The sequence below is a fragment of the Meriones unguiculatus genome, chromosome 18 (assembly GCF_030254825.1).
Source record: "Meriones unguiculatus strain TT.TT164.6M chromosome 18, Bangor_MerUng_6.1, whole genome shotgun sequence".
NCBI lineage: Eukaryota > Metazoa > Chordata > Mammalia > Rodentia > Muridae > Meriones > Meriones unguiculatus.
Window position 1 is genome coordinate 5,491,814 of NC_083365.1, and position 72,089 is coordinate 5,563,902.

The following is a 72,089-nucleotide window of genomic DNA, read 5'->3' on the forward strand; positions in this document are numbered from 1 at the left end:
TGGTTCAATATACGGAAATCCATCAATGTGATCCACCATATTAACAAACTGAAAGAAAAAAAAAACACACGATAATCTCCCTAGATGCTGAAAAAGCATTTGACAAAATCCAACATCCATTCATGTTTAAAGTATTGGAGAGATCAGGGATACAAGGCACATATCTGAACATAGTAAAGGCGATATACAGCAAGCCTATAGCCAACATCAAACTCAATGGAGAGAAACTTAAATCATTCCCACTGAAATCAGGGACAAGGCAAAGCTATCCACTCTCTCCATATCGTTTCAACATTGTTCTTGAAGCCCTAGCTAGAGCAATAAGACAATTGAAGGAGATCAAGGGAATACAAATTGGAAAGAAAGAAGTCAAAGTATCACTGTTTGCAGATGATATGATAGTATACCTGAGTGACCCCAAAAACTCTACCAGGGAACTCCTACAGCTAATTAACATCTTCAGCAAAGTGGCTGGATACAAAATTAACTCAAAAAATTCAGTAGCCTTCCTGTATACAAAGGACAAAAGGTCCGAAAAAGAAATTAGGGAAACAACACCCTTCACAGTAGCCACAAAGGATATAAAGTACCTTGGTGTGAACCTAACCAAGCAAATCAAAGACTTGTATGAAAAAAATTTCCAGTCTCTGAAGAAAGAATTAGAAGATATGAGAAGATAGAAAGATCTCCCATGCTCATGGCTTGGCAGGATTAATATAGTAAGAATGGCCATCCTGCCAAAAGCAGTCTACAGATTCAATGCAATTCCCATCAAATTACCAACACAATTCTTTACAGAACTTGAAAGAAAAATTCTCACCTTCATATGGAACAACAAGAAACCCAGAATTGCTAAAACAATTCTCTACAGTAAAAGATCTTCTGGAGGTATCTCCATCCCTGATATCAAGCTGTACTATAGAGCAACAATACTAAAAACTGCATGGTACTGGCATAGAAACAGACTGGTGGATCAATGGAATCGAATAGAAGACCCTGACATAAATCCACACATTGATGGACACCTGATTTTTGACAAAGATGCCAAATCCATTCAATGGAAAAAAAGACAGTATCTTCAACAAATGGTGCTGGTCTAACTAGAAGTCTACATGTAGAAAAATGAAAATAGATCCATACTTATCACCCTGCACAAAACTAAAGTTCAAGTGGATCAAAGACCTCAACATAAAACCAGACACACCAAAGCGCTTAGAAGAAAAAGTGGGGATGAGCCTTGAACTCATTGGCACCGGAGACAACTTCCTGAACAGAACACCAACAGCACAGGCTCTAAGAGCAACAATCAATAAATGGGACCTCATGAAACTGAAAAGCTTCTGTAAAGCAAAAAGACACTGTCCTCAGAAAAAAACGACAGCCTCCAGATTGGGAAAAGATCTTCACCAATCCTATATCTGACAGAGGGCTAATATCCAGTATTTATAAAGAACTAAAAAAGTTAAACAGCAAAAATCAAGTAATCCAATTAAAAAATGGGGTACAGAGCTAAACAGAGAATTCACTGCAGAGGAATATCGAATGGCAGAGAAACACTTAAAGAAATGCTCAACCTCATTAGCCATCAGGGAAATGCAAATCAAAATGACCCTAAGATTTCACCTTACACCTATCAGAATGACTAATATCAAAAACTCAAGAGACAACACATGCTGGAGAGGTTGTGGAGAAAGGGGAACCCTCCTCCACTGCTGGTGGGAATGTAAACTTGTACAACCACTCTGGAAAGCAATCTGGAGCTTCCTCAGACAACTAGGAATATCACTTTCTCAAGATCCAGCTACAACACTCCTAGGCCTATATTCAAAAGATTCTCAAGTACACAATAAGGACATTTGCTCAACCATGTTTGTAGCAGCCTTATTTGTAATAGCTGGAAGCTGGAAACAGCCCAGATGCCCCTCAGTGGAGGAATGGATGCACAAATTGTGGTATATCCACACAATGGAATGTTACTCAGCAATAAAAAACAAGGAAATCATGAAATTTGCAGGTAAAGGGGGGGATCTGGAAAAGATCATCCTGAGTGAGCTATCCCAGAAGCAGAAAGATGCACATGATATATACTCACTCATATAGACATATAATATAGGATCAACCTACCAAAATCTGTACACCTAAAGAAACTAATTAAGAGGGAGGACTCTTGCTAAAATGCTCAATTCCTATCCAGAAAGGCAAAGAGGCTGGACATAAGAAGGAGAAAAGAGGGAACAAGTCAGGAGCCTGACACAGAGGACCTCTGAAAAGCTCTGTCCTGCAGACTATCAATGTAGATGCTGAGACTTATGGGCAACCTTTGGGCAGAGTGCAGGGAATCTTAGGAAAGAAGTGGGAAACAGTAAGATCTGGAGAGGACAGGAACTCCACAAGGAGAGCAACATAACCAAAAAATCTGAGCACAGGGGTCTTTCCTGAGACCGCTATTCCAACCAAGGACTATGCATGGAGATAACCTAAGACCCCTGCAGAGATGTAGCCCATGGCAGTTCAGTATCCAAGTGGGTTCCATTGAAATAAGAACAGGGACTGTCTCTGACATGAACTGACTGGCCTGCTCTTTAATTACCTCCCCCTGAGGGGGAAGCAGCATTACCAGGCCACAGAAGAGGACAAGGCAGCCACTCCTGATGAGACCTAATTGACTAGGATCAGAAAGAAGGAAAAGAGGTCCTCCCCTATCAGTGGACTTGGGGAGGGGCATGCATGCAGAGGGTAAAGGAAGGGAGGGATTGGGATGGGAGGAGGGAGAGAACCACAGGGGGGATACAAAGTGAATAAAGTGTAATTAATAAAGAAAAAAAAACACCAAGAGGGGGCTGGAGAGATGGCTCAGAGGTTAAGAACACTGGCTGTTTTTCCAAAGGTCCTGAGTTCAATTTCCAGCAACTACATGGTGGCTCATAACCATCTATAATGAGATCTCCCACCCTTTTCTGGCATGCAGGTAAACATGCAGGCAGAATACTGTATAAGCTCTAACTAAACAAATTAAAAAAAAAAAAAACACAGAAGAGCTACAAAAGAATACTCAAAGCAAAATGGCCACAAAATGTATATAACTCACATATACACAACACAACACATACTTAATAATGATACAACTTGGATTAGAACCTGTGAGAGCTAATTAACTTAAAATAATATAAAATAAGGACTTTTAAAATAAGGCAATGACTCACTAGTTTCTGGAAAAACTAAAATAAATCAACCTCACAGAGCTCTGTGTTCTGCTTCTTATAGATTGCTAAACTTGATACCTAAGGTCTTACCATGTGGTTTGGCTTGTTCTGAACTTTGGAGTTTACTACATACATCAGACTACCTTAAAACTAGCAATAACCTTCTGGAGTGCTGAATTAAGTCATGTATCACCATATCTGACCAATTCCTTTCTTAAGTAATTTTGAATGAAAGGTAAAAGTAGTCCACTAAAAAATTGATCCTTGGGACAGCGAGCCCTGCACCTGGCCTGTGCAACACAATGAAGCTGGCCCTGATGATGAAAGCACAGGTGAGCCAGACCCAAAGATATGAGAGCAGGAGAGCTGACCCAGACCCTTGACCTCTCCAGCACTTGAGACTGGGCCCTTGGCCTCGACTGGGCGGTATAATGGAGCTAGCTCTGGGGCCAGATCATGGAAACCTAGGCTTGAGCTCCAGTGATCCAGCCCCAGGGAATATGAAAGCAGGAGAGCTGGCCCTGTCCCCTGTAGGCGACCATATGGGGTGAGCTAGCTAGGGCAGTGCTGGAGAGCTCATCCTGATGGTGTGGATATGGGAGAGCTGACAGGATGACCAACTCAGTTACCACCTAAGCACAAATCTGGGACTTTGAATGGGCCCACCCCAAAATCTACTTCATCTATGAACTGCTGGAACATGCAGAAAAGCTGGTCCTGCTGATCCAAAACAGCGGGATCTCTATGACACATGGCAGCAACAGGTAGGCCCAGGGGAGTCCCCAGTGAGGACCCCATGCTGATGGCGAGGGGCCTCCAGTTAGTGCAATGAACATCTGCAGAGGGGATATATAGACAAAAGAATATGCCACAGGACACACCGTGACAAACCGCAGCTCCCACAAGAGGTTTGCTATGATTTGCTTCTTTTCTTATTTATTTTATCTTTGTTTTTTATTTTATTTTGGGGGACAGAGGGTAGATAGGAAGGGATGGGGAGATGAATAAGATGAAGATGAATAGTGTGAAACTCACAAAGAATCAATAAAAAATTAAAAATAAATAAATAAATAAACTATTCATAGAAAACAAAAGCATAGAAATTAAGAATATGACATTACTACACTCGGGATCAAATGACTAAAACTATAAACTGTGATATCTGTACAACCTCTCTAGGCAGTTTTCATTTGTTCAGTCAAGTGGTTGTTTTGTGAGGAACATTCTCACCACATATAAAACATGTTGACCTGAAACTTTCTACATAGCCCAGGCTAGAGTTAAACTTTCGTTTCTCAGCTTCCAAATGCTGGGATTACAGGCACTTGCCACCATACCAGGTTTACAACTAATCATATGTACATGCTAAAAGTGAAAACAATGCAAGTCAAGTGTTCTCAACTGCAAATAAGCTATTAAAAATAAATTTACAATCAAGAGCTACATAATTAATCCCAATGAGAACAAACACCACTGGGAAGGAGCCAGTGCCCAAAGGATCCCTCTCTTTAATACTTAGTGGATACACAATCCCTGATGAAGTCATTGTTTTAATCAAACCCATCAAATCCAGTTTCACCACAGTAAACATCAAAGACAGTGAATACAGAAAAAAAAAAAAAAAAAACTAACATGAGGTATTACCCAGCAACCAACCTTGTGGGTTTTTTTGGCTCATAATCTTGACTTCACTGAAATTTAGCTTCCAAATAATTTCCCAAAATGTGTGCCTGAGCATTTCAAGTCCAAACTGCATCATTAGAGTTAATGCCAAAGGACTTGCACAGAGTAAGTGCTTGTAACCAGATTCTGCATGGCCGTGAAGATTGCAGTCTTTCTCTGGAAAAAGACATAATCCAGTGTTCTTCAAGAGAACCTTCTCACTGTACCTGTCAGCACTTGAACATTCTTAGTCTATATAACCTAGCAGTTCTCTTGTGGTAAATGACAAGTCAAGTTTCATCACTTAATAACAGCAGAGAGCAGAATCTTGATCCAAATCCATGTTTGGATTAGCTTTGCCGGTGGACTGCATGTGAACTGCGGGCTGTGTGACCCAGCCCCACAGCCCTTGATTTTCTTTCCTGGAAGCTTTTGGAACTTTTTCTTGATCTCAAATATTTTAAACTTATTAGTGAAACATTATATTGCATTAATAATTTCCATTAATAATATAATGCACAACATATTAATATATTAATAATATATATGTGTTGTCTCATTGATTCTGTAAGTGACTTTGTATAGTATCTAAGCATCCTATTTAATAGTTAAACTTCTTCAACTTAGCACCTTTTTCTTCTTTGACTTTCTTGTTCACATTATGACTTGCTCAAGCTATCTTTTTATGGTCTAAATATATGTCCAATTTGTCTCATTTCCCGTGTGTGTGTGTGTGTGTGTGTGTGTGTGTGTGTGTGTGTGTGTGTGTTTATGTACGTGTACTTCAAAGGAAAGGTCAGGGAGGGTCACTGGGTGTCACTTTTTGTTTTTGTTTTTTGAGATTCTGTATAGTTTTGGGGGTGTTGAGAGAGCTGCTTTCATTGGATCTGGAGCTGACTAACTCAGCTAGTCTGACTAGCCAAAGAGCCCCAGGCAGCCCCACCTCTGCCTTCAGGGCACTGGGCTTACAGGTACATTGCACCATGCCTGGCTTTTTTTCAAATGTGTGTGCTGAGGTTTGAACCCGGGCCCCTCATGTTTACAGGCAAGCACTTTACTGTCTGAGCCATCACTCTTGTCCCAGTCTATCATTTATATTGAGGTTCTCTGAACACATTTAAGACTGGTTCTGTAATTGCCAGCTCATTATTTTCTTTTCTGTTGCTGTTTATAGCACTCAGCTTTGTTTTCAATTTTCTTCCTTTGCATTTTCAACTAGCAAATAGTTTCATCTCCATGAATGTTTTCCTATTCCTAAAAATTTGTGGTGTGTGTGTGTGTGTGTGTGTGTGTGTGTGTGTGTCCTGATATTTTAGAGACAGGGTTCCTTCATCATCAATAGGAACTGGACTATTTCATATGTTTATCTCAAAGGGAGCCATTTTCCAGACACAGAGAGGAAGAATTAGACTCAACTGGGTTTTCATCATTGAGCCTTGTTGAAAATGTTTAAGATCACAAGATAAAGAAAACTGTGAAATACAGGAGTAATGATTTCAAATCTGCATGCCCTTCCTCTTGAACAGAGACCGTGAAGTCTTTCCAAAGCAAGGAAGAAGCCCATGCCAGAAGCAGAGGGTGCCAGGTCACACTGAGCTGGCACCTACTTACTTCAAGGTGGCTGGCTTAGGCCCTCCTCCTGACCTACCACTGAGTTGACTCTCTCCCGTGGCCCACCACTGAGTAGCTGGGTTGGGACCCCTCCCCTGGTTCCTCACAGTTGAAGCTCAGGCCATTCTCCTTGTGACCTGGAGTGTCAGAATGTGTCTTCCTCATTTTCAGCAGCTCCGTTTTGTGCAGGTACTCCAAGATTTGAGCCTGACATCCACCCTTGCCTACTTACTGTCAGGCAATGAAAACTGTTTGCTCTATCCTGATAGTTTAGCTGCATCTCTGATGGTTTGGAAAAGGCAGCGAGAGTTGGATGTGTACTCTCAAAGGACTGATTTTGACTGGAAACTCCACCTTTCTTCCAAACCATCCAAGAGTCAAACACAAGGCCTAACAAAACAGCCATGGATCAAAGGATTATCATATCTTCTTCAACCCACTGGCCTCCTTTTACTAATAAGGAAAAGGAATCCCAGAAGGACCGGGTTGTTTGTGCTGCTCCACCCATGTGCTCAGCGCCAGGTTTTATTCACAAATTTGAGATTTTTAACTCAGTTGTTCTTTCCCTACTGCACACAGCCTTCTCCTTCTACCCACCTCTAGTGTGTGCTTCCCTCTCATCTGTCATCTGAGGCAGCTCACATGAAGCCACATATGTAGATACATATAAACAGATGGGGGTTGCCTACATAAGGGCTTGCTGTGTACCAGTGAATAGACTACTTTCTTCAGCTATTACAAGAGGTAATAATGCTTATCTGTAAGGCTCTCATTAAAATCGCATCCTTCATTATATCATGTTATAGATGGGGATACCCAGGCAGAGAAGACTGGCGGCCACCCTGCTGTATAACTGAGGGAACCTGGATTGGGGCCACAAAGCAAGCACTTATGTCCTTGTGCTTGATGACTATACTCAGGAAATTCCCACAATTTCACTCATAAACAGTTTTAAATTTAAGAAAACAGGGCCAACGGTTCACTGCCTAGCTCCCTGGCTGCTTCAGGGAAACAGCTCCGTGAAAAAGCCTTGTGCTTGAGCATTTCCTCATGGCCCTAGGAGCTCAGTGGACCTCAGCGCAGGAAGAGCCACATCACTGAGACACATGGAGAAGAAAGGGTAGGCTGAAGGTCTTGCTGTTACTTCAGCAAGCAGAAGGAACTCCCAGAATGTCCAGATTGTATTGTGAATGGAAATCTAGACTCTCCCTGTGCCCCTCTCAGTGACTTGAGCTGTCTGCCCCAGCAAACTTTGGCATGCTCTGGAAACAGCTCTTGGTTTTGGAGCAGAATGATTCCAGGTTGCTATTCCTGACAGACAGGGCTCCTAATTCTTTTATAATTTTTAAAATAAAAGGGAAGAGGAGTCTTGGACACTTCTAAATGCCTTTCTAATTTTTAAAATGAAAGGGGAGAGGAGCTCACATATTTAGTGTTTGGAAGAATTTGAACATGCCTCCTTTTCTCTAACTAAAATGCTGGGACGATTCATGATGCAGACATGCCTTTAGTGCTAAGTTAACTGTGTCACTATTGTGGTTATTGCTAGGAATTTTGATCACCAGCTAAGGCTCACTCTAAACCTTCCCAGGTAAATCCCAACTCACATCATCACAGTGAGCCCAACAGTGAATTTATAGTGAGTTCCAGTACTCTCTGGCTTATCTTACGTGTTGAACATTGGTTGGCCTATCCCTGCATACACAGATATAGGCAGAGAATACTTCTTCAGAATAAGGCAAGATAAAAGTCATTGCTTCTTTGTCTAATGGTGTATTCCTGAGAAGAATACATAGACCATGTCTTTACAGCACATTTGTCTACAGTCTCTCAGCCAGGGTCTCAGTAATACTGAATGGACAGAGTCCACCTTGGACCCATGAGACAGATCCACCGACATGCTTTTGCAAGCACTGTGAGCCAATGTTTTCCACTCTCCCTCTGGTATTTTTCTGTGACTAAGAGAAAGTAAAATTGCCCCTCTCAAACCCCAAGTTGTTGATATAGCAAGATATTTCTCCCAAGATTTTTTACCTAAAAATGTAATATGACAATGCTTGTATTGATATAAAAGTTATAGTGGGTGGTTTCTCAAAAATTTGAAGACCATGCTTGGGGGGGGGAGGGTTATGCCCTTGTGCCTTTGGCTGCAATGCTCTGGTATACACCCAATTTGGGTACTGCAAATTAAATCAGGAGAACAACTGTTCCCAGAATTTCATCTCTAGGCTCTACTGTGGACTTTCCATTATCTGCTTTCTCCTGTGCTAGACACAGGATGCAGCTATGAGGCTAGTGTGAATTAATGTATAGAAAACACCTATCTGAGATTCTGATAAATTACAGCTACTCAGGAAGTGCCATTTGTCCCTCATGTAGTAAATACACAAAGAACAAAAGTGGACAAGAACATTTCTGATGTGTGGCTGGAAGCAGGAAGACCATGTCAGCAGGGTCAGAGCAACCTGAAAATGGCTGTCTCCCAAATCTCCCTTAGTCATATGTGTTATCCATCAGGCCACTGGCCCCAGCTGTGGCTGTATTCTCATACCCAGAGACAGAAGCTGAGTCACAGACTTTTGCTGTCCCTACCACCCCACTCCCCCAAAACAATCCTGGTGACATCAGGCAGTGACCCTATGCATGTCATCTGAGCTGTCACTCTTGCTACAGTGAGGGGACCTGCTGAAGCTTGCATTCAGGGCTGCCTTTGGCAGGTCCTGAACATGAACCCCAGGTTCTTCCTCTGCTGCTCATTCCAGCAACCGTTCAAACTGCTGCATAGAGAAAAGGAATATGAACACCGATTTTGTACCACCTGGCTTGTGAAATGGAATGTCACAGGCAAAACTTCCTGGGGGACACAGTCTCTGTCTCCTTCCACAGAATGAAGTGTCACCTTGAATTTCCAGTTCATCATCTCCATGGATGTGTGCACTTTTAGGTCCCTGGAAACAATGCTTTCGTTAAACTCCTTGGTTAATAACAAATATTGTGTGTGTTTCTGTGTAGGTATGTGTTTTGTGTGTGTGTTGTGTCTTTGTGGGGGTGACAAGCTGATACCCATGTATATGTATGTAGGTGTGCATACATGTATGTGCACATGTGTGGAGGCCAGACATCAGCCTTGTGGAACCTCTCACGGGTATCTGGAACTGTACCTAATGAGTCCCAGGGACCCGTCTCTCCACCTTCCCAACATTTGGGTTACAAGCATATGCAGCCTTGCCCTGCTCTTTGCTTGTGTTTTGGGGATCAAATTCAGGTTCCTTTTACTTGCTATAGCCAGCATTTAATCAAATGAGCCATCTCCACAGCCCCCAAGTTAAACATTATAAAGGATGAGCAGAGCGTACAGATTTTCGAGGCTTTTCCCGCATAGATCCAGGTGTCCTGTTGGCTTAGAGTTAATCTCGATGCCTCTGACTCACCATGTCCTGGTGTAAGGTGGGCCACCAAAGCACTCATCTGCCATCTTCTTTGCCCACGGTCCTTTCCTTTCTTTTCCTGTTGTAAGCAGAGCTGCAGTGGGCATCCTTTCCCTTCCTCCTTGTGAGGGCTGCGCTGGGCAGAAGCAGGGACATTTTTATGCTCTGTGATGGCAGAGGGGGAGAGTGGATAGGTTGCTCAGTCAGGGTGTGAATGGCCTTACTAGTTGATCTCAAAGGCAGTGTGTGCATTTAACTCCCGCTGTGACTTGAGTTCTCAGTGCCCCACATCCCTTCAACACCTTGGTACTGTCCTCTAACTCTGTCCTTGCAAATTCTTCCTGCCCACATATGCCTTCTGTATTGGATTGTCCAATATAAATCTAGGATACTTCTACCCACTCCCTCAGGCCCAGCATTGCCACAGAATGTGGTCAGAAAGGTACTAGGTCTGGCAGGGAACCATAGCCTTCACTGTTGAGTAGAAAATTCTAGAAGCAATTTGTAGGTTTTAAACTTGTACATTTCTCAGTACTGTGATGAAGTGTGAAATCAGCCTCCATCTTGCCAAGGGTCACTGTTTACCCATGTTTCCCCACTGTGTGTGCATCACCCACCTAGCTAGTACCTGTCTCAGCCATGAGCTGGCTGTAGTGGGAGCACCTTGCTTTTGTTAAAATAGTTATCGTTTTCTTTACTATGGCCCCAATAGACAGGAACAGTAGTGCTGGCTATCTGAATACTCCAAAGAGAAGATCTAAGACAAGAACCAGTGAACTGTGAAGACAAGAAAAAAAATATGATGTTGGTCTTCTTGTCACACCTTGGACTGTGAAAGCTATGGTCTTACAGTGCACTAGCATGGACAGGATGGTGAATTTAAGGCAGCCAATAGAACTGAAGAGGTGTTCCAAACTATGCCAGAAAGCTCCAAAACCAGAGAGATCCTGGGGCCAGTGCCATCACACCTCACTAAGAGTAAGGAAAGGCGTCAGAGAGTCGTACATAAGACTGGACTGAAAATGTAAACATCACTTGCATGGGCTGGGCATGCACGCATAGGAAGTGGCAGTGCCCAGAGGGCTAGGAGCTGTCTGAGCTGTCAGGCATCTCCTGGGGGTTAGGATGCATCTCAGCAGAAGTAAGGGGTCCACTATATTTTGGAGTTTCATAAAATATTAAAATGTACATATACACACATATTTCATAAATAAATGCTTTCATAAGTATGTATAATAGTAACATAAGGTTAGTTAAATGATAATGATCAAAAGTATTTTGTTTTATGGGTGAATACATGAAATTAATAAAATAAAAATGCATATTGAACTCCAATGGTAAGTTACAAAAACAAAAAACAAAAGGAAGATTGTGAAGGAAGAAACACCAGCAACAGATTTTGAAAGGTGAATGGTGTTTGGTGAGATAGCAGGAAGGACTAGATTAAACCAAAGGATGTAGAAGAAAAGAAGCAACAGAATTGGCCATTGCAGATAAATAACAAGACAATGGACTTCATCCCAACTGCATCAGTAGTTACATTCATCAGAAAGCAGCCTGCGTATGCCAACCACAAGATGGAGAATGCCACACCAGAGAAAGAAGGAATAGCCTCAGTTCAAAAGGTAAAGGCATCTCTGTCTTTGTTCCATTGCTGTGATAAAACACTATGACCAAAAGCACCTTGGGGAGGAAACGGTTTATTTCATCTTTCTACTCTCAGGTATTTGTATCACTGTGAGAAGTCACAGCAGGAACACAAAGAAGAAAGCTGGAGGCAGAAACTGAAGCAGAGACTATGGAAGAAAGCTTCTGATGCCTCACTCCACGAATCCCTTTCAGGACCACGTGCCCAGGGGTGGCACCACTCCCAGTGGGCTGGGCCTTCCAACATCAATCATTAATGAAGAAAATGCACTATAAACTTGCCTCCAGGCAGTCTGGAAGAAGGCATTTTTCTCAACTGAGGCATTGAGGTTACTCTTACCAAATAACTCTAGGTAGAATCAGGATCTGGGACAGTCTCGGAAGGCTGGGAGGACAGGCTATCCTACAAGGCTGCAACATTTCAAGATGGCAAACCCAGGCCACAGAGCCCTGGGTAATGGTGTTTACTGATGTCTTCCAGGCTAAAGTGAATCACAGAGTCAAATGCAAAGCAGTGTGGAAAGGGACACAAAAGCAGGGATACTGGGAGGTTGGAGGCATTGTTAGAGCAGCCTTCTACAAAAAATTTCATAGGACTCATAAGAGATGCATGACATAAATAAAAGCAATAGGCTAAGGAAAAGAATAGAAAATATGTGTTGTACAAGGGATATATTAATATTACACAAAATAGAATCCTAAACTCAGCTTTGCCCAAACTTTGGCAAAGTCCAAAGAACATTATGACAAAGCAAGCTACCGATAAAAACAAACAAACAAAAAAAAAAAAAAAAACAGCAAAAGGAAGTTAACCAGTGTTGCCTAATAGATGAAAATGCAATGAAAACCCAGTAGATGGTGTTGCCAGCTGGCCACAGTGAAAAACTCAAGTATCAGCAGTTGTGGGTCAGTGAGTGGGAGGAGAGAGGAAACAGCAAAGGCATCCCATAGGAAGAGACTTAACAGCAGTAACTAGCTTTTCTACTTTATGAAGCTGAAAAGGAAGCACTGGCCAAACTCAATGTAAGTAGGAAAAACAAAACAAAACAAAAAACAAGTAAAAATTCTGAGCTGAGAATTTTATAAGTATAAACTGACACATTTTTGGAAAGATTGCTTTTCAAGTGTGAAGAGAAAATATAACTCACAGGTATTATCAAGAATGAAAAAAAAATCTTGCTGTAGAGATCAGACAAGACAAAGGAATATTGTCCTTTCTAGAAAGAAACTCAGTAATAGGCTGGAAAAGCTTTTCTCAAGCAAGCGCCTCATCACTCATCACCTCTGCCAACCCCAGAAAGAAGCCTGAGGAAGCCATGATCTTGTGGGTTATAAGCAAACTGCTACCGTTCATTTCAGAACTTGATGGTGCAAGAGTCGACAGCAGACCTGTGCGCGTCTGTTTCTCATGCTGCAGCCACCGGCCACCCGGAAACGCTGGGACCTTGGCTGGGTAATGAACAGCCGTGTATGTTCGAAGAGCTACAAGGCATTTGGGAAAAGCCCAGTTCCACAGACACTCCTTCACGGAGGCTGCGGATTGACCGTGCAGACCTCACGCTGGGTATCTGTGGGCGGTGGGGTCATTTTTGCACAACAACAGCAACAAAAATGGATGTTGTGTAACCCCAAGAAGGATTTCCCAGTGGAGACATGGGAAGCGCATCCTGACTTGCTCATGTGTGCAGTTCCTTCATGGCTTTCATCAGCAGACGTCATCAAACGCAACAACGTGCTTGCCTCCCACCTACAGAAAGTCATCCTCAGGCCCCCAGGGCACTGGGACCATCCCCTCACCCTAACAGATCACTGCTCTGCTGCTGCCTGGACTTGCTGGAGAACAAAGTAGCGGCGTATGAACGAATGGTTATGAACGAATGGTGCAGGAGAGCTGGACTCAGTCAGCCAGCTGTAGCCCACGCTACGCCCGTTAAGTGTTGTGTTGCAAAAGGAACACAAGATGTGTGGCCTGAAAATCCCCAGCTTCTAAGTAGGAACATTGGCAGACGGAGAAACCAGCAAGGAAATCAGGACATTTTAGTAACAGCCTTGTTGGTATAATGTTCTTTTAAAATGTATATGTCTTACCCTTGTTAATTCAAATGCTGATTTCCCCACCCCCAACTCTCTGGTTTCAATCTGGATATTGCATTGTGATACTCACTATAAGCATCCTGTCTCAATTCTTGTGTAAACAGGACACAAATAAAGCAACTAGATACAATGTTGTGCAATGGGAGGAGCCAGAGGACAGGAAAGAGGGGAGGAGCTAGAGAACAGGAAGGGGCGAGAACGAGGAGGAGCTCGAGGAGAAGGGAGCAAGAGGAGAGCAGAGCTGGAGGAGAGATCGTGGAGGACGTGAAGCATGAACCAGAACTAAGATTTCACAAAAAGCAAGTATATTGTGGGAAATCTAAATGTTAGGAAACTGAGGGCTTGAAGGTTTAGGAGGGAGTAAATATTGCCCAGCATTGTGTTCTAGGTTAACTAAAAACCCAGTCTCTGTGTGGTGATTTGGTTATACAGCTGTTTAAGATTAGCAGCAGCGTTACAAGAAGATAAAAAATAGTAAATATCAATAACTTCCTATAACACAGCCTCTTGTGTAGGATTCCCAGCCACTCGTTTCCCAGAAATTGTGCTGCCCTGATAACTGAATTTCTGGAGAGGTGATAACCCGATGAAAGGTCAGGCTCCCTACTCCTTAGGTTTCTAAGACAGCATAAGGAGGCACCCCTTAGTACGAGGTGTCCCAGTGTCAGAGCAGAACCACGAATTCCCAGGCCGCCGCCTCTCTTCAGATGTCTGGATGTTTTGGGCACTAAGAAGGGGCAGGGAATGGTGAGACAAGTAACAAGGCATGGGACCAGTTAAGAAGTTGCTGTAGCTGGGGACTTTCTCAAGGGAAAGAGAGAGACGCTGAGAGCATTCTCTCAAGAAAACCTTGGTAAAGGAAAAGAAACAGGCCTAGAAGAAAAATACCCTCATTCCCATACTTTACTAGGCAGAAGAAAAACCTGCCAAGGACTCTTTTCCACAACCCCAACATGCTATTTTTTTTCAAGCTTTCTTTTTTAAAGCTCAGTGTTAATATAATATTCTGGCTTTAGTGCTACCAAGAATGTTCCACACTTCACTAGTTCATGACCAATAAAAAGATCACGTTTACTTTTCTACTAGTATTCACTAAATTTAAAATAATGAGTTTCATCATGTTTTCTTACTTGCATGTCACATACCTTAGTCACATGTCCCCTCTGTTGTGCTTTCTGATCATCCTATTCCCCCTCTACTCCGTTCCTCAGCTCTAACAGCCCCCTCATATTATTCAAGTTTTTCCCCTCTGGCTTCCACATAGGAGTGAACACGTGTGATCTTTATCTCTTTGAACCTAGCTTATGTCACTTACCTCTATAGTCTATTTCTATCCATTTTCTTCGTCATGATATCTGTTGTGTGTGTGTCTGCACATATGTACCACATCTTTGTACATCCATCTCTTGGTGGATATCTGTGCTGGTTCTCTCTCCTGGATGTCATGAATTGTGCAGCCACGAACACGGCTGTGCACATAGCCCTGAGGCCCACTGACTGACTAGACTCTTTCAGGTGTTAGCAGTGGTGGACTAGCTTTGTCACTGCAGGTTTTGTTTTCGGTTGTTTGAAGAACTTTGTACTCATTTCCACAGTGGCTTTGTCAGTCCCACTGCAGTGGAGAAGAGCTCTTCAGTGCATCCATCATTTTCTTGGTGACAGCCATTCATTCTATCTATGGTAAGAAGAGATCACAATGTAATCTCATTTGCAATTTCCTGGTGGCTGAGGGCATAGGGCTTTTTTTCACATATGTCTTGGCCTTCTGTTTTTCTTCATTTGTGAAGATCATTTGCCTATTTGTTGATTAAATTGTTACTTTGGTGGGTTTTGAAGGGGTTGTTTGTTTTTAGTTCTTCCCAGATTCTAGGCATTGATCTCTTGTCCAATGACTGGCCAAGATAGTCTATTCTTAGGCTATCTCTTTGCTCAGCTGTTTCCTTTGCTGTGAATATTTTTTAGTTTAATATAATCCCATTAGCCAGTTCTTATTATTTCCTGAGATGCTGGAGCCCATTTCAAAAGAACCCTGTCTTTTTATGTGTTGAAGTGTTTTGCTTCTTCCTCTAGTAATTTCAGAGTTTCGGGTATTACAACTAAGTCAGTGGTCCATTTTGGGTTGATTTATGTACTAGGCAAGAGGTAGAGATCAAATGTCATCCTCCTACATGTGAATACCAATTTTCCAGCATCATTTGTAAAGACACTGGCTTCTATTTTCAGTGTATTTTTTAAGAATTTATTTTATTTTTAATTCTATGTATGCAGGAGTTGCGGGAGTATGTGCACATGAATGCAGGTATCCTCAGAAGCCTGAAGGGGGGCATTGGATTCACGTGTGCTGAAGTTATAGGTGATCCTGAGCTACCTGATGTCAGGTTTGAGAACCAAACTTTAACCTCTTAACCAATGAGCCATTTCTCCTGCTGTTTGGTTTTGTTTTTAATACAGTCATGAATCAGGTGGCTCTACTGTGAGGGTTTATTTCTGAATCTTCTATTGTATCCTATTGGCCTACCTGTCTGTATTTGTCACTATGGTTCTGTAGTATAGTTTGAAGTCAAGAATTGTAGTCACCAGCATTGCTCTGCACCCCCACCCCCAGGATTGCTTTAAACTCCCAGAACATGTTTTTGTTTGTGTGTCTTAGGATTGTATGTTTAATTTCAACACCCAATCTAATTTTCAGAAGAGTCTTCTTCCCCCGTGGCATCCCCTCCTTCCTGCTATTTTGAAGGATCCTGTGGCTACCATCTCTGTATGCTCAGGAACAGACTCTGATTTTCCCATTTCTGCCTTTGCTTTTGGGAACTCGGGAAGTGCCAAGCCACAGTTCAGAGCTCTGCTAGGTGGCTTCTGCTGCCTGCCCCCATCTCTGCACCTTTGGTGGCCTTGTTAGGGAACACCATTCTTATCTTTTTCTCCTTTACTAAAGCATAAGTTAATTTTTTTTCTTTTTCCTAAAAAAAAAAAAGAAAGAAAGGAAGGAAGAAAGAAAGAAAGAAAGCAAACAACCAGTTGAAATTGTGCCTTTGGATGAAATATTGAAATATTGGAGGTAATGGAAGAATTATAGCACAAAGAATGACTTCCCTCCGCCACACATCTTCCCTCCAGATATGTCCTAGGGCCAGTGACCAGGCCCACTTCACCCTGGCCTTCCTATGTGGCCAAGGAAGTCTCTCTTCTCAAGATGACTGACAGTAGTGATGCCTGCTCCTCTACCCACCACTTCTCAAGAATCTATTGAATGTCTGTTAAAAACCAGTCACAAGACCTAGTAGACATAGCAGGGACCCAAACAGAGTTGGGCCCAGGAAAAGGCCAGGCTTTCTGATGCAGAGGGTCTGTCAAAGCCAGGAGTCCTAGAAGTGAAACTGAGGCTGGAGCAGTGGAGGCAGCTAGTGAGAGGTGAGCTTGGACAGGGAGGCAGTGACTTGTCACGGGAGGGTCTTGGACAGAGGCAAGAATGATACGATTTGATCTTCATCTTCAGAAGGCTCTGGCAGCCTCACCCAGAGTGAGTGGTAGAGGAGGCAGAGGGGCAGGTATTGTCCCAGCGGCCTTTGTGAGGTCGAATGGTGGCACAGCCCCTAGTGCTATCTGGTTGGGATGTGGATCCATTTCTAGATAGTTCTGAAGGTGAACCAACACAGTTTGCTGATGAGTCAGGCAGGGAGAGGGGTGGGCTCCCAGTTTTCGTGGCTGAGTTCTGATGAGCCAACCAGAGAATACTCTGTGCCTTTCCCAAAGTTTGAGTGACATGGTGTGGAGTAGTCCCCGTGAGAGAAGCAACCACAGGGACCTGTGCCAGGCCCTTTCACTGTGCCATTACAGTGTTCCAACAGCCTGGTAATCCACCCCCTTCAGCTCCTTTCAGGCCTGCTCTCACATAAGTTTTCATCCAGGATTAATAGTCTTCATTAGAACTTCTACCCACACAATTGCCGAGGTGAACAGGTTTTCATGCACTGGATCATCCATTCAGAAGAAAAAGTTTATCAGCTCAGATCACAGCAGGACCTTGGGGAGGAATCTCACCCTTGCCACCAGCTAATCGTGAGTGCTTGGACAGGTTCCTTCTGCTTTTTGTGATCAGTGTCCTTCGCTGTGGCACTGAAGAGCCGTTATAAGGTGGGAGTTCTTGGGAGTGTTGTACTGCCTGTACTCAGCAGAGCCTGGCTGTGAGAGTTCCTAGCCAGTGTGTGCAGTGGCAATAGAGTCAGCACCTTTAACTTCTGGTCTCTGAGAGCAGAGACTTGCCCTCTTTGAGCCCAAGTTTTATCTCTCTGATACAGGGAAAATAGCATCCATGCAGAGAGGTTATAGAGAAGGGAAGGCAGCATCTTTGAGCAGGACTTTCTGTATCATGTTCCCCAGGAAAGGTAGAATCTCTTCTGACCTGAAGGCTCTTTCTTCCTTGTTTAAGTTGTGTGTTTCCATCTCCACCATGAAACCAAAGCAGGAGGAAGGTCCATCCTGACCCCTCCCAAAGGCTTGTGGTTTCCGTGTGAGGTTGGGGCTCTCAGTAAGCACTGCTGCAGAGGTAGAAACATGAGTGTGGGCATCTGCATCCTACCCTCCAGGGAGAAGTCTGCAAGACTCCATGTGGCCCCAGATGCCAAACCAGCCCTCTCCATCCTCTGACCCACTTCCCCTTCCTTCCTCTTACCTAGACCAAACAGCAGATGAGCACATGGTGACAGCCACCAATTGCCCCTGCCTGTTTGTATGGGAGGTGGGGATTCCATGTTTTGGTTTGGTTTGGGTTTTTTTGTTTGTTTTCTTGATTTTTTTTTTTTTTTTTTTTTTTTTTTTTTTTTTTTTTTTTGCTTTCAAAGCTGGCTGTGTGGTTCCCTTTGGCATCATTTGCATGGCTGCCTCCCAGCCACATCTTTGAGGTGGCTTTCCCTGGCTTCTGATTTCTTGGTGCTCATCACTCTCTGGCTCGTATAAGCATCTTCACCAGTGTGGTTGTATGTCCCATTAGGAGCAGGGACATTTCAAGGCTCACTTCCAGTGTGGAAAAAAAGCTTTGTCCACGTTACCAAGGAAGAAAATCTGAAAAGCGAATGAAGGTTTCCTGCAAAAGGTTCCTTACATTGTCAAAATCCAACTCATTCTTCTCTAGCTGTAGCTGAAGCCAGTGGGTGATGTACCACAAAGGCTTTTCCCTCTACTGCATTTGGGAACTATCAGAGCAGCCTATTCGTGGAAATCAAACAGGTGTGTGTGGCTGTCAATAGCAAGGCGAAAATACTCTTGTGAGACTAACAAGATACTTTTGGGTTTCAGGGAACAGATCCATCAAGGCCTAGAAGAACTCCAGAAAGTTCTGCCAGGAGGAAACACTTACATGCACGAAGGATTTGACTGGGTAATTTCAAGAAAGCTTGAAACTCTCAAGTATAAAGCATCATGTTGGAATATTGGGGATGGCTAATGAGGCAGAGCAAGTGGAGTGAGGAGACTAATTATGCCCAGTGCATGCGCCCACAGATGTATTGAAGTCTCATTACAGACAGGCTCTCTCAGACCCAGGTAGACTTTTACACAGAAGGAAAATGATACAGAATGGGGGTGGGACAGATACTGGAAGATATTAATGGCAGCATTACAATTCCCTAGGACTTTTGACTACTGTTTAGATTAAATTGAGCTCCATCCACAAGGTAGGTGGTGTGTTTGTTCATTCTGAGCTTGTACTGGCTACGCTGTAGAGACACACAAGGAGAGCAAGGCACGGTTGCTGGGCACTATCACGAAATTCTTCCTTACTTCTCCTTCCCATGTGCACATACCTGGCACGGGAAACACAAACCTGGAACCTGGAAAAGAAGTACCAAAGCAAATCAAATACTTTTAAGAAGTCAAATATCACTCAGCCAAAACCTGGGTATTTTTCAGGTGTTGCCTTCTCAATGATTACTGTAGGGAAATTCCTGGCTACCTATTCAACCATGGAGTTAACATTAATCTGCTTTGCTCCATAGCTGTGAGAAAGGTCTGGTTCATAAATGATGCTGACTATTAAAGCATCACACTATCATCGAGCTCTGCGCAGATGACCACAGTTAATTCCCTGAACACTTTACAGAAGGAAGCCAAGCGTCTGCTCAAGCACATCTGGTACCAACAGCCAATGGAAAAAAAGTCAATAAACCTACTTCAGGAATAGCAATGGTGGGCATTTTTCCTACATGTGTGATGTGGTTTACCTGCATCAGTCATTCCTTTTCCTCCTTCCTCCTTCCAGAGCTGTCACTCAAGCCTGCTTTGGCAGGGGTCCCCCTAAACTGAACACTACCTTCTGGTCCACATGCTTTACATAAGCCTTTGATGGAGCACAGGCTCCTTGGGATCTAGATTGTTCCTTTACTGCGTCATCTGCCACACGGTAGGTGCTCAGGGAACACTGCATCATTGGTGGCAGTCTTGAAATCAAGGAAAAGACACCTGTCTCTATGACTCCCTTTAACACCCTCTGTCCCCTCAACACAGACCAACAGACCTCGAGACCTTGGTGCAATCGTTTACTGCGTTGGCGTGAAGGATCTCAGTGAAACTCGGGTATGAACCCAGCTCTCCTCCTGTTTGGAAACATGCTGGGCTTGGGAGCAGTTGGCAGGGAGTGCATTCACTGCCTCGGTTGGCCAAGGCGTCTGCAGAATACCTATCCCTTATGTAGGAAGTTTCTCTAGGACAAGAACTAACTTCTGGCTGTGTGAATAATTCAACATCTGCTGAGGTTTGGGGGTCAGAGCACAGAGCACCAGGGCACATTTCTCTTGTTTAACTTTCCTGGTAACATTAAGTCACCAAGGTATCGACACAGGTTTCAATTAAGTTAGAATGCTTTCTAAAGATTTTAATTTGACAACTACAATTTTCTTTTTCAAATGCATCCTTTTTCTTCATTAAGAATATAATGAGTGTTATTTTTTTATTTTTATTTTTATTAATTAGTTTATTCATTTTGTAGCCCCCATGTAGCTCCCTCACTCCTCCTCTCCCACTCTCACCATCCCTCCCCCTTCTCCACCCATGTCCCTCCCCAAGTCCACTGATAGGGGAGGTCCTCCTCTCCTTCCTTCTGATCCTAATCTATCAGGTCTCATCAGGAGTGGCTGCATTGTCTTCTTCTGTGGCCTGGTAAGACTGCTCCCCATTCAGAGGAAGGTGATCAAAGAGCAGGTCAATCAGTTCATGTCAGAGACAGACCCTGTTCCCATTACTATGGAACCCACTTGGACACTGAGCTGCCATGGGCTACATCTCTGCAGGGGTTCTAGGTTATCTCCATGCATGGGCCTTGGCTGGAGTATGCAAATATGTAAGGCTAGTTGGAAAAGTGTGCCCAGAAGTAGAAACCAGCTATCATCCTAAATAAGAGCTCTCTCATGTGGCTCATTGCTGTTTTGTTTTGTTTTGTTTTGTTTTGTTTTGTTTTGTTTTTTTCCTACTGGCACAGTATTCTAAGTTATTAAGTGAATAACATAAGATTACAAATCAGTGAGAACAGTCCTGCCCACTTTTAGGGGAAAATGCACACATATTTACACATATTTACACAGTCTATACATGTCCAACTGACAATAAGGATCACCTACAAATACACAAGCAGATGTTTGTTATGAACAGGCCTTGGTTTTCCTTCCTTTTAGCTCTTACAATTTTCCTAAATTTTCTTTGTTTAAGAATCAGTGTGTTACTTTTGTAATCATTAAAAACAATGAAAAACAATGTTAAAACTGCCACGGAACTATGAATGTTGGGGGTCCCTGGTCAGTTGCTCCTTGTCCTAGTCTCCTGCTTCGTGAAGTGGAAGACACAATGGACATCTCCTTCATGGGACCTTTCATCAGCTTGGTACAAAAAGAAGGCCTGGCACAGGAGGACTTTGCAGCCAGTCCTGAAGATACCTGATAAAACAGGATCAGATGAATGGGGAGGAGGTCTCCCCCTATCAGTGGACCTGGAAAGGGGCAGGGTGGAGATAAGGGAGGGAGGGAGGGAGGGAGGGAGGGAGGGAGTGGGAGGGAATGAGGGAGCGGGATACAGCTGGGATACAGAGTTAATAAAATGTAACTGATAAGAAAAAAATAAAATTATTAAAAAAAAAAAAAGTACCTCTGCTCCCAAGAAGAAAAAGATTCAAACAAATGCAGAGCTAGCTTTGCCCTTCACCTGCTCCAGAGGTTGCCTGGTTAACTCAATGCTTCTGAGGGCCCCTCAGGCCCTGAGCCTGGTAAAGTCTCCAGGCTCCTCAGGGTTCAGAACATTGGTTTGATGTCCTTGCCCCATGCCCCACATAGTAACTTTCCATACTCTGCCACATCTTCCATGCCTGACACATCTCTGCACCTGTTTGTCTGTCTGTTCTCAGTTGGCTTTGATCAAAGACAGTAAGGACCACATGTTTCCTGTGAATGATGGCCCAGCATCCCCCACTCCTGCCTCCTCCGTCATGCACACTTGGTTGTTCTTCCGCATGAGAAAACATACCTTCACATATCTTTGTGTCTACCGTGCTCTAGGTCTGCCTTCAGCCTTTCAATCGTGCTTCTTTTCTTTCTCCTGTGCCAACTCTATCCTACAAGTCAAAGAGGACTCTGCCCTGGCAGCAAGCCAAAACCCCAATCAGCCTGTGTCCTCAGAGTCTGGGCCTGACTGGCTCCTAGCCCACCAGCCAAGGCAACACCTATTTTGTAAAAAGCATCTAACAAGTTACAAAGTAAATCATTACAAAACAGAAAGTCAGGCAGGAGCTACATTGCAATACAAGTCAGCTCTGAGATCTTTCCCAAGACTCCCCACTGCAATCAGCCAATGTGGATCCCGAAACCCACACACCAGGAGTGCTTTAGACCATGGATACCTGTAAGCAGATGTTTTCAGAAAATGAAAAACAGTCTTACTTCAGGCTGGGAATTCTTATCTTAAATGTGTATGGACTTTCTTTATTAAAAAAATGGAAAGAATTGGGGAAAAAGAGGGCTATCCCACCCAGTTGTTAGTCCACAGGGGAGGAACTTCCGTTAAAGAATATTTGGATAAGCGGGCAGGATGGCTCAGTAGGTAGAGGTGGTTGCTGCCAAACATGACTCCCTGAGGTCAATCCCCAGAAAACCCCATGGTGGAAACAGAACCAGTTCCTCTAACCACCTCCTCAACTCTGCATACCTGTGTAAAATTTTCTGGGGTCACCGTGGCCTACTTGGTAATATAAGAACCAGAACTGAAGCACCTTGTGAAACAGCAGCCTCATACTACAAAATATTAACAGAAGGACTCTGTACTGCCCATGGAGCCTGTAGAAGCTGTGCAGGGGAGTGGGGGGTGGGGGGTGGAGGAGGGTGCTTTGTGAGAAAGTAGGCTGACCAGATAGCTGAAAGACCCTGAGGGAGGTGGGTGTCCCAGGGGAGAAGCAGCCTGATTCCAGCCTTCGCCCCAGGGGCTGGAGAAGAGCAGAGCTTATCCTGGGTGTGATAATGGCAGTGCTTTGACTGTGGGTGGCTTCAGGGGTGGTAGAGAATAAGCCAGCACATTGGCCTGGAACAAATTTGCAAAAGCATTGAAGAGTTTTAACTGCACCCGCAGGCAGTGGGTGGTGTCACTGAAACACTTGTTTTAGCTTTAAGTTAACTTGTAAAATAATTGCAGATTTGGGGGGTCGAATGTAGTAAGGCTTTATTTTCTGAGTTCTAACTAAGCCCAGTCCTGCTTAGCTTCCAAGATCATAGGAGATCAGATACACTCAGCATGGTCTAGCTGTAGGCATGTGATGTTTCAGTACAGACACACAAGGTCAGGCATGTGACGTCCCAGCACCTAGAAACAACTGCAGACTGTGACGTCCCGATACACAACTACAGACTGTGACGTCCCGGTACACAACTGCAGACTGTGACGTCCCGGCACCTAGAAACAACTGCAGACTGTGACGTCCCAGTACATATACATACAGTAGACAGTGTGATGTCTCAGTACATACAACTGCAGAGAGTCCTGCCTCAGCACACACAACAGTGTAATATCTCCATAGAAACACACAACAGCAGACAGTGTGACATCACAATACCTTTACACACCGTGCCCTGATCAGAGCAGGGCAATGAGCACCCTCAGTGCTCTATCAGTTTCTGTGTTCGGGAAATTTTAGCTTTTCTCTATGCGTGTGCGTAGGAATGTAGAGGCGCCAGAGAGAGCAGCTCCGTCAGAGACCCACACCCGGGCAGCTTCTGAACGGAGCCATGTTCTTGGCCCCATTGAAGCTCTTGTGAGCCAGATGACCAGGGTCTTTCATGAGTCAGTTCCTACACAAATAATCAGCATTTCTACCTATGAGAATCTGGGTTGTCCTTGAATGTGCCAACATTAATGACCCACCCAAGCTCAGTGTGAGCCAGGCTGTTTGTAAAACTGCTCCCACCCCCAAAGTGAAATAACTCAAGGATGTGTTACAGGTTCTAGCAGGACAGTGCCCCCAAAAGGAAAAAATAATAATTGCAGACTTTAGTCTCCAGACTTGAGCTGAATGGCGGCATTCTTCGGAGCTTTTTTCTGGGAGTTACATCACTTTTGATCCTCCCAGGACTGGAACCCGTTTATGGCGGTTGTTAACTGGTTTGCCAGGACAGAGAGAGACAAGGATGGCAGGGCTCATCCTTCTCAAGTCAGACAGTGATAATTATGGCCTGAGAGTTGGCTGGCTGCTTTTAAGAGGTGGGTTGTTTCCTTTCCAGTATCAGGAACGAAAGCCATCATTTCCCCCCAACACCCGAGGGATCTACTCCCACTCATTCTGATTGAGAGAACAAAAGATAAAGTAGCAGCTATCATTTAGACCAAAGTAGGTGCGGTAAAAAAGTTAGTAATGCCCTGAGGGGAGAGCTACCTTGCTGCTTTCTTCCCCACCCACTAGAGATACAGTTGCTAGGAAACTGGACCCTCCCCCTAGGGAGGGACACCTGGTCAGGGTCAATGGTCTGGGAACCTTCCTATAGCAAATCGATTCAAAATGTAGCATCTTGACCAATAGATGCTTGCCAGGCAGGAATTGCCCCTGAATTGGGCATGCTGGGAGGGACCAGAATCTATAAATCACCCAACTAACCTGAGGACGGGGCGCTCAGCTCCCACCGCTTTGGCGGTGGGGCTGTGTAGGCCCAAGCTGCAGCTTGTAATTTACAATAAAAAGACCCTCATGTGTTTTGCAACAGAGTCGATTCCTGTAGATCTTTTGGGGGCTCGCGAACTGGGTATAACACTGATCACGGAACTGTGGCTGGATATCTTCTCAAAATAAAATAGGACTGGACTTAATTATCTAAAATACGATTGCAGAGCAGCTTCTGATGACTCAGACAGGTCACAGAGGTTTCTGCATTTCTGAGCCTCCAATAAAGGGCTCATACTGATTCACCCATCAGGTGCTCACTGGGAGGCTGGAAATTGCTTGCCTGGCATTTGTGAGGCCCTGGGTTCTGTCCCCAGCATTACCCCCAACCATAAAAAGAAAAGAAAATGCTGATTGCAAGCCTCTTGCTATAGATACTGGCCTTTCAGTTATGAGTGAAGCAGGAAGTGACCCCATCCCAAAAAGGCAGAAAGCTTATGGGAGAGACCCATGGAAAGCAAATAATATGAAGTTAGATTGTAACAAATCGTATAAAGAAATAACATAGGCCTCAGGTGAATACTGAAGGTGACAGCAGTGACCCAGGCTCCTCTTAGAAGAGAACCTAGAAGATGAAAGGCAGCTGCCGGCTTGGAAATGAAGGGGGTGTGGTCTTGAGATGAATGGTAGAATGAACAGGCCGCGTGTAAGGTAGAGCTTGGCAGGTGAGATAAAGGCTGTAATTCTTGCTCTAGCACAGCCGTGTGCAGTCTGGGAACAGAGCAGCCATCCCCTAAGGCTTAGGAAAAGAAGTCATGGTGGCATTTTACCCATAATCCCCTGGAAGATGAATAGCTACTCAGAACCAGTAGTGACAAGGCCTGTACCTGTGAGAGGAAGAAGAAATGTCACTGGGAGTGACAGCTGGGGAGGCCGGGGCGGGGGGCAGGAAACAGGGTGACAGCTGCTCTCTGAGGAAGCCTCTATTATCCCTCTAGGCCAGGCCATGGATCTACAGGCAGGTTAGATAAACTGCCATACCTGATGTTCAGAATGGTGGGCCAGGAAACCTGTACCCAGTGGTGTCTCCAGAAGCCCCACCTTTTCCAGCTGGGGAAGCAGGGAGTAGATACTGGATGCCCAGGAGTTCTTTTCCCAGGGGACAGCCATTCCCGGGTCTTCATCAGCCTCTCTCTGATGCCTGTTTTGACCATTTCAACATCCCTCAGGCCTCCCTATACTTACAGAAAGTACTTATCTGCCAGAGTTAAAAAAAAAAAAAAATCTGTTGTGTCCATCTGTGGGAGATAGAGGCCAGAAGGAAGTCAGTAGTTGGGGTAAACTTACTTTTAACAAATGCCCCTTAACCCTGTTCAATATCATTCCATTTAAAAACCCTATCACTGTCAGGAAGTTCATATTTTGTTGCCATTTGCTGGCAAGGAAGCTGATGGCCAGAGCTCAGGGGGAAGCCCACAGTTCCTCCTCTCTCTGTGTCTTTAAGGAAGTAAAAGTAAAAGCCACTCTGTGCAGCCCTGGGCTGAGCAAGCCATTCAACCCTCACTGAAACCATTCGGTGATTGGTTGAGTGGTTGGAAGTGTTTGGTAAACTGGCCAGGACCATACATCGCAGCAAGCGAGCGGTGATTCAGGAGATGTTACCTGTGTCCACTCAGGGGAATGATCCCCCAGCTCTGCTGAGTTTCAGCCAGAAACAGCTCCGTTTCAGAGAGGGAGCCTCTGAGGACCAGCTACAGACTGCAGGAGACATCTCAACACAATTCACACAAAGGCAACAGAATCCAGTGTCCTAGTCTTGGAGCATGCAGGCTGGATGGGGAGTTCTCTGCCTGTTACCATTGCGGTAGAAGCACTTCCACAAACACAGCTGGTGCTCAGTGGCTGATGGGAAGGGGACAGTTTGTAAATTAGACTAGACTGCATGGTCCTTTAGGGAGGCATTCCTCCTACTCTATCATTTCTTCCATCCGAGTTTTAGCCAGCCACAGCTCTGCGTAGCTTCTGAGATCAGGCACAAGACTCCCATAGCCGGAAGACTGCAGACTGCGGAGGTGACCACCAGGTAGAAAGGAAAGCCTCACACATGGGCAGGACTTGCTTGCCCTCTCAGACCCCCTGAAGGACTGCATCTTCAGAATATGGGGATACATGTTAAAGAAAGAGCCCACTCATCTGTCTTCTCTCGTTGCGGTTCACTGGGGAAGTTCCACTGACCACCACTTGAGTCGACCACCGGCTCTGCAGGGAAACCTGGACTCAGTGATCCGGTCATATTCCTGGGCCTTCGTTCGCCTTTCAAAAGTTATGTGGGCAGTGACACCAGAAGATGCACAAAAGCTGGATCCAGACAACAGTGAAATGGTTAGCAGCTTTGATTCCTGACACTTGGCCCAATGACTGTGACGTTTTGTCCCCAGCTGTCCCCACTTACTGCAGCAGTGTCTGGAACCAGAAGTTATGGGAAGGGGAGCCCAGCCACTTGCTCCCTGGCATCTGCACCTCAGGGGCTTCCCCTCTGATAGATGCTTAAGAGCACGCCTGGTTTCCTGTTAATTGGAGCGTGAGTCAGCGTATGCAGCCTCTGTGTGTTTGATCAACAATAAATGAGTGTTGAGCAAAGGTTGGCAGGAGCCTCCTCTTAGGAAATCTAGGATCAGCAAACTGGGGACAGATCTGCCCCATAAGTATATTTAATTTTTTTTTTATTTTCTTGTGCTGACTTCTCCCTTCTTTTCATAGGAAGGTAGAAGAGATGTAACCCCCTCAAACTGGCCTGGACCTTAGCAAACTATAACAAAAGGCAGAGTCTAGGCTTGACTCCTACAGACTGTTGACTTGTTCATATCTCCCCCAGGAAGGAGTTTTAGAGATAGCATTTGTAATGCCATATTGAATCTCTTGGTTCAAAACCTATATAATAGGTTCAATTAAAACCTATAATAAATACAAGAGGATCCAGCCAATGAATGTTTCTCATGGCTGTTTGGACCATGGCCTGGCATTGACGAGATGCATTGCCCAGCGTTTCCCCTGCACTCCAGTGTCCTTGAACTTAGTCTCTTCTTTAGTGAAACAAACCAGTAATTGCCTGTTTTAGTTCCTCTCCACCTAGATTTTAAAGAAATCTAGCACCAAAACCATCCACCATATGTGCAGTAGGTAAATCAAAATCAAGTGCTAATCTCTTTCATTCAGTTGATGGTTTTTTGGGTTCAAATCTATATTTGCTTCGTGGGTAAGGGAGTAAAAGTGGAACAAGAGACAGGTGTGTTTAAAAAAAATCAGAAATTGTTAATTAAATCTGCTGTGAGAAAGGAAAAGAAAGGAGAAAATATCAGTTGCTGGAAAGCCTAAAATTGACTGTCAAAATCCTCTTCTCTCATGGGATGTGAGTATAGCAGTATAGAAGCAGAACTATAGAAAGTATAGAAATACTGGATTCTCACATCAGTGCAAGGCTGATCCCCATGTCACGATGCCCGTGAGTAGAGCTGCTCTTCCTTATGCTGGCCCTGTACCCCACACCACGGGGTCACAGTGAGCCCTGGGCCTCCCATGAAATGTTAAGTACTCTGTGTATTTGATATATTTGTCTTAATTGTTCAGTCTACCAGGCCTTACAAAACAGTGGCGTCATCATGAGGCCCTTTACAATTTATATCAATGGAGGAAATCTCTAGAGAGCAGCCTTTTCTTTGAGTCACAATATCATCTCCAAGCGGTGAAAACTGGTGTTTTGTCTAATGGGTTGCCTATGGCTCCAAGCATGCTCCTCTCAGGCATAGGCTTCTGTTAGTCTTGTTTTATTCATTTCCTAGTCATTTTAACCTGCTGCAGGACAGGCACATTGCTGGGTGATGGAGATACAAAGATGGAGTCTGTGGTCCCTGTCCCCCTGGACCTTTTGTCATTCACTATTGTGAGTTCCCTGTTGATGCTCCTTTTCTCTGAATACCAAATACTGGTCATTAATTATCAACAGAAAATATGTCCCCCAACCCTGATGAGACAGTAGACGCTGCAGGAAGAGCTTGCTTATGTTACTGGTGTGATCAAGGGGCCTGCTTGCTGGTTTCCTTCTCAATTATTGGTTGCATTTTAGAGCAATTGAAAATGGCCAAGGAGGTAGGCCCTAAGTCTATGTCAACATCACATTAAATACATACATACATATATATTATTAAGACTCAATGCCTAACTCCATACTTATGTGAATGCATTTGTGCACACAGGAATGCATTTGTGCCCCCACAGGTGGGCTGGAAAGACAGTTCTGATGTCAGGAGCACCCCCCACTCTTGCAAAGGACCCAGGTTCCCAGCACCTACACGAAGGTTCATGAATATCTGTAACTCCAGTTCCAGGGGCTCTGATTCCCTCTTTTGATAAAACTCCAAGGACATCAAGATGCCCATGGTACACACACATACATGCAGGCTAATCACACATACATACACACATAAAATGAATAAATCGAAAAACACAAGAGAGGGAAATTTGACAAAAGATATAACCACATGAACTCATGCCAGGGCCTTATGTAGGGCCTGTGCAAGACAGAGCCTAAACTGGATTAGACGTGATCGACTTCAAAGTCAGTCACCCCTGAATTCTGTGAGCTTCTTGTAAGGAGTGGGTTATTCATGTGTTGTGTGCGGATACAATGTGTTTTTTAAAGTAATTAGAAGGAAGGCCCTTGATTGTGAAGTTATCTCATGCATGAAGAAAATCCAAGCTTTGGCTTTGCAATCTTGGATATGCAGCAACCTTGTGAGACATCAAGAAGCCTGCAGGGCAGGGGCAGCTTCAAGTCTCAAAATTCATTAGCTCCTTTGCCGAAGCACCTTATTTCTCTCCATGCCTAGCAGAGCACCTGGCACTACATAGGCCTGTCTCTTTCAGAACAGACATTGAACTGGCTGGGAAATAGTAGTTTTTATAGAGACGCCGTTTTTAGTTGCATTTCTGTAGTGACTAATGATGGTGAACATATTTCCCTTTGTTGACCAGAAAAGGTGCACAGAGTAGACCTGGCTGGGACCCAAACACATGAGCACCTTGATTTTTTCCCTTTTGTTCTTAGATTCATCTAATGAGCTTCCATGAAGGTAAACTCACCTCAGGTTAGACACAGGAAAGCATCCAGAAGAAATAGAAATGCTAGCTTTTGCCATCAGGAACCTTAAGTTATCATTAGAAGTAAAAATCACAAAAAGGATCCTAATGAGCTTATAGGTCTTGAGGATACATGCCTTAAAGGAAAAATGACACAAAAGATCGAATCAAAGACCACTGGACATAGACAATTGTTCCCTGAAGGCCCACAGTCCATCCCGACACTTCATGGAGGAGCTGGTGTCCTAGAGACGGTCAGTGTGCACATTCCCTATAAGCACTGAGTTGTATAGGCTGTGAAAGGTAGGTGCAGGGCTCTGGGGATAAGAGGCATTAGAGTAGGGTGTCCTGGGGGAGGTGTATCCTGTTCCTCCTTGCTGCAGACTCATTGCACAGAATTGGATTCCATAACTTCTTTGTACAAGGATGTCACTCCAGTTGAGTGTGCTGGGTAGGATGTTTGAGCTATTCTGCAAACCAAATGTGTGCTGACATGAAAATGGTGCCAGGGAGGAGAGGAGCCCTCCTCTCACACCAGCATCTTCTCCACAGGCATAAGGTTGGTATGGTTTCCAATATGGGTCGCTTCTGTCTTCCTTCCTCATGTCTAGGTTTAAGATTAGGGTGAGAGTTTGGGTGAGGGTGAGAGGGTGAAGGTGAGGGTTAGAGGATTAGAGTTAGGGTTAGTGTTGTTAGGGTTGTTAGGATTAGGGTTAGGGTTATTAGGGTTAGGGTTAGGATTGGGGGTTATGGTTAGGGGTTGGGGTTAGGGGGTTAGAGGGTCAGGGTCAGGATCAGGGTCAGGGGTGTTAAGGTTAGGTTTAGGGTTAGGTTTAGGGTCAGGGTTAGGGTTGGGGGGTTAGGGTCAGGGTCTTAAGGTCAGGGTCAGGAGGTCAGGGTTAGGTTTAGGGTCAGGGTTAGGGTCAGGGTTAGGGTTGGGGGTGAGGTTCTGGGTTAGGGTCAGGGTCAGGGAGTTATGGTTAGGGATAGAGTTATGGTTATGATTAGGGGGTTATGGTTATAGTTAAGGGGTTATGGTTATGGTTAGGTTAGGGTTAGGCATAGGGTAAGAGTTATGGATATGTTTAGGGGGTTATGGTTATGGGTTCCGGTTATGGGGTTATAGTTATGGGGTTATGGTTAGGTTATGGTTAGGGGTTATGGCTATGGTTATGGTTAGGTTAGGGTTATGAGGTTATGGTTATAGGGTCATGGTTATAGGGTTATGGTTAAAGGTGGGTTAAGGTTATGATTATGGTTAGATTTAGGGTTAGGTATAGGGTAAGGATTATGGTTAGTGTTATTGTTATGGTTAGGGCGTTATGGTTATGGGATTATGGTTATGGTTATGGGGTTATGGTTACGGTTATGGGGTTATAGTTATGGGGTTATGGTTATGATTATGTTTAGGGGTTATGTTTAGGGGTTATGGTTATGGGGTTATGGTTATGGGGTTATGGTTAGGGGTTAGAGATTAATGCCATGGTTGTGGTTAGGTTATGGGGTCATGGTTATGGGGTTACAGTTACGTTAGAATTATGATTATGGTTATGGTTAGATTTAGTGCTAGGTATAGGGTAAGGGTTATGGTTATCATTATCGTTATGGTTAGGGGGTTATTGTTATGGAGTTATGGTTATGGGGTTAGGGTTATGGTTAGGGGTTAAGGTTGGGGTTATGGTTATGGGGTTATGGTTAGGTTATGGTTATGGTTACAGTTAGGGGTTATGGTTAAGGATTATGGCTAAGGGTTATGATTATGGTTATAGGGTTATGGTTAAGGGTTAGGGTTATGGTTATGGGTTTTGGTTACGGTTATGGTGTTATGGTTATGGGATTATGGTTAGGGTCCGGGCTATGATTAGGGGTTATGGTTATGAGGTTATGGTTATAGGGTATAGTTATGGGGTTATGGTTATAGTTATGTGGTTATGGTTATGGTTAGTTTAGGGTTAGACTTTGGGTTAGGGTAAGAGTTATGGCTATGGTTGTGGTTACAGTTATGGGGTTATGGCTAGGTTATGGTTATGGTTATGGTTATCATTAGGGGTTAGGGGTTAGGGGTTATGGTTTTTGCATTTATATCCACATGCTAAAAAATATATTTTGGATAAATCTCATGGCTATGATCTAGAGAAGTTATTCAACCAAGTCATTTTACCATCAACCTCAGTTGGGCTGCCAGCCCTATCTTCTTCAGACAAATTCTTTCTGTTGTTGCTTTTATGTTTTGTTTTTGAGGCAGAGTCTTGTTATATAGTGCTGCCTAGGTAAGCTAGCCTGGCTTCAAATTTGCAGCAATCCTCCTGCTTCTGCTTCCTTAGAGCTGGGCTACAGGCATGTACCACCTTGCTCTGCACTTCAGCCAAATTTACTTTATTGGATTAAAAGTATACTTGGGCATGTAAAAGGGCTCAGTGGATTAAAATACTTGGTTGCCGAGCCTAATGACCTGAATTTTATCCCCAGGACCCACATGATGGAAAGAGAAAACTGGCTTTTGCAAGTTGTTCTCTGACCTCCCCATGCGCACTCCACACATGCACACAAATAAATGTCAATATTTTTTAAAAACGTATGTGCAGTTGTCTGCATGTGTGTATGTACAGCACATACATGCTGTGCCCACAGAGGTCAGAACAGGATATTGGAACACAAAAGTTTGTCACCATGTGGGTTCTGGGAACTGAACTCAGTTCTTCTGCAAGAGCAGCAAATGCTTTCAAAAGTATCAAGCTATACTTCCAGCCCCATTTTGACCCACTCCATTTAATAATTAGTGGAGGTGTTATTCACCAGAACACAGCCACTCATCAGTGGCAACATTAAATGTTTAGTGTGCACGACAAACTTGTCTATTTTTTATTGAGATGGGGTCTTGCTCTCTCTGTAGTCTATGCTGTCCTGGAACTCATTATGTAGTTAAAGATGGCCCCGGATTTGTCTGGCCTCTTTTCTCAGCCTCACAGGGCTAGGACTATAGGTGTGAGTCAGGACAGTAGGAAAAATTACCCATCTTAACTGTTTTTGGGTGTGTAAGTGGCATCACAGTCCCACAGGCGTACTGTAGTGCAACCACTGCCACCATCCATCTTCAGAACTCTCCCACCAGCCCCCAAACCTGTAGACATTAAACATAAATTCTAAGTTTTCCTTTACCTTTTACATTAATTGGCAGTGCTAGGGACTTTACATAGGCTAAGAAAGGGCTCTACTTGAGTTAAACCTCCAACCTTTGTCTCATCCTTTAGCAACCTCTAGTTTTTCTGTCTTGATGAGTCTACCATCTGGAAACCTCACATGAATAGTCACAATATTTGTCCTTTGTGACTGAATTGCTTTACTTACATGAAGTCCTTGTGTCTTGTACATGTAGGAGCATGCATCAAATTCCCTTTCTTGAAAAATGCCACTAAAAATATGAATGTACAAATGTCTGGATTTTTTGTTGTTGTTTGTTTTGAGCTAGGGTCTCACTGTATAACTTGGCTGTCCTGGAACTCTGTCAATGGTTCTCAACCTGTACCCTCTCCTCTTGGGGGTCACATATCAGATATCCTGCACATTATATTTTTCATACAGTTTATAACAGTAGCAAAATTACAGTGATGAAGTAGCAATGAAAATAATTTTATATTTAGGGGTCATCACAACGGGAGGAACTGTATTAAAGGGCCACAGCATTAGGAATGTTGAGAACCACTGCTCTAGATAAAGGAAGCTGCCGAGCCATGATCCCAACTTCTTTCAGTTACCCAAGTAATTTCAATTACTGCTTCTCCAAGTAACTTCTCAGAGAGTCAGGTTTACGTCTAAGGAGACAATCACTAGGGACTTACCCAATTATCCTCAGATTAGAGGTAAAGTTCAGGAGTGCAGAGCACAGCTTCAACATCCCTGATGTACTGAAGTCATTCTTCACCAGGTTTAGGCTGGTCAGATACTGGTTGCAAGAGAGGGCCGATACTAGTGCCTCCCAGCAGTCAGAAGTCAACCCGCATGCCTCCAGTCTACAGAGAAGCCCAAGGAAGAGCCCATCAGTGACAGATCCTTCACCTCAGCCCAGTGTTAAAAAAATATGAGGGGAGGCTCCATGCAGAGCTTGATTAAATTGCCTGAACCTTCCCATTTCTAAATTCTGGTTCTGTCTCTGAGAGGTGCTGGGTACCTCAAGGCCAGTGACACTGAAATAGGTAACACGGAGAGGAACACAGAAATACGTGCTGATTAATAAGTGATGTTGCACCAAAGACTCAAAGGATGGAGAACTGCACGAAGGAGGCAGGATGTCCAAACATGTACATGATATGTAAGGAGCTGTATAGACACTGCTCTTGTCTGCGGGGGGGGGGGCTCTTATGAGATAATCATGCCTAGATGGTCATAGCTTTGTCATAGGACTATGACAGATGAGAGGAAGCTGAAAACTTTAGCAAAGGGTTAGGGTTCTAGGAAAATGGATAAAACTAGAGATTAGCATAGTAAATGATGTAAGCAGGTTTTGAAAAGACAAATTATTGTTTTCTCGTGTTTGTGGAGCCCAGATACATAAAGTCATATATGGCACTAACGGGGATGTGAAGCTGATTCTAGGGGAATGAAACAGACTAATGGGATGTGAGGGGGAGGGATGTGAGAAGGGAAGATTCAGAGATGTGTGTGGTCAAAGTACATTATATATTTGTATGAAAGTGTCTCTGTGAAACCCAATACTATGTAAGAAAAATGTACAGCAATAAAAAATTTAGGACTTTATCCTAAGAAGAGCAGCATGCCAGAGAATATCATTAACAAGGGTGTCGGAGCAATCTCTCTGCAGTTACAAACGTTTGCTGCTCTTGCAGAGGACTTGGCTCGGCTCTCAGCACACACATCAGGTGGCTTACAAACTGCCTCTAACTCCGGCTTCAGGAGATCTGGTACCTTATTGTAGCCTCAGTGGGTACAGATACACATATAATACAACTAAGGAGAGGCAGGCACACACATGTGCTCATATAATAAATTTTAAATAAAAAAAGTTCAAGAAACCATAAAGCTGGGCACGACAGCATGCTCCTGTAATCCTCACACTCAAGAGGCTGAGACAGGGAGATTTTAAAATCTGGGTCACCACCCTATGGGAGAGTGTCAACCCCTGACACTATGAATGATGCTCTGGCCAAGTCTGCAGACAGGAGCCTTTCAGAGTTGTCCTCCTAGAGGCGCTTCCCAGCAGAGCCTCAAAACAAATGCTGAGACTCACAGCCAAACATCAGGCTATGTGTACGGAGTCTTGTAGAAAAGGTGGAGGACAAAGAAAAGGACCTGGAGGCAACAGGAGCTCTACAAGAAGAGCAACAGGGCCAACTAACCAGGGCTTGCTGAGTTTGAGGCATTAACCAAGGACCTGCATAGTCTGGACCTAGACAGTCCTACAAAGATGTAGCTGTTGGGCAGCTTAGGCTCCTCAAGTAAGAAAAGCAGGTACTGCATCTGACAGGGACTTTCCTGTCAGCTTTTAGATCACTTCTCCCTGGTGAGACTGCCTTGTCAGGCCACAGGGGAAAGAGGACAAGCTTAGTCCTGATCAGACTTGATGAACTGGGGTGGATGGGAAGGGAGGCTCCCCTTTTCTGAGGACTAGGGGAAAGGGAGGCGAGGTGGGATGAGGCTACAACAAGGATGTATAGTGATTAAAAATAAATTTAATGAAAAAAGAAAGAAACAAAAATATCTGGGTTGCTTGGGCTACACTGAAAGACTTTGCCTCAAAGGAAAGAAATTCAACTGATAATAGTGTATTAGAGTATTCTGACGTTTAAACAGTTACACTTGTTTGTTCTGTGCATGTATGTTTGTGCATGCTTGCCATGGTGTATGCGTGGAGCTCAAAAGACAACTTAGCACAGTTTGTTCTCTCCTTCCATTTGAATCCCAGTGACAGAATTCAGGTTGTCAGATGCCTCTTGCTACTAAGCAATCTCACAGACCCATAGTCTACTATCTTAAAAAGTTACTTTTATTTTTATTTATGTGTACTCTGTGTGTCTGTGGGAGTGTATGAATGGGTGTGCATGTGTGCATGCCTGTGTTAGGACCTCATAGAATTCAGAAAGTAACCCAGGCTGGCATCAAACTCAAGGTGATTCTCCTATTCTATCCTCGTTTGCTGAGATTACAGGTGTGAGTCACCTTACCTGGGTAGCACTGAGGTCTAGCAGGCTCCCAGGTGGACGAGATGCTGAGTAAAGTCGGAAGAACCACCGCTCTATCTGGTCACTTTGTGTTCATTCTTCCTGCTAGATTCTATGTGCTACACCACTAAAGTAGTACTAGTTTCTGTATTTCTACCATCCAGCTCCCAGCACCAAGCCTAGCACAGAGGTCTGACAGCCACTCCCTTGACTCCACCAGGGTAAATACTGTCTGACTTTATAGAGTTGGTAATAACACAGCACCACTCTGGTTTTATGCTCAGGTCCTCTCATCTCCTCTGAGCTCAGCCCCTCAAAGAGGTGACCCCAAGAAATTACCCCAGTCTCCTCAGGAAGCTTTCGTTTTGCCTTAGTCCCTCGCACAGAGCTTTGATTCCTTTGTCACCCAGGGCGTTGTTACCAAGATCCAAGCTCTTTAAGTGTTTGTTCTTTCTGATCACGCAGGCCAGAGCCTCGCAGCAGTCCCTTGTGAGTTGGGAATTCACTACTCTGCCAGAGACGCAGAAATCCACATGTTCAGTGGGGAAGAACTACAGTGGGAGTTAACGCTCAGAAATGTTTAGAACAGTTCCTTTTATTTTCTCCTGAAAAGGTATCTTGGGGCCAAGTGAGATGGCTCAGTGGATAGTACTTGCCAACAAGACCGACGATCCTAGTTTGAGCCCCTGAACCCACACGATCAAATGTGAGAGCTGTTTCCTGCAAGTTGTCCTCCAACCGCTATGTGAGCATTGTTGCACACAAAGACCCTCACTCCAAATAAGAAAACAAATTTAAAAAGACATGGTCTTTATTCTGAGTGTGGTTTATTCGTGTGTGTGTGTGTGTGTGTGTGTGTGTGTGTGTGTGTGTGTGTGTCAGCCAGAGATCGACATCAAGTACTCCTCTATTTCTGTGTACCTTAAACTTGTCCTTTTACTGAGACATGCTGGCCAGCGAGCCTCTGGCATCTGCTTGGCCCCTCCTCCCCTAGTGTTGCAGGCACACGCTAGAGGTTTTTATATGGATTCTGCATATCTGAGTGCAGGTTTTCATGCTTACTTCAGCAAGCTCTGTAGCCATAAAACCATCTCTCCAGCCCCAAGAGATGGCCTTTCCATCTCTTCTCATGAATGGTGTAGAGTAGGTGTCCCATTAGCCTGGGAGACGGATGGTCATGGAGAGGGATGGTCGTTTTAGAGGGACATGCAGTGGATGAGTGGAGGCATCTTTGGAAGAATAATGGCACACCAAAGCTTGAATCTCACCTGTAGAAGGAGCCAAGGCTGTCCACAGGCAGAGAACCAGGCAAGGAGTGAAGAGATTGTTGGAAGAGCATCATGACAGAGAGGAAAGGAGACAAACTCTCAACAGACCCTGGGATTTCCAAAGGGTTGGCACCTTGTGCTTCCGTTTCCAGGCAGAGTGGGGTGAATGGAAGTGGAGTGACCCCATAGTAACAGGTAAATATTTTTGGGGGGTCAGAGTTTCTCTATACATCCCTGACTGTCCTGGAACTCACTATGTAGAGACAAGGATAGACTTCAACTCAGAGATCCTCCTGCCGCAGCCTCCTGAGTGCTGGGATTAAAGGGATGTGCCACCATGACAGGCTGCTTATTTGATTTGATAATTCAAATATTCTCAAGGAGTTTATGCATCTGAAACACAGACATCTCTGAATGTGAAATTTAGCATCATCATGATGCCTATAAGGGAAAATTGCACACCTGACCTTCTATGACAGGTCACAGCTATAACATATCTGCACTTACAGCTTTGTATAAAACTGCCTTTACACTCTATGTGTAAGGCATGTTTGAAATATAAGTCCACTTTACATTTAGATTTGGGCCTCAACCCCCAGGCCTGGGGGTATGGCTCAATGGTAGCACACTGGCCTAGAATGCCCCAGTGAGGAGCTATAGTGTAGTTCAGTGGTGGAGTACATATGCAAGGATCTTGGTTCCATTCTTGGAGTACCAGAGACAGAAACAACAACAATGAAAAATCAAACCAAATAATTTCCAAAGAAACAGATTTTAGGGATCAAGGATGACCCAGAACGCATAATCCTGCCTTGAGGCTCCTGTTTATAGTAATTCCTTCTTTTCCTCAACTCTGTGGACCAACACATCACTTTACCTAACTAGTATGATTCCCAGGAACATGAGCACTTGATCTGATAATTAGGTTTTAAAAATATCTATTTATTTATTTGGTAAACAATGTTCTGCATGTACACCTGCATAACAGAAGAGGGCACCAGATCTCATTGTAGATGGTTGTGAGGAGCCACTATGTGGTTTTTGAACTCAGGACCTCTGGAAGAGCAGCCAGGGCTCTTAACCTCTGAGCCATCTCTCCAGCCCTGAGAATTATTTTTTAATTCTCACATCCCCTTGTCCATCTCTCTTGCTTTCTAGAAACCTGGGCAGTAGAGATGATCCTTAACCCCACTGTCTACTTACTCCAGTTCTTGGAGGTAACAAGTTGGCTCCTTTAAAGCTTCACACAGAAGCTTCATCCCACCGTCTTCTATGGGGTTCAGGCTCAGGTGTGTCAGCTTTCTGTTGTCTATAAGCATCAACGCCAGGAAGCTGTAGGAGTATTCTCTGAGGTCGCAGTGATTTAGTCTATGGGGACACAAATGGGAAGAGGAAGGTTACCACCGTTCTTTTTGTTGTTGTTGTTTTTATTATTTGTTTTGTTTTTCAAGACAGGGTTTCTCTGTGTAGCCCTGGCCATACTGGACTTGCTTTGTGGTCCAGGATGGCCTCAAACTCACAGAGATCCACCTTTTTCTGCCTCCTGAATGCTGGCATTGAAGGCATGCTCTACCATGTCCGGCCCCTACTGATCTTTGTCATGGCCTTGGATAGGAGAATCCTCTCAGTTCACTCTTCAGTAGGATGGGGCTCTTATCGATCATTACTTTCAGACTTAAGTGGTGGGTGAGTAAAGAATGTAGCTATTGGGACACTTACTAACATCAGGCCATACTGGAAGAGAGCCAAACGCTGACCAGGCTGGTGAGACGGCCTGAGAACTTCAACCTGGGTTCGTTCTCTGGGAGCTATATGACTCCTACCCTCTCTGCCACCCATATGCAGGCTCAGGCACAAGCATGCACACATGTATACACAACCTCTATTTCTCCTGCATTTTTAATTCAATTAAATTTCTTTAAATTAGCCGAGTATAGTGGGACATGCCTGCAATCCAAGCACTCAGGGAGGCAGAGGCAGGTGGATCTTTATAAGTTCAAGTCCAGCCTGGTCTGCAAAGTGAATCCAGGACAGCCAAAGCTACACAGAGAAACCCTGTCTTGGTAAAAATAATAATAATAAAATTAAAATTAAAAGAATAAAAAATTAGATTACATTTTCTTTTATTGTGTGAGTGAGTATGGGTATGTGTGTAATTGTGTGTGTGTGTGACTGCACATATGCTTTGGTGCATGAATGAAGGTCAAAGGCCAACTAGTGGAAGTTGGTTCTTTTCCCTGTACCATACAGGTCCCAGGGATCAAACTCAGATTGCTAAGCTTGGCAGCAAGTGCCTTTACCTGATGAGCCATCTTGCTTTTATATTTTTGAGGCAGGGTCTTAGTTAGGCCAGGCTGGCTGGGATCTCATTTTGTAGATGAGGATAACTTAGGATTCCTGCCTCCATGTCCTGAATATTGTAGTTACAAGCAAGTACCACCCCACCAAGCTAAGGTTATATTCTTTAACAGACTTCCTGGTTTATGACAGGCACATGTATGTGCTTTCAAATGACAGTCATTACATGTGTCGCTTAACATGCACATATGTTACGCATGCACAGCATGTAGGAATGCCAGAGGACAGCGTGTGAGACCCAGCCCTCTCTTTCCACTATGTGGGTCCTGGGGATTGAAATCAGGTCACTAGGCTTGGCGGCAAGCTCCTTTACCTGCTGTCCCACATCACATGTTTTCTTCACATGAAGTTACTGGTGGACTAACTGTTCAAAGGGAAGAAAAGAAGCAGCCCTGCCCCGAGTGAGCACACTGCATTAGTCCAAGTAACAAGAATCTCTCATTTTCTTTGTCAGATACAAGACTTATGGTTGAAGATAACTTCGCAGTTTTAAAAACATTTACAGGGAACTACTGTGACATGGCAGCCAAGGAAAATGCTGACCCCACTGCAGCCTGCATGTGTGGTGTTCCCAGGAGTCTCCAACATCATGTGTCAGTGGCCTTTAGCCCTGAGTCAACTTCATCTACCTAAAAATCTATCTCCATAGATGTGTGTTCATCTTCACGTGTGCATGTGTGCCACAGCACTAAGAGTTGTTCCTCATGAGCCAGCCACCTTCATTTTTAAAGACTTATAGTTTACATGTGTAAATACTTGTATGCATATGCCTAGGTGTACTGTGTAGTGCCTATGGAGGCCAAAAGAGGGCATGAGACCTCTGGAACTGCAGTCAATAGCTCTGAGCCACCGTTTGGTTGCGGGAACTGAGCCTGGGTCTTCTGCCAAACCAGCAGGAGTTCTTAGCTGCTGAGCCATATTCTGTGGTCCAATCCTACCTTGTTTTTTGAGGGAAGGCCTCCAGATGGCTGCTGATTCAGACAGACATGTGCCCGTCTCCTGCTCCCCAGCACTGGGGTTATAATGGTGCACCCTCCTTCTGGCTTTTCTATTGTGTGAGTTCAGGGGATCTGAACTGAGGTCCCCATGCTATGGTGGCATGGGAGAGACACTGAGCTGTCTGCCCTGCTTCCCTAGAAATCGCACTGAATTTTCACAGAGATTTTCACCACATGCCTTTCCAACTCTGTATTACCCGTAACTTAGATGATTTGTTGTCTGGCGAGATGGTTCAGTGGGTCAAGGTGCTTAACACAAGCAAGATGACCTGAGATCAATTCTAGGGACCCTCACGGTGGAAGGAGAGAACTGAGGGTCACCTCCACATGGGTGCTGTGGCATGTTTGCCCCCCATATACACACATGCAATAATTATACAATTAAAAACCTAACACTGTTTGCCAAATACATACAATTCCTCTGTATCATCTGTGTATTTGCTATTTGTAAATTTTCCCATTTGGTAAAATTTATTAATAACTTGCAAACATCAGCACTAATGGCAAATCATAGGTCCTCTCTGACGCACACACACAGTCAGAGACACAAGTCAGTCAGTCTCCAGCATTGCACTCTGCCCCTGGCAGAGGTGGGACTAGTTTCAATTCTCATACTGAACAAAATTGTCTGTAGTCAGGTGTGTAGTTACGGTCATGCTTGTTGATTTTTGTGCTTTCTGGTGCTAATTTAGTTGTTTAAAATGGCCCCAGGCTGGGCTGGGGGGAGTTGAGAGATGGTGGAGTGCTTACCAAGTGTGCCTCACAGTTTAATCTCCAGTACCATATGAAGTACATGTCTGTAATTTCAGCTCTCTGCAGGTGGATACACAAAGTCACTCTGGGCTACATGAGATCCTTGGGCTGGAGAAACTACTCAGTGGGTAGTGTGCTTGCTAAACAATTGTAAGAGCCTGTGTCTGGATATCTGGCATACATCTGCAGTCCCTGCACTCCTGATGGGAGGTGGGAGTTGGAGGAGAATGGCTAGAAGCCAGAAGGTTGACTGCCGGTGTCTTCCTTGCTGGATCTCTACCACCTGATTACACTGAGGCAGCCTCTCACTTCAACCTAGAGCTTGCTGATTTGGCTAGCCTGGCATATGCTTACAAGAAGAGATCTGTCTCAAGGTAGAAGGTAAGAATCAACAGGTAAGGTTGTCCTCAGTGTGGCATGCAAGTGTACTCAGATGGATAAGTGTTTCACACATGAAAGTTCACCTCCCACACACCCTAACTAAAAAGTGATATGCAGCTGGGCATGGTGGTGCACGCCTTTAATACCCGCACTCTGGGAGGCAGAGGCTGGTGGATCTCTGTGAGTTCGAGGCCAGCCTGGTCTTCAGGGTGAGTCCAAGACAGCCAGGGCTTGTTACACAGAGAAAAACAAAACAACAAAAAGTAATGTGCAGTACTGCTAATCACAGGGGGCTGTGATTTTCCCCAGGATATGCTAGGTGATGCTTATTCTGGCGCAAGCCACAGTAGCACTGTCCAAATTCAATGTTAACAAACCAACAGTAGACCTTAAAGGAAGCTTTGGTATGTGGAAGAACACAAAAAAAAATAAATCTGAGAGTGGAGTGGCTGATGAAAGTGTGATCAAAGCCTCCCATGACATCTCCAAACTGGTCAGTTGAGAATGCTGATAGAATGCAGCTCCACTATATTTGAAGGAACCCATTCCACTCCAAGAAAACAAAGTTGGAGAGGTACATTGCCAGGGGTAAAGGAAAACAAGGAGACAAACAGGGACAGGGCTCAGTACAGATAGCTACCCACAGGCATAGGTTCTACACCCAGGATTTCAACAAATTCTGCATCAGAAAAAAATGCTGTACCCAAAATAAACATGCATACAGTTTTTTTCTGGGGGGTCAATGTTAAGTAACAGAATATAATGACTACATGCATTTCTACTTCACTGTATATTAACAGTAAGGTTTAGAGTATGCAGGAAAATGTGAATACACCATTTTATACCTACGTACACACACATGCACACATGTGTGCACGCACCGTAAGATCACTGGTAAAGAGTTGTTTGTTCTGTAAGCATGAGGACCTGAGTTCACATTCCAGGTATCCACATAAATGCAGGGCAGGCTCAGTGACCCTCCAGTAATCTCAGTGGTTGTAAGGAAGACATGGGTGATCCGCTGAGCTAGCTGGGTTCCAGCTAGAGACTCTACCTTAATATATTAGATGGGGAGTTATTGAAGAAGACACCAAAGCAACCTTTGGCTTCCACATCCATGCACATACACACTTGAATACATGTATACACCCGCTTAACCATTCCCACACACATATATACACAAATCTAAAAGAACAAGGTTGCATTTAGAAAAAAAAATCTTGAGGGCTGGTAAAATGGCTCAGTGGGTAAAGGCACTTTCAGCCAAGCATAATGATTTGAGTTTGATCCCTGGGTGGAATAGAGGACCAACTCCTGCAAGTTGTCCACTGACCTACATGTGTGTGCTGAGGCATTCATCCCCACCCCATACATAAATAATAATGTAATTAAAGCCTGGAGTCATCTTAAAAACATATGTACAAGTAGCAATAACAAGAAGGTGTTTGTACTAATGAGGGTCCCAGGACCAGAGGTGCAAACATGCTGGGTGTGGTAGGATGAATCTGAAATGTCCCCCTGAGGTTCCTGTGTTTAAACACTTGGTCCCCACCTGGTGGTACTCTTTAGGAAGGCGGAGCCTTACTGGAGGAAGCATGTCCATGGGGGTGGGCCGTGAGGGTTAACAGCCTTATCTTACCTGTTCTGCTTCCTATGTGTGCATAAAAATGTACTCATCAGCTTTTCTGGTCCTGCCATTTTGTTTTTACTGACTTTGCCAAGCCTCCCCCACACCACGGTGGAATCTATCCCTCTGGAATCATAAGCTAAAACCACTGCCCCCCCCCTTAGGTTACTTTTTGTCAGAGTGTTGCATCACTGTGACAAAGTAACAAACACAATGAAGGATGCTGTTCCTACCACATACCATCACTCTCATCTCTACCTCCCCCAACTCCCTATTAGAACGGACACTCCTATGAGGTTGAAAGCTGTGATGTTCTCCCAAAGAAATGAACCAGACTCACATCACCAGACTCACATCAGCCGCTGGAGAGCGCATTCTGGATGTCTCATGAACTGACACAGCAATCTCACTTGTTCAGTCTTCATTTGGTTGTTTGACAGACACAGGTGAGTCAGGGTCCAGTTGCTGAAAAGGGCTGAGACCAGAACGTAGCAGCTGGAAGGTGTGAGGTCACAGATGTCTAGTCTGCAAGGAAAGCCCCCCAACAGAGGAAACAATGAGATCCATTCTTAAGTTTTCCTTCTCCAAACTCACACACCAACATTTATTACAGCACTACTCATGACAGCTCACCTATGGACTCGATGTGGAAAATGCATATGTAGTTAATGGAATATTTTTCACCAATAAAGAAGGATGAAGTTATGTCTTTTGTAGGAAAATGCTTATCCAGAGACAAGCATATTAAATGAATTAAGCCAGTTTCGTTTGTAGTTTTTAGATTTAAAATTTTAAATTTTCATTATTTTAAAATGTTTATTTCTGTGTATACATGCATGTCTGTCTGTCTGTATGTGGATGTTATGTGTGTGTCCAAAAAGACCAGGAGAGGGCATTGGATTCTCTGGAGCACAGTCACAGCCCACTGTGAGCCACTCCATGTGGGTACTGGGAACTCTGGAAGAGCAGCAAGTGTTCATAACTGCCATCTGTCCAGACACACTCTTTAAAGTTACACTTTGCTGTGCGCATATGTGGGGTGCACAGTGTACGTGTGTGGGTGCATGTGTGTGGATACATGTGTTAGAAGGCAATGAAAGCTGTCCGTCTACTCCTTTTGTGTGCGTTCAAGAACTAGGCTAAGATCACCAAGGCTTGATGGCATCTCCCCAGACAACCCAAGAATTTATGTAGATACATACAGCTGTGCATGTATGACTGTCATGAAAAAAGAAATGTCCAGGAGAATAGAGGGGAACAGTGGGTGGGAATATGGGTGAGAAAAAGGAGACTATGGCTATATGGGTGTATGACTGTAAGTAGGCTGAACATACACAGTATATACCTGTATGGGGTCTGCAGCGATGGCTCAATGGTTAAGAGAGCTTGCTGTTTTCCAGAGAATTTAAATTCAGTCCCCAGAACCTATATTGTGCTCCTTAGGTACTGCACCAATATGAAGATACCTACAAAATAAAGCAAATCTTAGTGTACACATACAAAAACCAAGTAATTTTAAAATTTACCTCTCCTCCTCTCACTCCTTACAAGGTTTTGTCCTCATGTGTGCGGGCACATGTGTGCCATGGCATGTTTGTGACAGTCAGGACAACTTGTGGCAGTCAATTATACGTGTCCTGGGGATCTAATTCAGGTTGTCAGGCTTCGCAGCAGGCATCTTTACCTGCTGAACCATCTCACTGGCCTATGTTTTGTCTTTGTTCTCCCTCTTAAAGCACACCATTAGGAATGCAAGGGGGAAAATCCTGTGTGTGAGAATAGATTATGTAATCTATTTGATTATATATTTTGACATAATTGACATATATTTGACAATGTGTAATCTATTTGATTACCTCATACTTAGCCATAAAAAGGAAAGCTGCCAGATGTGAAAACAAAAGCTTCATAGGGCTTTCATAGGGCTGTGACCACTCTAACAACATACCTGGAATTCTTAGTATGGTCTATTGCATGTATCATGTCTTCAGTATCACTAAGGTTGATACTGAATTTACTCTTCTGGTGAATAAAGAAACACCAGCTGGATTGGACCAATGTCTAGCAACCATATCGACATCTTTGTAATTTCTGCTGTTTCTGGCCTTTAAGATTTTTATTTCTATGTATAGGTGTATGCCGGTGCAGTGCCTGCAGAGGTCAGAAGAGGGCGTTGAAGCCCTTGAAGCTGGAGTTCGTGACCCATCTAACATGGGTGGCCTGGTATCAAACCCAGGTCCTCTACTAGAGCAACAAGTCCTGTTAACTTCGGAGCCATCTTTCCAGTCTTGCCTTTGGCCTTTAAAGGATGATTTATATGATTTGGTTCTCAGTGTTTGCAGTGACTTAACTTAATAAGCTAGACAGGTGCCAGCACACAGCTCTGAGCAGTGACCATAGGTTTGCTTTCCCATTTGGCCAATGAAAATAGTTTATCCATGAATGAGTGATTTAGCCTAAAACTACCTCCTCATTTACCATTAAAACTAAAGACAATGGCCACTCCATAGACATGTTTGGAGAAGGAAATAAGGCAGGCATTGCCAAAAGCTAGTAAATCTCATTACGATTTAAATAATGGTTTCTAAACTTTGTACCTCATTACTCTCCTCTCTATACACAGGACAGTTTGACCAATAACAACTGACCTTTCCTCTGGACTATTGGTAAGGAACATGGAACCCCCCCCCCAAGTTTCCATGTAGAAGTTTGTCTATAAAACAGCATTCTTAGACTGGCCTCTTTTGTTGGCTCCTTTGTCTCCACAAGAGGTCAGAGCTATCTGGCATTTCAGATGACATTCTGTTAGGACCCTCCTCCTCTTTTTGGCAAGTATAGTGAGTGCATATATGTATACTGTATATTATGTGTATATACACATGTGTGCAGGTGTAAATGTCCATGCACACATGTTTGTGGAGACCTGAGGTAGACATTGGGCATCTTCCTGAATCAACCTTTATCTTTCTATATTGACTCAGTGTCTCTCAGTGAACCCAAAGCTTACCAATTTGTCCAGTCAGGCAAGCCAGCTTGTTCTGGAGATCCCATCTCTGCTTCCTTAGTGCTGTGTTGTAACCCACCAACCCATCCACTATTTGCAGGAATTCTTGTGATCTGAACTCTGCGCCCTCATCCTTGCACATGTTCTTTACCTGCAGAACCACACCCCCAGCACGTGTGTGTGTGTGTGTGTGTGTGTGTGTGTGTGTGTGTACAAGATCTCATTCCCTACCCCAGGCTAACTTCAGGCTTACTATGATCCTCCTGGGTGCTGACATTACAGCCATATAAAACTATACCGGGCCAACCATGTATATGGGCCATTTTGGGCTTGGCCAAGCAAGAAGGAAGCCCTTAGTCACTGAGTGAGTGGATCTTTCTAACCGTAGAGTCAAGTGTGAACTAACCCACTTGGCTCATGTCATGTTCCAAAGGATCTTTGCCAGTACAGGGGTCTTTAGCAGACTCCCATTGGGCTCCCTTTCAACAGAAGGGCTGCTGTGAGAGAATGGACAGAGTTTCCCATGAGGCCAGAGGTACCATCCTCATTCTGGACGTAAACATCTGCCACTCCCACAATCCCTTGGACATCTCTATACAACACAATCATCATGGGGAGAAAGGAAGCAAGACTCACATCAGCTTTTCCAGCATACACTTCGAGCTACTCAAGGTGACACTGAGAGACCTCATGCTCTTTTCTTCCACCTTATTTTTTGCCAGGCTGAGAGATTTCAGGCTGGTAGTTGAATCAAGGATTTTGGAGAGCATCGCATAACAAGGGTAGGTTAGCTCACAGGAATCCAATCTGTAGAGACAGGCAGCACAGTATTTTTCCTTGTCCCTCTTGGGTAACTCAGGGTAACCCACTCCACACTCAGCTCCTTAGGAACCAGAGCTGTCTTTTCTCAAACAGTTTTACTTCCTCTTCTCCTTATAGTAGCCCATCAACATGATAGCCATGCAACACCCCCACAGATACAAGAACCTATTTATGTTTGCTAAAGGAAAATAAAAACTGGACTGGTAAGAATGCTCAGTCGGGGGTTGGGGGAGAAGGCTCAGAGGTTAAGAACACTGACTGTTCTTCCAAAGGTCCTGAGTTCAATTCCCAGCAACCACATGGTGGCTTATAATCACCTACAGTGAGATCTGGTCCCTCTTCTGGTGTGCAGGCAGAACATTGTATAAATAATAAATCTTAAAAAAAAAAAAAAGAATGCTCAGTGGGTAAAGGTGCTTGCCACCGAGACTGAACACCTGAGTTTGATCCCAGACCCATTCGGTAGTGGAGATGACCCATTCCTACAGGCTGTTCTTTGACTGGACACATGCTGTGGTATGTATGTATGTATGCACACGTGCGAGCGTGCACACACACAATTAATAAAATCTAGTTCAAAAAACAGTGCCAGCTCCTCAACATGACTTGGAAATGCTTCACAAGATGGCCTGCGTCAGTTCACACTTAGAAAGCTCACCATAGTTACATAACCATTCAAAGAAACTTCCTGAGGTTACATGTAATCCCTTTATTTTTGAGACAAGGCCTCATGGAGTCCAGGTTATCCAAACTGCTAAATAGCTAAGGATGGTCTTGAACTTCTGCCCCTCCTGCCTCTATCTCCTAAGAGCTGGGATTACAGGTTTGAGAACAATGATTGGCTTTGTGCAGTGATGGGGGCCAAAACCAGCTATTCCTGCATGCTCACAAGCACGTTCCAACCAAGTGGCAGGTCTGGACTGCACTCCCCCATTTTTTCTGAAGACAGGATCATGTTGGCCTCAAACTTGCCCTCCCCCTGACTCAGCAACCATATGCTGGATTACAGGTACACAGTACCCTTTTCAGCATGCAGTACTTGTTTTTAATAATTTTTTACATTTATTTACTGAACATGTGTGTGCACAAGTGCCATAATGGGCATATGGAAGTCAAGGGACAACTTTTGGAGTCATTTTTCTCTCTCTACCGTGTGTGTTCTGGGGATCGAACTCAGGTCACCAGGCTTGGTGGCAAACCCCATCATCCCCTGGGCCATCTCACTGGTCCTGTTTTTAATTCTTACAGAACATGGAGAGTGCTTTATGGTGGTAATATTTATGCCTTAAACTGCTTAAAGTGCTCTCTTTGCGAGCATGTAGCCCATTCTTTCCCCCAATTCCTGCTCCCCCATTACCACTCACAGCATTGCCAAATCACTATTGCTCCCCTCTCAAGAACTTCTCCATCTAATTCCCTAGAGCAGCTGTTCTCAACCTTTCTAATGCTGCAACCCTTTATTGGAATACCTCATGTGGAGGTGATCCCAAACATAAAATTTTATTGCTATTTCATGACTATTACTATTACTAATTGTAATATAAATATCTGCTACACAGTTTATCTTATATGCAACCCCATGAAAGGGTCATTCGACCCCCAAAGGGGTTGTGATCCACCCCTTTTTGCAGCTTCCTGGAAATTATTCCGTGGTTTAAAGGAAAAGTCACACGCTGAAATTACAGCTAAAGCTCACTTCAGAGTCTCCAGGGAGCGGTTTGGATGATTCAATGCTTCACAGGCTAATTTGATGTCATCTTCCTTCATGGGAGTGTTTCCTAGATTGAGGTGTTTTAAGTTCCGGTTTCTAATAAGGGTCATCCAGAGATATTGCAGGCCGGATGCTACCTGTGCACTCTTAAACCTACAGAAGAGGAAGAGGGCCCACTGGCTGCTCCGAAAAGCCATCTTTGCATTGTTCCCGGTCTGCCTCGCCACCTCCTCCACCGTGGACTCCGGCAGCCCTCTCGCCAGAGTCCTCGAGCTCGATTTCTCTCCCCCTCGGCTGCATCGGACCACCGGCGTGCCCCACCATGTCAGACGCGGCAGTGGACACCAGCTCCGAGATCACCACCAAGGACTTGAAGGAGGAGGAAGCTGTGGAGAAGGCAGAAAATGGAAGAGACGCACCTGCCAATGGGAATGCTAATGAGGAAAACGGGGAGCAAGAGGCTGACAACGAGGTAGAAGAGAAGGAGGAGGAAGAAGGTGAGGGGGAGGATGGATATGAAGATGTGGAAACTGAGGCTCCTACGGGCAAGCGGGTAGCTGAAGATGATGAGGATGATGATGTTGACACCAAGAAGCAAAAGACTGATGAGGATGACTAGACAGCAAACAGGAAAAGCTAAACTTAAGGCCACCGTGACCTATTCACCCTCCACTTCCCGTCTCAGAATTTAAACGTGGTCACCTTCCAGCAGAGAAGCAGGCCCCGCCCCACAGTGGGCAGTGCCACCCACAGATGACATGCGCTCTCCACCACCCCACCAAAACCACAACATGAATTTGCAACAGGGGAGAAAAAGAACCAAACTTCCCAGGCCCTGCTTTCTTTCTTAAAAATACTTTAAAAGGAAAATTTGTTTGTATTTTTTATTTACATTTTATATTTTTGTACATATTAGGGGTCAGCCATTTTTAATGATAACAGGTGACCAAACCAGCCTTCAGAGCGTTCTCTGTCCTGACTTTACTTGTGATATGACCATGTTCATTATAATCTCAAAGGAGAAAAAAAAAACTTGTAAAAACAAAAACAACAAAAAAACAATCTTATTCCGAGCATTCCAGTAACTTTTTTGTGTATGTACTTAGCTGTACTATAAGTAGTTGGTTTGTATGAGATGGTTAAAAAGGCCAAAGATAAAAGATTTCTTTTTTCCCTTTTTTTTTTTTTTTGTCTATGACGTTGCTGTTTATTATATATATATATATATATTTTGGCCTGTTTGATGTATGTATGAAACAATGTCCAACAATAAACCGGAATTTTATTTTGCTGAAAAAAAAAGGAGGGAAGAGAGAGAGAAAGAGAAGGAATGTAGTCCCACTTAATTATTAATCACATTTCATTACTAGTTCTCCCCTCTCCCTTCTAGCCAGCTCTCAAAGCTGTAACTATTTGCATACAGTTTGTTCCTGAGACAGAGTCTCACACAGCCTTCACTTCTCAAGTGCTGGGATCACAGCCCTGTGCTACCTCTGTCAGTTAAGGTTTTCTCTTAACTTAAATAGGGTCTAATTTATCCCATACCGGTCTCAAACTCACTGTGTAGCTAAGGGTGACCCTGAACAATTTTTGTTTTTTTATTCTTTTTAAAAAATTACAATTTATTCACTTTTTATCCCAGCTGTAGCCCTCACCACCGTCCCCTCCCAATCGTGCCCTCCCTCCTTCATCTCCTCCCATGCCCTTCCCCACTCCACTGATAGGGGAAGACCTCCTCCCCTTCCATCTGACCCCAGCCTATCAGGTCTCATCAGGACTGTCTTTCATAGTCTTCTTCTGTAGCCTGTTAAGGCTGCCCTTCCCCCCCCACACACACACACACACCTCAGGGGGATGTGAACAAAGAGCCAGCCACTGAGTTCATGTCAGAGACAGCCCCTGTTCCCCTTACTAGGGAGCTCATTTGGAGACTGAGCTGCCATGACCTACGTCTGTGCAGGAGTTGTAGGTTACCTCCATGCATGGTCCTCAGTTGGAGTATCAGTCTCAGAAAAAAAACCCTGGGCCCAGATTTTTTGGTTCTGGTGTTCTCCTTGTGGAACTCCAGACCCTTCCACGTCTTTCTATCTCCCCCTTCTTTTATAAGATTCCCTGCACTCTGCCCAAAGTTTGGCTATGAGTCTCAGCTTTAATACCCTGCTGGGTAGAGTCTTTCAGAGTCTCTCTGTGGTAGGCTCCTGTCTTGTTCATTGTTTTTGCCTTCTTCCGATGTCTATCCCCTTAACCTTTCTGAATGAAAATTTGAGCATTTTACCAAGGGTCCTCCTCCTTAAAGATTTCTGTGTGCCTGTGCATTCAGATGCCCGTGGAGACCAGCAGAGTGCACTGGATTGTGGGAGGTGAAGTTACAGGCAAGGAATCCAACTCTGGTCATCTTCAGGAGTAGCTGGCCCACTGACCTTCACATTCAGATCAACCTGCCTCCACTTTCCAAGTGCTAGGATTCGAGGCTTGTGCCCTCACAAAATTTTCATGAATGCTGGCTTACTGCATGCTAGACAAACATTCTGCTGACTAAGGCACTTCCTCAGCTCTATTTGCCTTTAATTTTACAGTACCTCTCAATGTGCCAGAGACCTCAGGAACAGGACATTAATTCTGCTGTGGAGAGCTCCATTGAGAACAGTGATTCTCAGCATTCCTAATGCGGTGGCCCTTTATATTTTAATATAGTACTTCATGTTCTAGTGACTCTCCAACCATTAAACTGTTTTCATTGCTACATTATAACTGTAATGTTACTACTGTTATGAATCACAATATAAATATCTGATATGTAGGATTATCTGTATGTGACTCACATGAAAGGGTCATTTGACCCCCCAAGGGTTACAACCCACAAATTGAGAACTGCTGGTCTAGAGGGATATCAGACAGCCTCACAGGTTTGATGCTTCATTATAGTTTCCTGAGAACAGCCATATCTACCTACTGTTCCCGTTTTAATTGTTCCTTGTCAACTTGATAAGCCTAGAATTACCTGGAGAGAGGGACCCCTCGATTGAGAAAATGCCTTAATCCAATTGGCCTGCAGGCCTGTCTGTAGGGCACTTGTTGAGCAATGACTGATGCGTGAGGGCCCAGTGCACCGTGGGCAGTGCCACCCCTGTGAGCAGGTCGTGTACAAGAAAGCAGACTGAGCAAGCAATGTGGAGCATGCCAGTAAGTAGCGTTCGTCCATGGCTGCTATTTCAGTTCCTGTCCGAACTCTCCTCAGTGGTGTGTGACCTTAGAGTGAGGAAATGAAATAAACCCTCTTCTCCCCACGTTGCTTTTAGTTATTGTCTCAGTTGGGTTTTCTAGTGCTGTGATACAACACCATGACCAAAAGCAATTTGGGGAAGAAAGGGTTTATTTCATCTTACAGCTTCTCATTCATCTTCTAGGGAAGTCAGGACAGAAACTCAAGGTGTGCATTAGCAGTCAAGAACTTGACCAGCCCCAAGATGGCTGTCATGTAGCTTTCTCCTGGCTTGGGTGGGCAAGTTAGAGAGTGGACTTCCCCCCCCCCCAAAGTAGAGCTGACATTTATTCTCTTACCCAAAAATCCCTGGCATCTGTATCAGGCTTGGGTTTGTATTCGTGGGGCTGCTTCTAAGGTATAGTGTATATTACAAAAGGCCAGACCCTGCAGCCAGAGGACAGGCCAAGACATCCTGCAGCTCTCACCGGGACAGAGACTTAAGCAGCTGCCTGGGTTGTGACTTGACAGCTCTAAATTGATGACACCTGGGTCCTCCATGCTCCTTGTCACATATGCTGTACTGAACTAAATCATGTGATATGAAACTTCTCACTACTTCTAAAAAGTCAGACCTTTCCTTTGGTCTGGGGATTAGGTCCAGAGACTTCCCGGGGATTTGTTGAGACATGTTAAGGAAGGTGCTTTCTGAAGTGGCTCCTCTGGACCCAACCCTACACCCGCCCCCGCTTATGTTGGCTCAAGCACATTCTCATTTGCACTCTTTAAAAAACGATGTTGATGTGTACGGACACGTGCATCAGATGCACGCAGGAGCCCGTGGAGGTGGCAAGAGGGTGCATTACAGAGGCTGTGGGCCAGCTTGTGGGTGCTGGGATAGAGCCTGGGTCCTCTGCAACAGCAGCCAGTGCTCTTAACCACGAAGCCATCCCTCTAGCCCCTCTGCCTTGTTCTCAGTCTTAATAAAGTTGCTCTCCAGTGTTTAAAGGGAGCCTCTCCACCTGAAAGTTCCATCATGCTTAGCTCTCTTTATATTGTACTGTTTCAGTAAGTTCTGCTTTCCTTCCATTTGGAGGCCCTTTTCTTCCAGCAAACTGCATCTTCGGAAGGGAACTGCACACGAGCTTCTCTGCAGACTGATGCTATGGCCCTTACTATATTTAATGGTTAGCTGTTCCCATGTTTGTACAGTATTCGCTAGCTTAAAGGTATTAAAGAGTGATCAAAGAGCACATGAATCATGTACCTTGATGTCGTGTTATATGATTGGCCCCAAAGTCCTCCTCTCATTTTCTTCCCTTACTAACCAACCCCTACTTATACTTCAAAATCCACAGTAATTAAGTCTGCCTCAATAAACCCATGCACCTCCTTTTATAAGGTCCTTTAGTCATCTCCTGCATTGTGCATAAGTAACTTGGTTCATACAAGATATCTTTTACAGCACTTATCCCCTCAGGATACATCTCTCCTTAGGGTTTTTAGCTGGGCCTTGACTGGCAGGAGATGCCATGGAAAGACTGCTTGTACCAGGCTGGGTGGCACTTACGTCAGATTCTGTATATTACAGGATGGATTCCTCAGCTTGAGGCACAGTATCTTCATGGCCCATTCATTCAAGATGCTGCTGCCCAAGTCCAGCTTCTCCAAATTTGAGTGGGTGCTGAGCACAGAGAACTTCTCCCACCATTATATGAGGAGGTGCTTATGTTGTGTCCTGGGTCAGCGAGAGAGAAAAACGGGAGGAAAATGTGATTGAACACATTCTCAATCATGAGTGACTGATCATGAGTGACTGCCACAGCAAGGCCACGGAAGGGAGACTAGACTATAAGAGAGAGTACAGGACAGCTGAGGAAATAAGGCCAGCTCAGTGGGTGCTGTCTGGTGCTCCACAGGACCAGCTTCAAAATCCCCTGGGGGTATGATAGACCAATCAGAGAGCCTTCAAACCCTCCCAGTCACCCTCTCCTCTCTCTCTCTCTCGCTCTCACACACACACACACACACACACACACACACACCTGTGTATATGCTCATGGAGGCCAGAAGAGAGCATCAAATCTCCCTGGAGCTGTAGTTATAGGCAATTATGAGCCACCCAATATGATGCTAGGAACCAAATTCAGGTCCTCTGAAGGGCAACAAGTGCTCTTAACTGCTGAACCATCTCTTTAGTCTTTTTAGATTTTTTTTTTTTAACCTTGGAGATTATATGATCATTCCAGCTCCATCTTGGAGTACAGATTACAACTTCCTGTTAGTTATGGCAACTGACTGAACAGAATACAGGAAAAGCCAGGTTTATGCTAGAAGAAGTATGCATAATTCCTAGTAGCAGCAAGAGAATTACAGGACCCTTGACTTGGGAGTCTCGCTGACTTCTTGCCCTCCCTCAGCTGCAGGTGATCTTGGAGTATGCCAGAATATATATGGAAGTAAATAGTTAATTGAAAACATGACTCCATGACACAGCTTTTATGAGGACACTATCTGTGTGAGAACACACTTTGTGATGCCTGACAACTTGAGCTCAAAGCCTGAGACCTCTGTGGTGGAGCACTCATAAGTTCTAGTTATTCTTGGCCCTCCGTGCATGCTTTGACATGCGCACACGCTCATACACACACAGAGAGAGAGAGAGAGAGAGAGAGAAATGAAACTAAGTATTTTTTTTTAAATAAAAGTTCCCAGAAGTGGATAGTGGAGTGGTGGATTGAGGGGAGGAGGAGGGGAGAGAAGTTGGTCAAAGATCACAAAATCACAATCAAGAAGAAAAAAACTTAGACCATCTGCACATTGTGGTTTAATATATAGTGATGATGTCATGTGCCTGTGTATGGCTATGTGCATAAATGCATAAATGCAGTTGCCTGTGGAAGGCAGGAGAATGTGCTGGAGGCCCTGGACCTGGAGCTTAGGTAATTGTGAGCCATCCCACCTGGGTGCTGGGAACCAAATTCTGGTCCTCTGTTAGAGCAGGACATATTAGTAATCTCTGAGTCCTCTTCCTGCCTAGATAAGTTTGTCCACTAATCTATTCATCATTCTGACTATCAGACTTTGAATACTGTCAATCTCCCAGGAGTCTCATGGTGGGAGAAGAGAAAGGCTGGACCCTGGTGCCTGCCAGGGGAGAACTTGCCTCTCAGAGAGCAATTCAACAGAGCAGACCATGTTGCTGGAGAGGTTGGGGTGGGGGCAGATGGTGGATCAGTGCTTGGCAGGGATCACACATCTTGATCTAAACTACTTAATGTGCATCTGTCTGGTTCTACACATCTCTATTTTAACCTCACTTCAGGATCCAAAAGATAGATAGGGGGGAGGCCGTCAATAGAGATCTATGGATTTTTGATCTGTTTCTCTTTCCCAAGTGGCCACAATGAATAAATCTTTTCTACGTTTTATCATTAATTTGGCTGCTCTAATTGGCTTATCAGTGGAACCTAGCTTGACACCTCCTTCCTTCTGAGTTGTAGGCTTGCAGGTGTGTACCACAACATACTCAGTCTATGCAGTGCTAGGGTCTAACCTCGGGGCTTCATTCATGCTAGGCAAGCATGCTACCAATGGAAATATATCTACCAGCTGTAGCCCCAGCGTGGGACTCAGTCTGACAACCAGACTCAGATCAGGTCCTACTAGTAAGTAGATTATCCTTTAAGAGCCATCTGGTACCCTGAATGTTTCTGAATGTCTAAGTCCAGTAACACACAAAAATTACTAACTGGCTTGGGAGAAGAATCACCCCATACTCACTTCTGGGGAGCAATAGGACACAGCTCAGGAACCTTATCCACAGAGAACATGTCTTTGACATCCACCCGGATTGCCCTCAAGCTCCTGCAATGCTGACGACAGTAGGTAGATGCCATCAAGCCTATCTTCTGGTTGACCAAAAGCCACACTTCTTGGAAGTAGTTCAGAGCCGAACGAACCAATTCTTCATCCTGAGACTCAAAGAGACAGTAGAAGGCATTCATGTAATCCTTTGGGCTGGTGGCTTTGACCTGCTGTCCTAGCAAGAAAAACCCAATGTTGGAGCTTCTTCTCCACAGCTGGGGACAGAGGACATCCAAGCAGAACCTCTAGGGTCCTCATGGTATCCTTGTTCGTGAGGCCAAATAAGAAATGCTTCATTCCGAGGTGAGTGTCATTGGTTTCCTTCAGCTCCAAGTTGCTCTTTTGGTTTTTATTGAAAATATACTGATACAAGTCCCTTAGTCCTTCTAAAACATAATACAAGGCAGCACAGAAATCCTGAAGGCTGAGGTGGAAGAAAACATAACAGTGCTCACTGCTGTGGCCAACCTGGCGAAGGATGTTCATGTGAAAGAGGGCGGAGATCTCAGACTCCTTTAGGCCATGGTCTTCAGGTCATCATTGTGAACACCGACCTCGTTCCACACTCCCTCAGCCGCCATCTTGCACAAACCCACTAGAGCAACTTGCTCTTCCTGACTGAGACAGCTCTGGAAAGGATCTCTTGGGGTGAGCAGGGGGAACACAAAGGTGGCATACAAACTGGTGAGGGTCTGGAAGGCTGGGGTACATCTCTTTCCCAGTTTCTCCTGCAGCTGCAGAGCCTCACAGACCAGAGAGCATATGGAGGGGACTTGGCATTGGTCAAATAGCTGGGAGTTTCCTATCACAGACTGGAAGACTTGCATTCTTGGATGGTCATCAGGGGTGCTCTCGGGGACTAGCCGAATCTCCTTATTGCAGTCAGTCCTTCAACTAGTAGGTAGAGGGGGGACACCACTATTGAATTGAGTTTTTCTAAGCCTGTGTTTCCGGTGGTGGTGATGAGAAAGGACTGTGGGAGGAGGGCCTTCCTCAGAAGGCTGTACATCAAGATGTATATGGGTTGTTCATCCTTCCAGTCTCCAGAAAGTGTCATGTCATCATGTAGGAGGACAGAGTTCATATTGTCAAAATCATCGATGACAAACAACAGTTTTTCTGGTTGGGACATGATCTTTGTCACTGGAGCCTGGGAGTCTGGCCAGTTTCCTTAGAAATCAACTGTGCCAAACTGCTCTTCTCTGTCCACTTTATTTCTCTAACAGAGAAGAAAAAGACATAGGACATATCTTGGTAGAGTTTTCCCTGTGCCCAGCCCACCATGATACTTCTGGCCAAGGCCGGCTTCCCAATCCCTGGTTTTCCATGTAGGATAACAGTGTGAGGACAGAAGACTTTCTGTTTAAAAGCACCAGACAATACTTTCCTCTCTGGGCTGTCATAGCATACATCCATACTTGTGTCAAATTTAGATACCACATGGGCCTTGTAGTCTTGCAGGTCACCTCCACAGTACGAAGTCAGATAAAAGGACAGAACAAAAGACAAAAATTTGAACAAAGTCTTATTTTTAGTGACATTGAAATACATATCTGCATGATGAGTATAATTAACAATGGTTTAGAACATCTCTGGGAGGAATCTGAACTAACTTATAGTAAAAGAAATGATGGGCATTTAAAATAATGAATATGCTAATTGCCTTTAATGTATCAATATAAATGTATAATGTAGCAATATATGCTCTCCTAACATGCACAAACGTGTCAACACACACTCTCTCCCCCCTCTCCCTAGCTTTAAGTCAGATGGCTATGTACAATGTTCTTCTTACTTAATTAACCTGTTTCCATACAAGAATCTCATAACTCAGGCTGGCCTCAAATTTGCTATGTAGCCAACAATGACTTTGAACTTCTGATCCTCCCATCTATGTGCTGTGATTACAGGTGTGCACCACCATGCCCAGTTTTATGTGGTGATGGGGACTGAACCCCATGGCTTTATGCATGCTACAAAACACTCTACCAACTTAGTGAGAGCCATTGTTCAGCCTACCTTCTTCTGAGCAATAGCTTCCTCATGAGAAATTACACATAAACACATGTGCAAACACATGCACAAACACAAAACACATGCACAGATACATGTGCAAACATATGCATACACATACATACATGCAAAAATGTGAGCACACACAAATACATGTATGAACTTGCACACATAGAAAAACCCCAAACTAATTTTATCTATTACCTCCAAACAAAAATTGTATTACCATTTCTATAAGACGTAACTAGGCAGAAGCTTGCATCTGTAAGCTTTCTGTTGGGCAGATGTTGATCTCATTCTATAAGCCTAACTTTGGCTCCTATCAACACTATGGAGGGTTGAATTTTATTGTCTTTCTCAATCACTCTCAATCTCAATGTTTACAGATGCATTTATCTTTATTTTATTAATGTTTTCCCTATATGTATGTCTGTGTACCCTGTGCTGGCTGTGCCATCTTCTGGAACTAGAGTTGAAGATTGCTGTGACCTGGCCTGTGGGTGCTAAAAACTGAACCTAGGTCCTCCAGAAGAGCGGTCAGTGCTCTTAACTGATAAGCCATCTCTCTTGTCACCAATTGTATTTTTAGAGAGTCTCACTAAACCCAGATCTCAGGAATATGGATAGACTGAGCTGGCCAGCAAGCACCAGGGATCCTCCTGTCTCTGCTGGGATTATAGGCACATACCCCTCCCACCTGGCCCCATTATATGGGTTCTGGGAATTGAACTCAGGTTCTTGTGCAGCAAGCATTTTCTTTTCTTTTTTGGGAGTGGAGGGGGGGGAGAAATGGGTTTATTTGGCTTATATATTCAGATCATAGTTTATCACTGAAGAAAGTCAGGACAGAATTCAAACAGAGCTGGAACCTGGAGGCAGGAACTGATGCAGAGGCCATGGAGGGTGTGGCTTACTGGCTTGGTCCACATGGCTTGCTCAGCCTACTTTCTTTTTTTTAATTTTTTAATTCATTTATTACAGTTTATTCACTTTGTATCCCAGCTGTAGTCCCCTCCCTCATCTCCTCCCAGACCCACCCTCCCTCCCTCTTCTCCCCATATGCCCCTCATCTAGTCCTGTAGCCAATGGCAGCTCAGTCTTCAAGTAGGTTCCCTAGTAAGGGGAGCAGGGTCTGTCTTTAACATGAACTCAGTGGCCAGCTCTTTGATCATTCTCTCTGGCAGGTACAGCCTTACCAGGCCACATAGGAAGATACAGCCAGTCCTGATGAGACCAGATAGGCTAGGGTCAGATGGAAGAGGAAGAGGAGGACCTTCCCTATCAGCAGCAAGCATTTTCATGACTGAACAATATCAGCCTTAAGGTTCAACCTTACTAATAACAGCTATATACCCAAACACAGATCCATGCAATTTAATGCAATCTCTTATCAAAAGCCTCGCTGACCATTTCCCTCCAAGAAATTGTCAAGGTGATTTTAAAATTCATGATAGAACCAATAGGATCAAGAATGGCCCCCCAAATCTTGCAGACAAATGTAGAGAGTCATTTATCCCAAAACATTTAAACCAGTGGGAATAGCTGAATAAGGCCAGTTCCATAGACCATAGTCCTGAGAAACCCAAAATTACCTTCCCACACCTCTAAACAATTTAGAATAATTGTTAGTGTGCATGTGTCCAAGGCATGTGGTGAGTGCAAGTATGTGTGTGCATGCTAATGTGGGTGCCAGAGATCAACCTTAGGTTGCCTTCCTTTCCAGCCACCTTTAAAAAAGAGAGTTATTTTTAATTCTGTGCCTGTGGATGGATATGCATGAGTACTTGGCAGAGGAAAGAGGTGTTGGATCTCTTGGAGATGGAGTCAGAGGTGGCTCTGAGCCACCTAATTTGGGTGCTGGTAACCAAACTCTAATACTGTATGTACATACATGAATTCAAGGGTCTAATTCTTCAGATAAATGATACAACATGTGGCTTTATCTTCTTTACACCCCACCCTGCCTGCAAACCTGGAGTCTGTTCCTCCTCTGGTCCTTGCTCACTCAGGCTTGGTTCACCTTTGTCTTCTGGCTTACTCACTGTGCTTTCTGCAACAGAGAGGAAGAGAGAATGCTGTTATTAAGTCACCATCTACTTGCCCCAGCTGGGTATGAGAACACTTATTTCCAAACTACAGAGGGGAACTAAGGCAAGCCTCTTCTCAGTAGTAGTAGTAGTCTATGATAGTAAGGTCCTTTGCCTCAGAAGCACAGTGAAGCAACTGAGAAAGGCAGGTAAAGATGTGGCAATTTGGAACTTACCACATGCATTCTGTAGAGCTCTGCTGGCTAGCTTTGGGCAGGTGGCAGGATGAGGTGCTGGGTTACAGGTTATGTTCATCTTTGTCATCCTCAATGCCTTAAAACCGCAGACGTGTGTAAGCAGCTGTTCACTCGACACTCAGGAATCACCTGATGAGAGGTGTGTTCAACTTTGTGTGTGCTCATGTGCGAGTACATGTGTGTCAACCGTGGTAGCTTTCCTTTTTTAGACACCTGCCTAGTTTTGGGGAAAAAAAATGAATTTTGTTTTATGTCTATGTGTGCATGCAGGTGCCGTTGGGAGGCCAGAAGGGGACACTGGGATTCTATGGAACTGGAGTTACAGCTGGTTGTGAGCCACACAGGTGGCTGCCAAGAGCAGTGTGTGCTATTAGACACTGGACCATTTCCCCAGCCCTAACTCTGGTGGTTTGAATAAGAATGGTCCCCATAGGCTCATATATTTGAATGTTTGGACCATAGTTTGAGAAGGATTCGGAGGTGAGGCCATGTTGAAGGAGCTTTCAAAAGCCCACACCAGGCCCAGTCTCACTGTCTCTGCAGTGTATTATTGGGATTAGTTAACTCTCAGCTACTGCTCTGTACACTACCAGCCTGCTTGCCTCCATGCTTTCTGCCATGATAAGCATGGACTAACTTCCAATACTGTAAAAACAAGTCCCAAGTTAAATGCTTTTACATTTTGCCTTGGTCCTACTGTCTTTCTACAGCAACAGAAGGACAACAAGGGACCCATCCACTTATTTTTTTCCATACAGGGTCTCTCCTAAACCTGGAGCATGCCTGATCTAAGCCATGGATGACCTTGGTCTACTGATCTTCTGGCTACCAGGGCTGGGATTTACAAACATGAGCTGTCACAATTGACTCTTTACATGGGTTTTGGGGATTTGAACTTGAGTTCTCATGTTTGTCTACTGAATGCCATAGTCAACCGGCAGAAACTGATTGCTAAAGGCTGATTGCTAAAAGCAGTGCAAATACCTTCTGCAAACAATATTCATCTTTATCCAGTGCCTAAGCTTATTTCTCCTTCTTTGTTATCACCCAGATAAAAAGCAATTCTAGACTTTACATCACTTTAGTGTGGTCTAAGAACTTCCTACAGTACTTTTGTACTCCCCCCTTTTTGAGATCTCATGTAGCTGAGATGACTGTGAGCTCCTGAATCCTTTAGCCCCGCCCAGTAGAATTCTAAGCAGGTGCTCTAACCATTGAGTAACACTTCAGCCCCTCGCTAGGGAATTCTAGGCAGATGCTCTACTAATGAACCATATCCTCAGCCCTCACTGGTAGATCTCCAACACATACCTTACTACTGAGCTACACCCCAAGCTCTTTACTGGTGGATCCTAAGCAAATGATTGACTCCTGAGGCACATCTGTAGCATCTTACTGATGAATTTTGGGCCAGTGTTCTACTCCAGCACCTCCCTACCCCCACATTTTGAGACAATATATAACTATCCAGGTGGTCTTTAAACTTGTGGTCATCCTGCCTCAGCCTCCTTGGTTGGTGTTAGAGGTTTGAACATCTATACCCTATGAGTCCTACAGATTCTATGCCAGTTTATCTGCCCAAACATGAAACTGTTTATTCTAAGTTTTAAGCCTGCAGTTGAAAGAGAATTCACCTGCTAAAATAATTTTTCTCAATCATCTCCTAAGGTAACCACACAACCTAATCTAAGTTCATTGATCAATATGGAAGAATAATCCAAGCTGGGTTTTTTAGATCAGAATTTTAACTTCAGTTTTTGAGCCCAGAGGGTGATCCCAGTGTTCTCAATAACCAAATGCCAGCCATTTTGTATATATGATTCAAAGAAACCTTTGCTGTGATTCTGTCCAAGGTTCAGAACAGGAATTCAACCAAAGAGGCTGAAGCAAAGGAATCACAAATGTACAGAATCTCACCAATAGCAAATCAACTCTGGAGCCTGAGCTTATCATTTATAATGCCATTCTGTCAATCTCATCAAACCTGTCCAGTGAGAAAAGTTTCTACCCACTTTTCTTCCAGTATTTCACAGATGGTGATTTCTACCCAACAAGGATGCAATGAACTACATTTCTTGTGGTCCAGACTCATACATTAGAGGTGGATACAGCTAGAAGAGTACTGGTGCCCCATTCCCATTAAGAGTTGGAAATGAGCCAGGGATAGTGGAGCGTGTCTTTAATCCAAGCATCCTGGAGGCTGAGGTAGGTGGATCTCTGTGAGTTTGAGACTAGCATGGTCTAAAAACAGGAGTTCCAGGAGAGCCAGGGCTGCATAGAGATTGTCTCCAAAAACCAAAGGCTTGAGACGAAGTCTTTTCCCCAAGTCTTACTTTTCATCTCATTCTTTGCTTTCCTTGAGAGCATGAAGAGTATCATATCTCCAAAAATACAGATGGTTATGTCCCAGGAAACAGGTCCTAGATAATATTCAAGTAAGAGGGAGACTAGCCATTCCACATTGGTGGCAAAATCTACTTCAACCCTGGGAAGCTCATATGTTATCAAGTCTGAGTATTTTTCCTTCAACAATTGCTTAAACATTCTGAGTTATTTCTTAACTAGCTCCCTGAGGAACCACTTTAGTGTGTAGTTGTAGAAGAGGGAGGGTAAGATGCCTTCTCTCATAGTCCTCAGGCTTTCATGGAAAAATAGATTCTTTGGTAACACAGTGTGAGAAGGACCTGTGGGATGCTGGGCAGACTCCCTTCCTCCTATGGGGCATACTGAGCCAAGACCACTTTGTAGTGATAGTTCTCTGTAGATTTCACTCCAGCTACCTGTCTGTCACTAGAATATAGAAGCTGGAACATTTCAGTTGCTGAATCCTTAGTTCCAAAACAACATGCAGCACAGACTACAATTCAATGTGCTGCCCTCTGAACGCTCTTGGATGGATTACTAACCTCAAAAAAATAGTAAATAGGTTCCCAGTTGTTACTAACAATACAGGGCACCATTTGTAACTCTGTTCTGCTTGATGCCTGTTAACAACAAGTTTGGAAAGTCAATAAAGTTTTGACATTAAAATTAACTGAAGACAGGCCTGATAGTGCACACCTTTAATCCTGTCACTTGGGAGGCAGAGGCATGCAGATCTCTGTGAACTCAAGTCCAATATCTAGGCTAGCCAGGGCTACATAGCAAGAGCATATTACAAACACAAAACAAAAACCCTCAATGATGCAAAAACACTCACAATCTAAATTCAAGAACACATAAAAAAGATCACCCATCAACACTGTGATCAGGTAGGCTTCATCCCAGAAATGCAGAGGTGGTTCAACCTATGAAACTCTGTCAATGTAATACACTATATAAACAAACTTAAAGAAAAAAAAACCCACATGATCACCTCATTGGATGCTGAAAAGGCCTTTGACAAAATCCAAATTCCCTCCATGATAAAAGTCTTGGATGATAGATGAGGGATTCAAGGGACATACCTACACATAGTAAAGACAATTTACAGCAAGCCTATAGCCAACAACAAATTAAATGGTGAGAAACTCAAACCAATTGCACCAATATCTGGAGCAAGACAAGGCTGTCCACTCTCCATATCTATTAAACATAGTGCTTGAAGTTCTAGTAGAGCAATAAGGAGAACAACTAAAGGAGACCAAGGAAATACAAATTGGAAAAGAAGAAGTCAAAATATCATTATTTGCAGATGATATGATAGTATACATAAGCAACCCCAAAAATTGTACCAGAGAACTCATACAGCTGATAAACACCTTTAGTGAAGTGGCTGGATACAAGATTTAAAAAAAAAATTCAGTAGCCCTCCTATGTACAAATGACAAACAGGCTGAGAAAGAAATCAGGGAAACTATACGCTTCACAATAGCCACAAACAAAATATCTTGCTATAACTCTAACTAAGCAAGTGGAAGACTTGAATGACAAGAACTTCAAGTCTTTGAAGAAAAAAATTGAAGAACATATCAGAAGATGGAAAGATTTCCCATGCTCATGGATTGGTAGGATTAACGCAGTAAACTCTTCATTTTGCCAAACACAATTACAGATTCAACACAATTCCCATCAAAATTCCAATACAATTCTATACAGACCTTAAAAGAATAATACTCAACTTCAAATGGAAAAACAAAAATCCCATAATAGCTAAAACAATCCTGAACAATAAAACCTTCTGGAGGTATCACCATTCCTTATTTTAGGATGTAACTACTGATCAATAATAAATTGACCAATAAAATTTACATGGTATTGGCATAAAAACAGACAGGTTGATCAATGGAATCGAACCAAAGACCCAGATGTAAATCTGCACACCTATGGACACCTGATTTTGATAAAAGCCAGAAATACACAATGAAAAAAAAGAAAGCACTTCAGCAAATGGTCTAACTAGGTGTCTGCATGTAGAAGAATAGAAATAGGTCCCTATCACCCTGCACAAAACTCAAATCCAAATGGATTCAAGACTTCAACATAAAACCAGATACACTGAACCTGATAGAAGGGAAAGTGGGGAGTAGTCCCAAACACATTGGCCTAGGAGACAACTTCCCGAAGAGAACACCAACAGTGCAGGCACAAAGATCAATCAATAAAGTGGGACCTCATGAAACTGACCTCATGTAAGGCATTCATCAGAAGAACAAAACAGCAGACTACAGCATGGGAAAAGATTTTCCCCCACTCTGCATCTGAGAGAGGGCTAATTTCAAAAATATATAAAGAATTCAAGAAACTAGAAATCAACAAACCAAATAATCCAATTAAAATGGGGTATAAATCTAAACAGAATTCTCAACAGAGGAATCTCAAATGGCAGAAAAGTACTTAAACATCATTTATCATTCTTAGCTATCAGGAAAATGCAAATCAAAATGACTCTGAGATTCCAACTTATACCTGTCAGAATGGTGATAGCTCATGCTGGTGAGCATGTGGAGCAAAGTGGAATGCAAACTTGTACAGCCACTATGAAAATCAATCTGGCAGTTTCTCAGAAAATTGGAAACCAATCTACCTCAAGCTATACCACTCCTGGGCATATACCCAAGAACACTCCATCATACCACAAGTAAACTTGCTCAACTGTGTTCATAAGAGCTTCAATCATAATATCCAGAAACTTAGAACAACCTAAAAATCTCTCAACTGAACAATGGATAAAGAAAACATGGTATACTTACACAATGAGGTATTGTTCAGTTGTTAAAAAAAATATCATGAAATTTGTAGACAAATGAATAGAACTAAAAAAAAAATATCCTGAATGAAATAACTCAGCTCAAGAAAGACAAACATGGTATGTGATTACTGAGAAGTGGATATTAGCTATAAATTAAGGGATAATCATGCTACAATACACAGACCCAGAGAGTCTAAGAAACAAGGAAGGCTCAAGGGAGACCCATGACTATCCCTGGGATGGGGAAAGAGAATAACTATCACGGGGGAAGAGGGAGCAGGTGGGTAAAGGAGGGATAAGGTGAAGAGGGTAGAGGAGGGAGAGGACTAGGAGAGTCAACTGGAGTTGGGGTGTATTTGGGGCTAGGGTGGAAACCTAGAGCAATGGAAACTTACAGGAATCTATGAAGGTGAGTCTAGCTAAGACTCCTAGCAATGGGTGATAGAGAGCCTGAACTGGCCATCTCCTGTAACCAGGCAAGACTTCCAGTGAAGGGACTGGGACACCAACCCAGCCTCAAAACCTTCTACCTACAATTTGTCCTGCCTACAAAATGTGCTATGGTAAATGTGGCATAGAAATTGGAGTGGTCAACCAATGACTGGTCCAGCTTGAGACCCATGCCACCAGAGCAAGCCCATGTCTGACACTGTCTGGGGGTTCCACATGGGTCAGGATGACTGTCACTGAGAAAAGGAGTGACTGGTGAGGATCACGAACACCAAGTGAATTCACTTAAGTGTCCAACAGGAGGGCTGCTGGGTCTCACCATATAATCTTAGCTGCTCTAGAACTTGTTATGTAGACCAGGCTGGCCTTGAACTCAGATATCTGCCTGTCTCTGTCTCCCAATGCAAGCACTGGGATTAAAGGTGTGTATTAACTCAAAAACAAAACAATAAAAATTAATGATGCATTTAAGTTAGTGGATATGAAGGGCAAAGCTTGGATAGCCTTAAAGCTATTTAATGTCTGAAATTCATGACACAGGAGATTTAAGACAAGCAGAGTCTGCACATTTTTATATGATTATGACTTCATCAAAGGTGGCCCAGAAAAATTTTTGTGTGTAGTGGAAAACCAGCAGTGACACTCTTGGTTAAAACCTTTTATTTGTGGTGTTTAAGTGTCTACCTCCCTTCCACCAAACCCCCAACCTTAAGCGGGAGAGAGAAAAGGTTGGTAGATGAGGGGGCCCCGACCCCTTCACTTCTCCCGGCTAGTTAGGCTCAAGGGGTTATACCAATCTCTGTCAACCCCAAATGCAGCTAGCAGGCTCCTCCTTCAGGCCACTTTCCCCAGAAGCATTTCTCTCTGTCTGCTTTCATACCTTCTTTCATACCTTCTCTGGTCTCTCCAAACTGCTCCATGTCACAGGCCAACACTTAACACTACACTGAGCAACCAGTCCAGAACACTACCACAAGGTTTCTTTCTTGGCCTCATAGTTATGCTCTCAAGAGTCCTAGACCCTCTCCATGTGGCACCCGTTAACCAGCTGGCAAAGATCACACTTCACACTAGACAATTAACAGGTGTGGACAAACTATAGCCCAACTAAAATCTCACACTTGGGATTAAAACAAAAGCGTATTTTCATAACATACAAGAACCCAAAACTTTTATTACACAAGTGCTAGAGATGATTGAAGCCAGGGCCTCATGAGTGAAACCCAGAGCCTCCGGCACGCTGTGCACTTGGGATTGAAACCAGGGGCTCCTCATACTATGCACACACTACCAGAGACTGAAGTCAGAGCCTTATGCATGCTGCACACACACAACCACTAGGGATCTCCAGTGACTAGGAAGTACAGGAGCAGGACAAATGGAAAACAAGAACAAGCAGCCGAGCGAGGAGCAGATCAAGAGACTTAGGATGGACCAGGTGTGGTGGTGCATGCCTTTAATCTCAGAACTTGGGAGGCAGAGGCAGGTGGACCTCTGTGAGCTAGAGGCCATCCTGGTCTACAGGGCAATTTCAGGACAGCCAGGGCTACACAGAGAAAGCCTGTTTCAAAAAAATAAAACAAGAGAAGAAAAGACATCAAGTTAGAAGGAAGACAGGTTGTTGGGCCTCAAGGGGACATGAAGAGAGGTAATGACCAAAGTACACAGCAGATACATATTACACTCATTATACTTGCTTTTAGTCATATCTTAGGTCCGGTTCATCTCTCCTCATGGTTCGAAGTCCTCCCCTGCTGATCTCAGCTCTCCTACTCCTCCCACTCCCTTCCTTCTCCTCCCCTCCCGACCAGAATGTCCCACCCTAGTCTCTCCATTGCTCAGCGTTGTGGCTGGTTGTTTTATTGACAACACAGAGAACCAATGGTGGCATGTTTACACAAACTTGAGACAGGTGATGTTTAGAATAAGTATCACAATGCAATGTCTGGATTGAAACCAGATAGTGGCATAGTGAAATTAGCATTTTAATGAACAAGGGTAAATTGTATACATTCCAAAAGAACATTATACCAACATTTCCCCCTTTAAGTCCAATAAAAGACTCCTTTTCTTTCAATACAATATTTATACAATAATTATATAAGTTATGAAAACTATTAGGTAAGATTTACACGTGCAATGTCCAGTTCACATGCATTTGGCAACTTAGGAGAAAGTATTTGATTATCTATCCTATCCTGACAAGTTTAGGATTCTATACCTAAATTAACTTTTATCCTTATTGGTATTATCTATATGAAAACATTTTCATAAATTTTAAGCAACTTAACCTTAATTATGGAACTATAACTATTTGGTCTTCAACCCCACCACAGCCTTGAGAAGGAATAAAATTAGTTACTGGAGTATATAGGAAGTGCATGTTAGCAGCTTCCAAAAAATTAAAAATTGACAGAGACAGTTTGCTGCCTGAACTGTCATCCATAACTATAACATTGGAGCAGCTTCAGCCTTCTGGCTCAGAGTATTTGATAGACATATATGTGAAGCAGGAACTGTTTAGGACTTGCTTACCCTGTCGTGGCAGAATTTGGAAGTTGACTTGTCCTGCATTTAAGCTTGCCCATTTTTGGCAGAATTCTGTCTGTCATGAAACGGGAGATTCTCTTTTTGCCTGGTTGGCTCGTTTGCCACATTTGAAGCCATCTCCATATGGAGGTTCTTTGATGCTCATCATCATCTTTTAGGTAGGTGGGGTGCTGCCAGGAGATGACCTGTTTCATTGTCAAAGAATTTTTAAAATGCCATATTCTGTAGGTCTCTTAAGTTTTTGAAGACTTGCCTATCTTTATGTAATTGATCTGTCTAAAAAATCATATCTATCTGTTAAACCTAGGATGTATACTCCTGTGATGATTAGACTAGTGTCTGACATGACTATGAGTAGATTAACTAGCAATTAATTTGCATTACCTTATACCCTAAACAGTTCGTAATAGCAGTTTAAAAGTATTGGACATAACCTTGAATTTCTATCAAAATACTAAAACTTACCAGTGTATTAAAAATAGACTTATTTTTGCATCAATATACAAAATCCTATACCAGAGTTAAAATTAACCTTATTTGAGAATAACAAATAAAACCTTAGGTTGAGTAGATTCAACAATCTACCTTTTGTCTTATTATTCCTATAAGATATCCCTGTATTCCCCTTTCTTTCTTTTCAACCCCTTTTCTCCTTATCTAAGAAAGAAAGCAAGAGAAAAGAACAAGGAAAAGAGAGAAATCCCTGAGTCTAACCTTGTTTTCTCTCTGAATAAGACCATTAATAATTTATAACCATCTCCCAATGATGTTGTAGTAAATAATAAATAAGTGCTGGGCTATATAATGTTATTATTAGCCCTAAGATTATCACAGTAGTATTATTTAACCCACTATCACAAATAATAAGACACAGACATCTGTTTTATAATTGCCATATTTACCTTGGCTGGACAGATATTTCACCTACATTGGCTCAATAACCTCACCATCCATCTCTCCCAGCCCCCAATCCAATGCCGTCTTCCTTAACCATCGTCATCTGGTCCACCTTAAATACATAATCCCATGGTGCTTGCTTATATATTCTTCACCTGGGCCTTTTCATCCCATTATTAGAGTCCTTCCTCTTGGCCCACATGGTTTTCTGTTTTTTGTTGTTTTTTTTTTTCTCCACACTAGCCCATCATGATATCCTCCTTTCTCGTCTTCGTGTCTGTTTCCTGTGATTCTCTCTTGAACCCCAAAAAGCCCAGGAACCACGCCCACCCCATTCTGCCCTGCCCAGGTATGGGCTGTTTAATCAGCCAATCAGGTTTAATGATTTAGGCAGGTTTACACAACAAGGATAAGTTTATGTAAAAATGTGCTCTTCTGAGCAGGAACAAGATTTTGGAGGCCAGTAATTAACATAAGACCACCCTCCAACACAATGACAATAAATATTCATAGCCACAGAAAACAACCAAAAACCTACCCAATCCCCCTTAAAGGAGTTTGGATGTTCTTGTGAATTTCTTCTGACATTTTGGGCACACAGAAATCCTGATAGGGGGCCCAAAGGAAATTGGGGAAAATGGTTAATTAAGCAAGCATTAACATTTGTGGTCCAGTCTTTGAATGTTGAGAAATTTCAGGCTTAACTGAAGTCCTGTTTGGAACAGTCTAAAATGCTGGACCAATTGAAATTACTAGCTTTCTTTAAAGCTCTCTTGGGAGCAGGCTTTGATGAGAAATAGCAACTGAAGCAGTTAAGGCAGGAGCAAGCAGAATGCTGGAACATGCAAGACGCTGGAACAAATATGTCAATGTCTCAGCATGCTGGAAGGAGGATTTCTGTCAGTTTTGATCGAGCGTCTCCAGTGTCTGGTCCTTTTGTTCTGCAAACATATACTTTCTCACAAGCATTATACAGTTCTAAAATTATAAATGTATGAGATGTGCAGGATGAAACTAAACTGTAAACCAATTTTATCTATGCCAATTAAAAGAATGGCATAATAAATTTTGAGGATATTATAGCCAAGGATTTATTGGCCAAGTATTGTTGGAGTTCTGGCTAGAGACTTTTTTTAATTAAAATTTTTATTTTTTATATTAATTACAGCTTATTCATTTTGTATCCCAGCTGTAGCCCCTTTCCTCATTCCCTCCCAATCCCACCCTCCCTCATCTCCTCCCACCCCCTAAGTCCACTGCTAGGGGAGGTCCTCCTCCCCTTCCACCTGACCCTAGCTTATCAGGTCCCATCAGGACTGGCTGCATTGTCTTCCTCTGTGGCCTGGCAAGGCTGCTCCCCCACCTCAGGGAGAGGTGATAAAGAACCAGCCACTGAGTTCATATCAGAGGCAGTCCCTGTTCCCCTTACTAGGGTACCCACTTGGACACTGAGCTGCCATAGGCTACATCTGAGCAGGAGTTCTAGGTTATATCCATGAATGGTCCTTGGTTGGAGTATCAGTCTCAGAAAAGACCCCTGGGCCCAGATTTTTTTGGTTCTGTTACTTTCCTTATGGAGATCCTGTCCTCTCCAGGTCTCACTATCTCCCCCTTCTTTCCTAAGATTCTCTGTTTTCTGCCCAAAGCTTGGTTATGAGTCTCAGCATCTGCTTTGATACACTACTGGGTAGTCTTTCAGAGGCCCTCTGTGGTAGGCTCCAGTCCTGTTTCATGTTTTTTGTTGTTTTTTTTTTCCTTTAGCTGGGGCTGAACCTGGCTACTGTGAAGGGGAGAGACTCCTCAAAGCCAAGTACTATAAATAACTGAGTATTAAGAAGACAGAAGACCTTTGATGATGTTTTTAGATCTCCTATATCCAGGTGGATTGAGGGCTGGGCTTCCTGTGGTCACACAAATTCACAAACATTATTTTTGCCCAAACTATTATGAGTAGAAGAGACACATATGCACCTTAATATACAGTCTACATTGATGGGACAATGAAGTTTCTTGTTTTAATACGTACCCCACTTTTATTAGTCTGGCACAGTACCGGCACATACCTCATTCTGTGGCCAAACTCAGTGGTGTTTTTCTTAGATGAAAGCCCACTGGTAGTTCATAGGTAGGAAGTATGCTTGCAACAGATGAGAAAAAAAAAAAAAAGACTATCCCATCAGAATGTGCTTCCACAGTAGGGTCTAATGTACATTATACTGGTAAACTGTCACATGCTATTTGAGTTCATTGAGAAGCTGGCTCTGAAAGTAGGGTTCCTGTCTCTACACTTCACACCCATATGTAGGTCAAGTGCTCTTCAGGACCTGTTGGGGGTTGGTCTGATGCTTATATTTTGATGCTAATTACTGTCCCTCAAGATCTAGTTGTTGCCTGGATACATCTATTCTTATTGTGTACATAATAATGCCTAAGACATTATTATTCTTGATTGGTTGATTAAAAGGCCTAAAACCCAGGAGCAGAATGGGGTGGCATGGCTAAAGGTTCCTGAGCTCTGAGGACAGGAGAATCATGGGAAGCAGAGATACAGACAAAAAGAGAGAGGAAGGAGGATGCCACAATGGATTGGTGTAGAGAAGGAACCACGTGAGCAGGGGGGAAGAACTCCAAGGGTGGTGTGGATGGAGAAGACATCAA

At 43.8% G+C, this 72,089-nt stretch overlaps 2 protein-coding genes across 2 annotated transcripts; one reads left to right on the plus strand and one right to left on the minus strand.

The window, feature by feature from the left end:
• Positions 1-26,977: 26,977 nt before the first annotated feature.
• LOC110564029 (NACHT, LRR and PYD domains-containing protein 5-like) lies at positions 26,978-57,618 on the minus strand. The gene is given in 13 exon segments (XM_021661303.1): positions 26,978-27,122; positions 33,740-33,910; positions 36,416-36,586; positions 38,548-38,712; positions 43,816-43,986; positions 47,102-47,272; positions 48,984-49,151; positions 53,771-53,938; positions 55,984-56,252; positions 56,254-56,594; positions 56,597-56,935; positions 56,938-57,229; positions 57,232-57,618. Coding segments are annotated over 13 exon segments (2,958 nt in total).
• LOC110564032 (prothymosin alpha-like) lies at positions 49,226-49,917 on the plus strand. The gene has a single exon (XM_021661306.2). It carries the CDS (start codon positions 49,321-49,323, stop codon positions 49,615-49,617), a length of 297 nt encoding a protein of 98 aa, XP_021516981.1. The 5' UTR covers positions 49,226-49,320; the 3' UTR covers positions 49,618-49,917.
• Positions 57,619-72,089: the final 14,471 nt, after the last annotated feature.

Bases quoted from the DNA above. Each gene is read 5' to 3' on its own strand.
- LOC110564032 (XM_021661306.2), top strand. From the start codon at position 49,321: ATGTCAGACGCGGCAGTGGACACCAGCTCCGAGATCACCACCAAGGAC.